The sequence below is a fragment of the Nelumbo lutea genome, chromosome 1 (assembly GCF_056320005.1).
Source record: "Nelumbo lutea isolate HS-2025 chromosome 1, American lotus-T2T, whole genome shotgun sequence".
NCBI classification, from domain to species: Eukaryota; Viridiplantae; Streptophyta; class Magnoliopsida; order Proteales; family Nelumbonaceae; genus Nelumbo; species Nelumbo lutea.
In genome coordinates this window covers 155,655,298-155,727,386 of record NC_142684.1, presented here as the reverse complement: position 1 = coordinate 155,727,386, position 72,089 = coordinate 155,655,298, and the positions used below count along the sequence as shown (strand labels likewise).

The following is a 72,089-nucleotide window of genomic DNA, read 5'->3' as shown; positions in this document are numbered from 1 at the left end:
GAACTAAATGAATTATTGCTTTATTTTGTAGTAATGAGTTTCAAAGGAGGTTGTGAGCTAGCTGAAGCTGTAAGTTTGGGTCGATTATTATAACTTTGAATATTTTATTATTAAAACAGTAATTCACTCAATAGTTCAGCCACTTCAGTTAAATGCAGCTAACCATTTGCTCTTGCCCTACTACAACTAGCTTTTGATTCTTCTGGTGCAGGCATCTTCTGCTGCCTTGTGAGCATTTGGAAACTTCTAATGTAGGCATATTAACAAATTTCCTATATCCAGGCCATCAAACTCTACACTTTTTGAATTTCATTCATGAACGTAGAGAGTTATTAATGAGGAACTTTACCGAAATAGAATAATGCCGAAGCATTGAAATCCATCGAAATCCTGTATAAATATAGCACATTGATCGTGTTGTATGAAACAACCAATTTAGAGCCTTTTTGGGAGAGCTAACCGGCTAAAGTTAAGCCATGATCACTGGAGGTGGGTTAATGAATGACGGGTGTCTACTGTCAATGGGTAAATAACTCAAACATCAGCTATGCCCGTTGGAGTAGCCTAGGCTAAAATCATGAATCATGGCTCTCGATGTGGGGCCAAAGCAATTCATCGAAGGCCATGATTTCACGGTTTTAGCCCAGGGCTATTCCCACTAATGTAACTGATTTCTCCTGGTTCTTTTTTTTGGTGTTGATTATTCGCCTTTTGCCCCCATAGGGGTCGAAATTCAATTTCCATGACAAAGTACGCACTTTTAATCTCGCAACATTATACTTTTTTCAAAATGGATTTAGAGTCATTAGTAGCGGGGCTCGAAACCATATCTCGTCTGGGGTTTACCCAGTTACATGACAATTAGGCCACCATTCAGTTATTTCTATGGTTTTAAAAAATGATTTGAAAATAGAATCGTTCTGGCCATCGGTTTTTGGGTTGACGGTATGATCATCCAGTTTGAACATATGGTTTATTTTGACAAAAATAAAAAATAAATACAAAATAATTGAAAATTAAAAAACAGCCAAAAACCGTTGAACGGATCGATAGTTCAATTGCCTGGGTCAATGAATCGTTAACTTTTTCAACGATTTTTTGCCAGAAATCGAGTTTAGAGTAAAACGAAATTGGTTGCCTAGATCGTTCCTAGGCTGAACAGTCCGACTGTCCGGATCAACGGCGGTTCAAAAACCATGGCTATTTCTCCTAGACTTAATACCATCATTTGGGAAGCCAAGATTCTAACTTTTCATGTTTTTCCCTAATATATGTTATCTTCCTATGCAATCATACAACTTGACCATTTGATTTACTTTTTGTATTTTCATGTATTAAAATTAAGAGTCATACCTTGGTGTAAAAATGAATATTATAGTACATTAAAAATCTTATTATCAACCATATTAGAAATGTCACGATTTATTTATTTTTATTAATTCATATTTCATAAGATATATTTATTAATCATATTAAAAAAACTTTAATAACATTAAAATGCCAACTGTGACATTTCGCTTTATTACCATAGCATTTACTGAAATCAGTGGGATCTTTTTTTATTTTATAAATATAAATAGAATAATAATATGGTTATAGAGATAAGAGATTTATATTGTTCTTGATTTTCCAAAAAGTGGGTGTCTCTCCTTTGAATAGAAGTGCAAAATTTGAACTGCATAAGGCTTTGTTTTCGTGTATAATTTGAACTATTATAGTTTTCCTCTCTATCACAACATCTCATATGAGATCTCCCCACTCCCCTCTTTCCTAAATAATGCTCCTCCTCCTAGAAACAAAAGTTCCAAAGTCTTTGCCACCTGAACATTCTTGTTAACACAAGCCTCCACAGCTCCACCAGATCAGCCTCCCCTACCAAGTCAGCCTCTAATTCCAAGGGACAAACTTACATATCTATAAGCTATTATATATATATATATATATATATATATATATATATATAATGCAAAAACATCTAAATTTTCAAGTAAGAAGCGTACCAATTTAGATCGCAGAGGCTCCTCAATGGAAGCGTCGATCTAAAGTGTCTGGGTTGGGTCCTCCGTTGATGCCGGGATGGAGACGGTCTCTTCCGTGGGCGCAGCTCGCTCCTCGCACTGCTCCGTAAGTCGCTCCAGCTCGAGGTCGTTGGCCACCTTGGTTTTCCCTCTAAGGGCGGCGGCGTAGCATTTGCGAGACTCAAGCTGGTCACCTCGTGCTATCCCAATTCCGAAGTCCGTGGGGAACTTCTTGGCCAAGTAGTAAGCGGAAACCACAACTCGTAAGGCATGGGTGATCGGCCGACCTACTATAGCATTATACAGGGAGGGGTTTGCGACCACTAAGAAATCGTGGTTGAGCCTCACTATGCTAGGCCAAGTGTCGATTTCCATAGGTACTATAATCCTTCCCAAGGACCTGACTTCCTCTTCGCTGAAGCCTACCAGGGGAGTGTTCGTGGGCTTCAGGTCGCTCTCTTGGAGCTGAAGTTGGTTGAAGGCTGCTTTGAAGAGGATATCTACTGAGTTGCCTGAGTCGACGAGAACGTGCCTGACTTCAAAGTCATTGATCTTCACCTTTATGATGAGTGCGTCATCATGGGGGTAGTGGACCCCATACGCGTCATCTTCCGTGAAGAATATTGGGTCTTCCATCATTGGCTGCTTCGGGGGGTTCTGTTCTTCCCTAGCAGCCTCATGAGCTGATGTCCGAGCTGCAGCTGAGGTGCAGCCCGCCACAAACGAACCTCCAACAATCACGTGGATGGTCCCCCAAATTGGTCTCTCTTCGGGGCGTTGTTTCGATGGTTGTTCTGCCTACCTGCTGGACTCGGCAGCATCTCTACTCTGCTCCCCCTGCCAACCTACTTTATTACTATTATTATTTTGTACAAAATTTCTCAGATACCCGCGACGGATGGGCTCCTCTATCTCGTCGCAGAGGTTTTTACAATTCTCGGTGTTGTGACCGTGGTCTTTATGAAAACTACAATACAAATTTTTATTTCTAACATTAGGGTCTGCCTTCTGTCGGGGTGTCCTTGATCGCCATGAGGATCTCGGCCTGCTTCACGTTGAGGGGCATGTAGTCCCTTTCTACTGCTGGAGCTCGGAAAGGCTGATTTGGCTTTGCCCCCTGAGCTTCGTCCTTCTTCTTCTTGATGTTGCCCTGAGTTGGGGGCTTTGGTTCTCTCTTTCTTTTCTCAAGGGCCTGCTCGCCCTTCTAGTTGATCTCTTCCTCCATCCCTATAAACCAATCTGCGAGATTGAAGAACTCGGTCACGGTCTTAGGCTGATTGACAACCACGTGCCACTTGAATTTTTTATGGATAATACCTCGCTTGGCCGCGGTGAGGCGAACTGCAGGGTCTAGATCGGGTATTTGTAAGCAAGTGTCATTAAACCGCTTTATGTAACTTCGAATGGACTTCCCTTCCTTTTTCACTATGTTGAGGAGGCTTTCTTGAGTTATTGGACACCTCTTGCTAGTGACAAAGTGGGAGGTGAAGACTTGCATGAACTGCGCCCAACTTCTTAACGATCCGAGTGCGAGGTTTCGGTACCATGTGTGGATAACCCCTTTGAAGGTGGTGGAGAAAGCCACACACATACAAGATTCACTAGCTCTTGCCAGGTGCATCTGGGACTGAAAGGCGTTCACATGATCATTCAGATCGAAGGATCCATCATACTTATCCTTGGGAGGGAGCTTGAAGTCCCTTGGCATGGGGATAGTAAGAAGTTCTGGCGACAGCGGGGAAGGAACCGAAAGGAGAGGAGTATCTTTTACTTCATCTGAGCTTACCTCTTCCTTACCTCTGAACTCGGGCAAAATGTGAGTAGCAGTTCGGCGAGCTCGTCGGCGTCTCCGATGCTGCTTCATTGGCTCAGCGTTGGTGTTGCTTACTTTAGTGTTACCGAGCTCGATGGGCTCGGATTGCTGGTGGTAGCTCTGAATCGAGGGGCCCTACCTGTAGTCTGCAGCTAAGACTTCAAACGGATTTTCTACGAGTGGGAGCTCGAACTGAGAGTGTTGGGGCGATGCGGGCTTGTCCGGTTGGGAGGCCCTCGACTTGCCCACAAGCTACGAGGCGGGGGTGGCTGGCCTCTCCTTTCTGCCATGGGACGAGGCCTGGCTTCTGGAAGGATTATGGGCCTGAGAGGCTTCTCCTCGGCGGGGCCGTTTGCTCCGATGAGAGGGCTTGGCTTGTTTCGAGGCTGGATGCCGGGGAGGGAGTGGCTGCTGGGCCTGAGGCAAGGAAGGGAACTGCTACTGGTACTGGTACTGAGAGACCTGATGCAGCACTTGTTGCTGATAGAGTTTGAACTGTTGGAACTACTGCATTTGAGCTTGCATGGCTCGCATGCACTGCACTAAGTCTTCCAACTGGTTCTGGTTGGTCACTAGGAGCACAACCGAAGGTTCAGCAAAGGTCACTCCAACCGTGGAAGGGAGTTGAGCGTTCACAGGTGCCACTGTGAGAGGCACGTTTAAGCTAGGGATTCCGTCCACAGAGAGGGGAACGGTGAACTGTCCAATACAGACAGTGAGGTGTTGAGGTTGCTCCCCATAAGCGTTCTGGTTGGCATAACATCCGGCGTTGCTGGAGGAGGCCATGGATGCTAAGTTCTCAAAAGGAATTTGTAGAAACTTAGAGGAAGGCTTTTTTGAAGTGGTTCCCATAGACGACGCCAAATGATGCTGCACAATCCAAGCACTCCTACCTGGCAGCTGACTGGCTCCTAACTAGCGACGAACGGTACATGAGAAGAAGACGGTGAAGAATTCCCGGGGGTCTTGCCCAGTGGTAATACTCCGATGCTTAAGTTAGAATGCTGGAGAAAGCAATAAAAAGTGCAAAGAAGGCCAAGAGTGCAGGTCACGCTAGATCACTAAGTGTTTGATATTTGCTTGAGATGGAGTTCATATATGTTCCTAATGTTCAAGAGATAAGATATAAGATACATTTTCCCCTTCGACCATGGGGCTCTTAAATATGAGCGTTCTTGTCAAATCGGGCGTAACCGCTACTGGACCTTTGTCGCAGCCGTTATCTGCCAGGGCTGCGCAGGTGACCATTGCAGAGTACTACCCAATCAGATGAATGACACATCCCGGAAGGACAGACACGCCACCATCTGTCGAGAAACGTGGGTGTAGTTTGTCGGGCTGGCAGGGACTACGCTGCCAGTCAGGAGACGTGGTGCAGTCTGACGGGTATAGTCTTGTCAGATAGAAGCTTCCTAAAAACATCGCGTCACTTAGTAGTGAGCTGTCTTGTAGCGAGCTACCTTGCAGCGAGCTCCTAGGGGTACTTCGAGGTGATTCTTCTTGAGGTTGCCTTTGGGGCAGTTTCTCTGCCTAAGTATCGGAGTGAGCTAGTTATCCTAGCTCGCGAGATGGGATAGACTTTCCTTGGAATATTCCCTTTCAGTACATCGGGGGTCCTCGAGCTCGCGCTATAGCAAGCTCACCCTATGGCGAGTTGTGACATAGCGAGCTGTCTTGCGGGCTCGTTACTTAGTCACAGTCAAGCTGTGGTATTGAGCTGTTACTTGTGCTGAATCATGTCCATGTGTCACTGTCTCAAAGGGTCAGATCGAATCACCTTCCATCAGGTATGGGGTCGAATCACCCTCCATCAGGTGTATTTGTTGCTTGTTACATGAAAGACATGCCTTTAATTCTTCATTGTAACAATTAGCATATAACTTTTATACATTAGCATAAAAGAGAGTTACTACCAAAAACACAAGCATCTAAGAAAGTTACTATTAAATAGTCTTAGATTATGGGTTGAATTACCATTAAATGGCCCTTGAATTAGGAGATTACCACCAAATAATGTAGGGAGTACATTTATTAAATATGGGAATAAATGGTTTCAAAGGTTTAAATTTAAAATTTGGAATTTGGAGGTAGGATTTCAAAATGTAAAATTATAGTGAATGTATCTAATGATACATCGGATCCATGACCAGAAGAATTTGGAAAAGTTTTTATGATGCAACCTTCCTCTTTTTATACGGATTTGAGACTGATAGTGTAAGGATTCATGTAACCAATCCCATATAATTGGGATAAAGCTTAGGTAATGATAATGTATATAGTGCTACACAGCCTTACTCAGTGCAGATATATAAAGAGGCTATTTGCAAGTTTTGAACCTTGGTCACCCAGGTCAAAACAACCAGTCAGTGAGCCAAGGCCAAGGCATATATCATATTGATATTTTATATCTTGCTGAAGTATCCATGCTAGTACTTAGCAAGAGGTGATTTTCATACAAGAGATCTTAATACCTAATTTATTTTCTGACAATCGGTAGAAGACATTACAGACTAAACTTTATACATTTTAAATCTCATATAGGAGATCTATTAGACAAAAAGCAAGCTTGATTGTGCATCTTACCATAAGACAAGTGGATCATTTTCTGGACAATATCCTCATTACTATCTTCAGACCATTCAAAAAATATTGATTAATTTATTCACTTGGATTGATTTTTGTGTGAAAAAAACTTCCCCCATGTGAATTACAAACTGAACACTTAAGATCAGTTTAATGCATGAGTGCAGTATCATTTTAAAACTATATATATTATCCATATGACTTGGTAAATCCAAGTTGCTGATCAGAGATTGGGGGGACCTTCTAGATTGGTTCTAGTTCACAAACTCCACCTATTTCTCAGTTGTTTTTTCCTCTTAATATTAAAGTTTCAAATTCTTTTAGTTTATTAGGAAAAAGATCTGCCACTTGGGTAAGGAATCTTGCCTATGATCATGTTCATCATCTCAGTACACATCAGTATCATACTTCACCTTTTAGTGGAATTTTTCCCTTATTATACCAGCTCTTCTGATGTTTATAATTTTCAACTTAAGTTTTCCCAAATAAGAATTTATTTAAAAGGGGTTTTAAACTGAAATTTGCCCTGAAAGGGCATGAGAGGAATATAGGAGGAGGCCCTTTTGACTTACCAACAAAATTACTATATAGAAGATTCCTGAATTGTTCAGATCCATTTACTAAATGGCCTGACTATCAGACGCACCACAACTTCAAACTTATAAAAAAAATGCCCCAAGACCCAAACAAATCATTCTTATTCTACATATTGTGCTTGATCAAAATTGCAGCAAAAACAGATATATGGTGATGTGGTAAATACATGGATACCTTTTCCCCAGAGTCTGGTTCCACTTTAAAAAAAGAAATGCTGCGTGGCCCATCAGGGCCTGACAGCTGCGCCCTGAACATGCCCATGAGGCCCCGAGTTTCCACTCAAAAGAGCCCTCCAACCCTGAGACACATCATTGGCTTACAAAGCTGCAAACAGCATATCCCCAACTCTCTTTTGTACTCTAATGAAGTCATTACCTAGAATATTCTAACATGTCTCATTTATTTGTAAGAAACCAGCATCTCTCTTTGCAGCTCCATCCAGGTTGTGGTCCTTGTAGACTCACTGCTACTTCCTTTACTTTCTTCATTTATTTATTCCTCCTTACAATTTTTCTTATCTTTTTTTAATTTGGGGTGGTGATTTGAGCACAACCCATGTTTAATAAACCACCACACTTTCATGGGTTATCTTCCATTCTTTTGTCTTTTCCACAGGGCTGTTCCCCTTTATCAAAAACATGTGTGCCCAAATCAGCCCCTTCTAATGCCTTCACACTTATTTAAATTAAAATAATTAAGGCCCTGATTCCAATTGTTTGATTGGAATATGGATCTGGAATTGGAATTGGAATGAGTTATTTGGATTCTAACCGTTTGATTTAGTATCATTTTCTCATTTGAGAGAATGGTCATTCTCTTCCTCTCCTTTAAGAATAAAATCTCATTTCTATTAGTTCCAATTTTTATTTTCATTTCTCTCTGAACCAAACAAACCATAAAAATAGACTATTCCGATTCCACTGCAAATCAAACCGACCCTAAAATCGTTATTAGGAACAATTCTCTTAAGAAACTCAAATAATTGAAAATTAACCAGAGGCAACCCACGCTGTGCAGCGAGTCTTACTCCAGTTGTCTATTTATGTACATCGTATAAGTAGTTAAATGCATTATTTTTATTAAAAAACACGTGTCAGTATCTCTGAATTTGTGAAACAATAATTTGGCATCTTAAATTTTTATTATAAAAATTAATTTGGTATTTGTGCTTTGTAACAGAGATACTATTGCAGCAATTATTTATACTTTTAAAAGATTGTCAGTATCTCTCTGATTATAGACAAATTTGATATCTTAGGGAAATACTTTTGAAGTTTTTTGGAAATCAACTTTGGCCACCAACTTGCAATTTGCATTTATAAAAAGCAGAAATACAGAAATATCATTAATTAACACATGCCTTTTCTTGATCCTAGGTTGAGAATGGAGAAGGGTTGCCTAGATTTTTTATTGTGAGTTGCAAGCAATGAGGAATCTGTGGGCCCAAATATCAATTGATCAAATGATCATATTTCTCGCTCACAACCACAAGAAGAAAGAAAGAAAAAAGTGCTTTTAAATCATATTGTTTCAACCATGGGATTGGAACAATTTGGGGAAACCACTAGTCAATGTGATATTGGTCCCACTAGATCAGTAATCAGTTTCCTGTGCCGAAAGGACCTGAGAAAAGCACTTTTTAGGTCCGAGGCAAATAAATCCTAATGCTCATTATGAATTGGTGGGCCATCGTAATACATTTCCCATTGGACTTTGGATAACTTAAATTAAGAAAAAAAAATCTGGAAATACACAGAGTTAAAAACAGAGCCATTTACTTAGAGACCCCTCTACTTTGCCTTATTATTTATTAAAACCTACCCTAGTTTATAATCACTTTTTTAACTGACCTTCTTTGGGATTTTTTTTTTTTGTAATTTCGTTCGAGAATAATTACATGATCTCTGAAAACAAGTGGAAAAGGCATGAGCTTAGGGTTAAATCAACAATTTGTGTTTTAATTTTCTTTTAATTAATTTGATTGAACAGATAGATGTTAGGGTCACAAACATTATCTCGTAATTAGGGTCCACATCGAAAATGTATAAAGGTCTGGTGTTAGAGTTTTTTATTCTAAAAATACCCTTATTAGCAGCTCTCATATCAAACTTCTAAATACAAAAATTAGGGCTAAAATCAACAATTTGTTTTTTTTTTTTTTTATTTTCCTTTTGATTAACTTGGTTGAACTGATGTTAGGGTAAAAAATATCATTTATTTAATAGAAATGCAATTCAGGGTGTCTCGAATTAGCATTTTATATTGCTTTAGTAGGGGTGGCCACGAGCCAAACTCTTCACGACTATTCGAGTTCGGCTCGGCTTGATTTCAACCGAGCTTCGAGTCGAGCTTGAGCCCAATTTATAAGCTCGTTTATTAATCGAGCCAAGCTCGAATAGCTGCATAATAATAATAATAATAATAATAATAATAATAATAATAATAATAATAATAATAATAATAATAATAATAATAATAATAATAAAATTATAGAAAATAATATATATATATAATATTTTTATTTTATATATAATAATAACAACTAATTATTATAATTCTTAATTTTTTTAATATCAAATAAAAAATATTTTTTATATATATTTTTTATTTTTATAAAACAATTTTCTAAAGTCGAGCTTGAGCCGAGTGAGCTTACAAGCTTTTGACTTGAACGAAACTCAAACTTACGAGTTTTTGACTCGAGCCAATTTCAAGCTCAAGGTTCTAGTTCGAACCGAACTTGAACTCGAGTTTGAACCTTGTATTGCCTTGGCGAGCCAAACTCGAATAGTTAGTTATTCGGCTCGACTCTGCTCGAATCCATCCCTATGCTTTAGACTTTAGGTCAGGTAGCAAAATGTAAAACGGTTGCAAATTATAGGGTGTCGTAATAAGAAACAAATTATAGGGTAGGTTTTAGTAGTTATAGACAATTAAAAAGTGTATTTATGTAAATATCATTAAAAAGAAAAAATAAAAGAGAAGAAGAAAAGAAAAAGGTAGGAAAAAAAACCTCCAGTACCTACCCCGAGAAATTGAGTTTATCGAGAAATGAAGCTTCCGGGATATGGCAGGAAAGTAGTTTAACTTCTTACCTTTACGGAGCACTAAAAAATTTAAAAATACAGTTAATTCGAGAGAGGGAAGAGGTGAGAAAGCTTATTTTGTCGGCCATTAATGCTTCAGTGTGGAGCTTTCTTTCTTTCTCTCTCTCTCGGCCCTCGGATTCAGCATTCAGGAAACGATTTTCTTCTCATTTGGGTTTGTATGCTTTTGTTGTTTGATTAGAGAGGGAGCAAAAAGGAGAGAAAGTTGTGATTCATTGCACTTGAGTTCGACTGAGAAAGGAAAAGCTAGATTTGATGCATGAGTTTGTATATCAAAAAGGTGGATTTTACTGAAAAAATTTTGCCTAGAAATCGAAGCTGTCGCTATTTTGAAGATCTTTGCGTGAAAAGGCGAGTTGGGTTTTCTTATCTCGTCTTGTGGGTAATGAATTTTACGGTTTTGATGTCTAGAGTAATCGGAAATGGTGGACTTTGTGGGGTGTTTTTGATGAACTATGGGCTCAGAGGCATGTAACTGCGTTACCTTGTGGAGGTGGGTTCAGAATTGTTTATAGCTCTTGTTTCCTTTCCAGAGTTTGATTGCTAGTTTCTTACAGTTGTAATTTGAGTTCCTTAACCGTTAAGGTGTTCTTTAGTAGATAAAAAAGTTTGTTTCTTTTTTCTGTTTATTGATTTCTTATGGAGGGATGAGGGATCAATCTTTTCTTTTATTTTCTTTAAGCTATGGTCTAAGTTATGAGTTTTGATATTTTTGGAATTCAGTTCTGGATTTTCTTCCAATTGGGAACTTCTTTTGCTGAACAGAACAGCTTTTGTTGATAATTGTTTCTATGCGTTTTCATGTGTTTCAGATTTCAACTCTGGGTTTCTTCAAAATGTTTTTCTTTTGGTGAATATGGGTGCAGGATACTGGTTCGTTAGTGTGTTAATGTAAGATAGCTAACCTTCTGCAGGTTCTTATATTCTTTTTGGGTGTTAACTTGAGTTGAGAGCCGACTATTAAAATGTTGAGGATTTTGAAGTCGAAGCGAGGTTCTTTTATGGGCTTTGGTGGATTTTTACTGGTAGCAGCTCTACTGATTTGGGGTTCTGAGGGGCTAAATTCGGAAGGGCAATACCTCCTGGAGCTGAAGAGCAGCCTTCATGATGATATTAACCATCTGAGTAGCTGGAATGCCAGAGATGAGACGCCATGTGGATGGGTGGGTGTGAATTGCACACTCGACTACTACAATCCGGTGGTCTGGTCTCTTGATCTTAATTCCATGAATCTTTCTGGGACCCTTTCATCGAGTATTGGTGGTTTGGTCCACCTGACTTATCTCGATTTGTCATACAATAAATTCTCTGGAAGCATACCAAAGGAGATTGCTAATTGTTCAAAGTTGGAGGTTATTTACCTGAACAACAACCAGCTTGAAGGTGAAATACCTGTAGAATTGGGCAACCTTCCTTTATTAACAGAATTAAATGTATGCAATAACAAAATATCTGGGCCTCTTCCAGAGGAGTTTGGAAATCTTTCATCTTTGGTTCAATTAGTTGCATATACTAACAACTTGACAGGCCCATTGCCTCATTCACTTGGGAACCTGAAGAAATTGAGAATTTTTCGAGCAGGGCAGAATTTGATATCCGGAAGCATACCTGCAGAGATAGAAGGATGTGAGAGCTTGGAAGTACTGGGTCTTGCCCAAAATCAGTTAGGTGGTGAATTACCCAAGGAGGTTGGGATGCTTGGGAACTTGAAGGAAATCATCCTTCAAGATAATGAGTTATCTGGGGTTATTCCAAAGGAGCTAGGGAATTGTACGAACCTCAGGACTCTTGCTCTGTACCAGAACAATCTTGTGGGTGAAATACCTGCGGAGATTGGAAACCTGAAGCTTCTGGAAAAGTTGTACCTTTACAGGAATTCGTTGAATGGGACAATTCCAAAGGAGATTGGAAATCTTTCTTTGGCAACAGAGATAGACTTCTCAGAGAATTCATTGACAGGAGAAATACCAATAGAGTTAACTAAGATAAAGGGTCTACGCTTACTCTATCTTTTCCAGAACCAGCTTACAGGCATTATTCCAGATGATCTCAGCAACTTAAGGAATTTGACTAAGCTTGATTTGTCAATTAATTACCTCACAGGTCATATTCCAGTTGGATTTCAATATTTGACTGAACTGCTCCAGTTACAGCTCTTCAACAACTCACTGAGTGGAAGCATTCCTCAAGGGCTTGGAGTGTATAGCCGACTTTGGGTTGTTGATTTCTCGGAAAATGATCTAACTGGACAAATACCTCGTCATCTTTGCAGACATTCTAATCTGATTTTATTGAACCTAGGTTCAAACAGACTGATTGGAAATATCCCTACAGAGGTCACAAATTGCAAATCACTGGTTCAGCTTCGCCTTGTTGGAAACAGCCTTACTGGGAGCCTTCCATCTGATTTATGTAAATTGGTTAACCTCTCTGCTATTGAATTGGACCAAAATAAGTTTAGTGGCCCTATTCCTTCAGAAATAGGGAATTGCAAAGCATTGCAAAGACTTCACCTCTCTGATAATTACTTTACATCTGAGTTGCCAAAAGAAATAGGTAAGCTTTCTAGGTTGGTGACCTTTAATATCTCATCAAATATGCTTACTGGACGAATACCACGAGAAATTTTCAATTGCACGATGTTGCAACGACTTGATCTCAGTAGGAACAGCTTTGTAGGTTCGTTGCCAGATGAGCTTGGTAACCTTTTCCAGTTGGAGCTTCTCAAGCTTTCAGAAAACAAGTTCTCAGGAAGTATACCTGCATCATTAGGCAACCTCTCCCGTTTGACTGAGTTACAGATGGGTGGTAATGCATTTTCTGGTGAGATACCGCCAGAATTTGGTGGTCTTTCAAGCTTACAGATTGCATTGAACCTCAGCTACAATAATCTCTCGGGTGGAATTCCACCTCAGATTGGGAATCTCATCTTACTAGAATTTCTCCTGCTTAACAACAATCATTTGACTGGTGAAATTCCTGGGACCTTTGGGAATCTGTCAAGTTTATCAGGGTGCAACCTTTCATACAATGATCTCACTGGTCCTTTGCCTTCCATTTCACTGTTTCAGAACATGGCCATCAGCAGCTTTATTGGAAACAAAGGTCTTTGTGGGGGACCTCTTGGGGAATGCAGTGGATCTCCATCTTCACCCTCTTTCCAACCAACACCACAAGTAGAAGATCCACCTCTTGCCAAAATTGTCACAGTAGTTGCAGCAGCTATTGGTGGGGTTTCTCTCGTTCTAATTGTAGTAATTGTATATTTCATCAGACGTCCAGTTGATACTGTTTCTCCTTTACAAGATAAACAATTATCTTCTCTCTCAGACATATACTTTTCTCCAAAGGAAGATTTTACTTTTCAAGACCTTCTTGATGCAACAAACAGTTTTGATGACAGTTATGTGCTTGGAAGGGGTGCTTGTGGAACAGTGTATAGGGCAGTTATGTCATCTGGGCAGATAATTGCTGTTAAGAAGCTTGAGTCCAATAGAGAGGGAAACAATATTGACAACAGCTTTCGTGCAGAGATTCTAACACTGGGGAAGGTCCGGCATCGGAATATTGTAAAACTATATGGTTTCTGCTACCACGAGGGTTCTAATCTTCTTCTCTATGAGTACATGGGGAGAGGCAGCCTGGGAGAATTGCTTCATGGGGAATCTTGTAGCTTGGAATGGCAGACGCGATTCACAATTGCTCTTGGGGCTGCTCAGGGGCTGGCTTATTTACATCATGACTGCAAGCCTAGGATCATTCACCGAGATATAAAGTCTAATAATATCCTACTTGATGATGACTTTGAAGCTCATGTTGGTGATTTTGGACTGGCAAAGGTGATTGACATGCCGCAGTCCAAATCAATGTCTGCTGTTGCGGGATCATATGGTTACATTGCCCCTGGTAAGCTCCATTTGGCCCTTTATATGAAAATATGTAATCCATCCTTCTGATTTCCTGGCTAGTTTTATTGGGTGACTATGTTTTGCATGCTATCTTCACTTAGAGTAGTGTAAAAGGGTGCTTCCTTAATGGGTTTCTTCAAGCCATACTACATGATATGACCAATACAGTCTGAAGTGTTGGTGAAAATTATACATCTAGGATCTGTTTTGAGTATTTAGTAAACAGTTACTTTTGTTCCGTAGGTTTTTAGGAAATCTAGAAAATCTGAGAAGAGATTTCGATATAATAACAGTAACATTTTAATTTTGTACCCTGGATTAATAATAATGACAGTAATGGTCAAATAACAACAACACTAAAAAAGTTAAACCGTCATTTCTTCATTTTTCGTAACTGAAATCCTTTTATTTTTCTTTTGACAGATGGGACACTAAATTATTAGCAGACAATAATGAAAGGAAAAATATAAAGGGTAAAAGACCAACATGGCAACAACTCCATAGGAAAGTAAAAATTCCAAGGAGCCCAGAAAGCCCCTGGAGGAGGGAGAAAACACTGTAACCCAGTTGATTTGCATAATATTCAACTAAAATAAAATTTTATGCACCTATTTAATTATTAGAGATTTTTTTGAGAAAATTTAATTATTAGAGACCTTAAATCAAAATCTCTTCCATCTGTAATTTTTGTGCCTACATTTTTTTTTTTTTCAAAGTGATCTTTTACCATAAGCTTTGGTTTTAAAATGGAGAAAAAGGACTTTGTTCTTTTCATAAAATTAATTTGAATATTAGATATCACAATGGAAGTTTATCTAAACAATCACTACTTACACCAAACTTGAGACCAACTTTTCTCCAATTGATGAATAATTATGTTGGTTCTTTCTGATGATAATAAGTTTGTTCTGGAGATATCCAATTTGCACTTTTAGCTCATTCGAAACTAAATCGACTACTGAAAACTAATAATGATTTTTTATGGATACTTATAGCTATTTTATAATTTATTGAAGCTAACTTAGGGAAACAGATGAGTTTAATTTCACAGGCTTCTAGCTAAGTTCAGGGTTTCATTTCTTGTAAATAAAGACCGTCAGACATCTCAGGCAGTTTTTTGAGTTATTGAATAAAAAAATTTTAACTCAGGCTTTTAGAGTTCTTGTGAGAACTATTTTCTGTTTCCTGACTTCGTATATTGGAGGAGGCTGTCACTTTTTCTGTTTTCTCTTTTGGTTTCTCTCCATGACTAGTTAATGAGCCCATACCGAGTAGTGTGATACTATATGTAGTTATTTTGTTTGAATTCCACTATCCATGTGGTAATTCTTGAAGTATATATTATGGGATTTCATTTTCTTTGTTCCAATAGAAAAATGCTTTCCCCCCCCCCCCCTTGTTTCAGGAAATTTTCAAAAGCAATCAATATGAAGATTTATTTCCCCATTTGCTGGAAAATACCTTGTTGGTGAAGTTTTACATGTGAGGGTCATGACTTGAGGTTATGCTTAAATGGTTAGGCTAAGGGAGTGTTCTGTAGTGTGAATATTTCTGTAGATCTGTTGGTTATGGAACATACCATGTCCATTAGGCCTTTTTAAGGATGTGGCATGTTTTGAAATCATCCATGGATGATTCTGATCCACAAAATTTGTCCATCTTTGTCCACTGATAAATCTTGTCGTTCTGCCCATGCCATGATGAATTGCCTAACTTTCGTGTCACAATAAATGACCAAAGTATACTCTTTAAAATTAACATAGACTTTTGTTGACAACACAGCTATGTTGAACAACACCTTTTAGAGTGTGGTGTGGTTCAAAACATGTGGTTTCAACCACACTACAATGGGGTGCAGGAGGTTCATTGACATGACACCTCAACCACACCACAGTACAGAAAACCTTCTAAATGAAGAAGCTTGAGCCACATCTTATGTCAGGTTTGGATCCCCTGCTTATATCTCCGAAGTTAATACATCAAACTACAAAGCATAAGCCCTATGCTTTTGAGACCCTATGTTATTATTTTTGTTAATCTTTTCTTTTTTAATTTCTTTTTGGGGGATGGGAAGGGGCAGAAGTTTTCTTCAAGGCTTTTCTATCTGTTTGCAGCAATAGCTTAAATTGCAGGCAAATGTTGGTTAAAATCCCTCTGTTTCTCCACCAAGTTATGGTTATTAATTTGTGCTGATTTTAGATGCTATAGAAACTAATATAGCTTTTTCCATGTCAGAATATGCATACACCATGAAAGTTACAGAAAAATGTGATATCTATAGCTACGGGGTTGTTCTTTTGGAGTTGTTGACTGGAAGAACACCTGTACAACCACTAGACCAAGGAGGTGACCTTGTTACATGGGTGAGAAACCATATTCAGAATCATTCATTGGCACCTGGAATATTTGATGCTCGATTAAATGTAAAAGAAAAGAGAATTGTTGATCACATGACCACTGTTTTAAAAATTGCCTTATTCTGCACAAGTTTGGCCCCTTTAGATCGTCCTTCAATGCGACAAGTTGTGTCAATGCTGATTGAATCTGATGAGCAACAAGGGAACTGTATTTCTTCTACAGATGACAATACTTCTTTCAAGGATGATATCCCATGAATGCCTTCAATACTTTGGAATAGCCAAAGTAAATATTCTTTTTTCCTTTTGGTGCCAATTCTTCCGTGTATTATTTGCAAGTTGAAATTTATAAAGTATCTCTGTACATCCTTCTTTTCCACATTTTTACACCAATTGTATCTATCAGTTTTTGCAGCTAATGGACATTCTCTGGAATTCTCTCTATCTTCTTTGAAAGAAATACAACAGAAGTTATAAACAATCAACCATTTGTTTTGCCTCTTATATCATGGAAGCTTTTGTTAGATGGCTGCATAAGATACTTGTCATATTCACCACCAGTTTTTTATCTGTTTATGTATATTCAGATTTTCCATTTTCTAGTTTAAGCCTGATCAACATTGAGCAATTTAGGAGTTAAACATAATTTATCAGGTTGATAAGTTTTACCTAGGTAATTATAAAAAAAAAGTTTTACCTAGGTAAAATTCTGTCTAGTATTTCTTATGTTGTATGTTGATTAATTAGCTTACATTTTTATCCTCCTATATGCTCTAGAAGCAAACTTTGGGTTTGGTATCCTCAAAATTGAACATGAGAGTAGAGGAAAAACATTTGGTTTCATGTCTATTGTTCGGGTAAAGATTAAGGAGTCATAAATGGGCATAAAATCTTGTTTGGGATGGATATTTGTAATGACCACTCTATTGTTCAATAGAGTGCAAGTATTTATTGTGAATACAAAATTGATAAGTTGATTTAAGAGTAGAGGACGGAACCTTTTCTTCCATGGCTAAAATAAGTTCTATTTGGTCACTAGTCTTTAACTGGTCACCATTTTTTGCCTCAAGGTGCCTTTCCGAATGATGTGGTGGTTCGGGCTTTGGCTACTTTGCATTCTTGGTTGTCAGATAAAGGACCTATTTAACAATATCCCACATCAGTTTTTTTATCATAGCATCCTTTTCACTTAGATAAACAGTTTGAGTTTCTTTTTTTTTTTTTTTGTGTGTGTGTGTGTGTGCGTGTGTGTCGCTGGAGAGCCTAGTTTTTGGGTGGCTTATCTGTATAGTGTCTGGTTGTACATGGAGCGTACTTGAGTGATTCTTGTAATTTTGATCTTTTACAGTAAAGATTAGTAAAATACTTCATCTCTTTCTCAAAAAAGAAAACGATGGTTTTCTGAATGGGGGTTTTCAGGAATAAGTCTATGTTCAATTACCACTTGGTGTTTAGGTTATAGCGAGTTATATAGATTTAGGAAGTCTAATTATGTCTTGAAACAATCTCTTAGGCTGTGTTTGGTTTGAAGGAAAAAGTAGGGAAAAGAAGGGAAAGGTGGGGAAACCTTTACAAACCTTGTATGAGTTTCCCTACCTTTCCCTTCCTTTCCCTGCTTTTTCCTTCAAGCCAAGCATACCTTAAGGATTATTTTGACAGGTTTAGTGGTACTGTTTAGATAAGTGGATGTAACTTACATGCACACTACACTTTCATTGAAAGAGCTGGTAATTCTTTGATACATTGATTGTTTACGTGAATGGCATTGTTCTTATAGATGATAATGCATTTGAGATCACTGAGTTGAAGTAAAAATAGGAGTAAATACTAAATACTAAAGTACAAAAATATCATTAACAAAGCAATGCTATATAGCACTACAAAATCCAAGCAACCTTAGGCCTTTGTAATCCTTGAGAAACACTTACCCAGTGGAAGAAAGTTTCACACTCCACTTTCCACCAGCAACATTATCACCAAGAGTTGCATTTCATTTTTATCAGAAGGCATTATTTTCTAACCTCTTACAGAAAATCTTCAATATGCATGTATTGATTATGCTTATTGAAGCCAATAACCTTGTAGTTCGGTTGGTCACTCAGCATCCCTCCATTCAGGAGACATGGGTTCAAACTTAAAGCCTGCGAAAGGGCAGGCTCTCCACACCATGAATGCCAGTGGGCCATTGCTCATGTAATGGAGAGAAATAGAATGCTGCCACATGAACCTAAGAAGGTAAAAGCATGTAGCATATACAGTTAGTTTCTTCCTATATCCTCTTCATAAATGACGAAGCATAGATTCCATGTTCTTCTTGATCAATTGCTTTACTCTGTCATTTCCAAATTCCAAAGCGCTACTGTCCAAAGGAAGAAGGAAGCTCTGGTAGGAATGGGAGTGGCCTCAGATGAACCACACAATGAATTGGTGACCTTTGCCAACAAAAGGGTGGAAATGGATAACTTAACTGAAAAATGTTCCTTCCTTTCACATACTCTGAACTTGCCTATCATTAACTTGATATCAAGGGAAATGCCCATTTAATCTTTTTCACAAGGGAATCCAATTCCTAGTTGTTTAACTTTCTCCCTAACCTCAAAACCTGTCTAGCTAACCCGTGAAAAAGGATGCTTCATGCCTTCATCTGCCTTTCTGTGAAACATGTCTCGAGCACCATTTTTCAAAGTCAGAACAGAATCCTAATAGGAACAAGGAGTAACCCAAAGGGACTTTTCTGGAATTATACGTCATCCTGAAAAAAAAGGTCACCTTACATACAACCAGTCAACCACCTTTTACTTAAGGGGTAGTGATACTAAGCTCCTTGAACTTTCTTTTGTGACAAAGAACCCCTGAACTTCTGGTTTCCAACACTTTGCCCCCGCCGTTAATATTCAGTTAGTCACTTTCATGGAATATTACTTTAAACATTTCTAAAACCCCAAACTGTCCTTATATGTTGTTTTATGAGACCATTTTACTCTTTTAATTCAAAACCCTAACTTTCACATGCTTTTCTCAAATTTCTTACAACAAAGGAAAATATTGGTGCTTTAGAATGGTTTTATTTTTTTTTTCTTTTCATTTTGATATTTGTTGTTGCTAGTCCATAGAGTCTTGAACGGACAATTTAATAATTTTACTTTCACAGATAGCCCTGCTAGTTGGTCAAGGGGGCAAAGTGCTTCATAAAACAAAATTCGGAGAGCAATGTGTTACCACCCCCCAAGTACAGGGCGGCTATCTGTAATTTACCCAAAAAAAAAATAAATCTAGTTTTAACACAATGCTGGTTGTATCCATCAGTATCAGTGATGAGGGATTTCTTTTTCCATTTTGCTAGTAGTTGTGAGTGTCTCATTAATTTCCAATAAATGAGAAAAATAAAGAAGCTAAACAGGAAGGATGCCTTTGTCCCATTTCCAAACAGGAAGAAGTAGATGCTCCCCTAGAAGAGTATCTACTTCTATGTAGTTAGGTTTCTCTTAAATTTCATACCACAGCTCTTCTATGTAGTTAGGTTTCTTTTTCCATTCAAGTGATGTTTTAAAGGAGTTTGCTATCCCTCCAAACTGCAACTTATCTCCTCTAATCTTGAAGAGAAAAAGAATGCTAGGAGGGGTTCTTGTCATCATAGAGTAGAGATTTTCTGCCAACAAATTAAACACATTCCAACCCTTTACCAACCTGATCTAACACCACATATCTCAACATGATACTGGGACCCACCTTGTATGAGATGTGCGGTGTAAGATCACGTTGGTAGAGGAGGGTTGGAATGTGTTTTGTTGGCAGGTTATCCAGCATTTCGGTGGGTTCAAAAACCAATACATATCATACCAACGTTTTCGAAGTGCCGTTGGACTGGACGGTTGGGCCGTTTGACCCAGGAACCATCTAGGCAATCGGTTCCATTTTACCCCAGACCCAGTCCCTGGCCAAAAAATGTTGAATCAGTCAATGACTTGTTGACTCAGGTGATTGAATTGTCAACTCGTTCAATGGTTTTTGGCCCTCTTTTATTTTAATTATTATTATTTTTTTAATTTTTAATTTTTTTATCAGAACAGATCATCTATTCAAACCAAACGGTCAAACAGTCAATAAAAAAATCAATGGCCAAAACGGTTCTGATTCCAATTCCGAGTCATTTTTTAAAACATTGTATCATACGATACACTGATATTTTGAACCTTGCTTAGAGAGACTTCCCTGCTAACATTCTCCAACAGCTAGTGTGCCCTTAATCAAAAACCCATATCCATTTGCCTACTGGGGCTGCAATCATACTTCTCAAGGACAAAGTTCTAGATAGTGAGCAATTGAGCATATGTTTCAAACCACTCAATGACACTTCCATCCTGCCTGTCTCCATTCCATGTGTACTTGAAAGCAGGGTCAGGGTGCACCAGATCCAGATATTTTGGTCGTAATTGATTGTTATCTTATCCACTTGGGGGTGTGTAGGTTGAGTACTTGATTTGAAAATTATAAATTGGGCCCATTCAAATTTTAACAAGATTCAACCCACTGCTCAAGTTGCCCTCCTAATATTACTTTTCCAAAGTCTATCCTCTCCCCGCCCCTCCGTTTTGCTTTTTCATTGGTTTTGATGCGATTGTTTCTGGTTACGTACCAATTTTTTGTGATGTATCAATTTTTTTTTACTAAGTACTTCGTTATTTGATCTGGTGGTGAAGTGCCTGGTGGTGAGCTATTTGACGACGAGCTCCCTGGTGGTGAGCTACCTGGTGACGAGCTCCCTGGTGGTGAGCTACCTAGGGACGAGCTCCCTAGTGGTGAGCTGCCTGGGGGAGAGCTATGCCGAGCTGACGAGCTCCTTGGTAGTGAGTTGCCTGGTGACGAGCTCCCTAGTGGTGAACTGCCTGGGGACGAGCTCCTTAGTGGTGAGCTACCTGGGGACAAGCTCCCTAGTGGTGAGCAGCCTGAGGGAGAGCTATGCCGAGCTCCCTGATGGTGAGCTACCTTGGTGGACTCATCATTTGACCTGCTCCTAGGCGGCCTACAACTCAGAGGATGGTGGAGCTCCCTGGTGCAACGTAACCCGACTACCCTCTACATGAGGTGATCTCCTCTCCTTTGTAGGCGACGGGAGCTGAGGGACCTGCGAGATTAGAGGATTCGAGGGTATTTACCCAGTGGGGACTCTCCGATGGCTAAGTTAGCACTCTGATAGTAGAGAGCTCGAAGATGATATTAGAGAATGAGAGAGCTAGAGAGCAAGGGTTACCATCCTTTTTCATCCCCCCTCCCCTTTGGGGGGTGAGGTCTTTATATACTAGAGTCCTCACGGGTTAGGTGGGTGAAAAGCCTTCAAACGGTAAGACTCATCACATCCTGTCAGAACTAGGGTACGGTGGTGAACTCCTCAAGGTTGTCAGGCTGGCGCTTGTGTCAAGCGGCCAGGTCGGCGCCTGGGCCAGGTTGTCAAGTCAGCGTCTGTGTCAGTCGGTGGGTCGGTGTCTGGGCCAGGCTGCTAGCTTATGCCAGGGCCAACTCGCGCTAAGGCCAGGCTGCCAGCTTGTGCCAGGGCTGGGCTGCCAGGTCGTGCCAGGGCCAGACTGCCAGATCGTGCCAGGGCCAGCTCGCGCTAGGGCCAGGCTGCCAGCTCGTGCCAGGGCCGGGATGACAGCTCATGCCAGGGTCAGGCTACTAGCTCGTGCCAAGGCCAGCTCGCGCTAGGACCGGGCTGCCAGCTTTTGCCAGGGCCAGGCTGCCAACTCGTGCTAGGGCCAGCTCGCGCCAGGGCCAGGTTGCCAGCTCGTGGCAGGGCTAGGCTACCAGCTCGTGCCAGGGCCAGGTCGTGCCAGGGCCAGGCAGCCAACTCGTGCCTGTGCTAGGCCGCGCCTGTGCCAGGCCGCGCCTATGCCAGACCACGCTTGTGCCAGGCCGCGCCTGTGCCAGGCTACGCCTAGTGCCAGGCCGCGCTTGTGTCGAGCCGCGCCTGTGCCAGGCCACGCCTGTGCCAGGCCACGCCTGTGCCAGGCTACGCCTAGTGGAACACCAACTAAGCAAAGGCAAGTTGTCGCCAAAGTGGTCTCGGGTGTCACCTAGTTGTTCTAAGGTGCCAGGTGCCACATTTTTACAAGAGGGCCAAATCCACCCTCATCATTTGCCCCCCACTCTCGAGCTAAGAGTAACTCAGAGAAGGGAGTAGATTTCTTCTTTTGGCCCATAAGTCGACGAGCTAGTAAGTGCTGATTCAATTCCTTAGGTTTTGGGAGCTGCCTGTATGTGGCAAGCTGCCTGCAAGTGGCAAGTTGCCTGTTAGGTGTGGAGGTCTCCTCCAGTTCAGTAGTGTAGCCCTTAGGCTCTGGGGGCAACTTATAGTTCACTTTTGCTGATTTTGCCCATGTTGAGGAAGCGACTGGGTTTTTAGCAACAATGTGGTCCGTAGGTCTTTGGGAGCGACTCGTAGTCCACTCTTCTTGACTTTGCCCACAACAAAGAGGCGACTGGGTCTAAGCAGTAATATGGCCTGTAGGCTTTGGAAGTGACTCGTAGTCCACTCTTCTTGACCTTGCTCGTGCCGAAGAGGCGACTGGGTCTTAAGCAATAATGTGACCCGTAGGCTTTGCCTGTAAGGTGTCGAGCTACCTATGAGGTGCCATGCTGACTGGGTGCCGAGCTACCTGTGAGATGCCGAGCTGACTAGGTGCCGAACTACCCGTGAGGTGTCAAGCTAACCAGGTGCCGAGCTAACCAGGTGCCGAGCTACCTATGAGGTGTCGTGCTGACCATGTGTCGAGCTACCTGTGAGGTGTTGAGCTAACTAGGTGCCGAGCTACTTGTGAGGTGCCGAGCTAACCAGGTGCCGAGCTACCTATGAGGTGCCATGGTGACCAGATGCTGAGCTACCTGTGATTGCGCTGCATCAGCCTCGTAATGCCGGTCACCCACTCCTATAAGAAGCTACTAGGGGCTCGACCTTCGGGAGCAGCACTACTAACTTTAGGTCACTAGCTCACATGGGAGCCTTGGAGGGCTTGACCAACAAGGGTGCCTATGTAGTTTGTTGGCCGCCAACTCTTGCGGAAGCCATGAAGAGCTCATCTTTGTAGGGGTGACCTTGCGAAGAGGACTGATGAAGTTTTATCAGAATTGAAAGTAAAGTTGGTAGAGCTGCTTAGTCTGCTAGCTACCTGCATAATCTTTGAGTTAGACAACGCCAATTGATGCGACCGTTTCTGGTCACGTACCAATTTTTTGTGATGTATTAATTTTTTTTTTGGCTAAGTACCTTGTTATTTGACCTGGTGTTGAAGTGCCTAGTGGTGAGCTACTTGGTGACGAGCTCCTTGGTGGTGAGCTACCTGGTGATGAGCTCCCTGGTGGTGAGCTACCTGGTGATGAGCTCCCTGGTGGTGAGCTACCTAGTGACGAGCTCCCTGGTGGTGAGCTGCTTGGGGGAGAGCTATGCCAAGCTGGGGAGAACTATGTCGAGCTCCCTGGTGGCGAACTGCCTGAGGGAGAGCTATGTCAAGCTCCCTGATGGTGAACTGCCTGGGGGAGAGCTATGCCGAGCTCCCTGATGGTGAGCTACCTTGGTGGACTCATCATTTGACCTGCTCCTAGGCGGCCTGCAACTCAGAGGATGGTGGAGCTCCTTGGTGCAGCGCAACCCGACTGCCCTCTGCATGAGGTGATCTCCTCTCCTTTGTAGGCGGCGGGAGCTGAGGGACCTGCAAGAACTGAATCAAAGGACCCGGGAGTATTTACCCGGCGGGGACTCTCCGATGGCTAAGTTAGCACTCTAATAGTAGAGAGCTCAAAGATGATATTAAAGGATGAGAGAGCTAGAGAGCAGGGGTTACCATCATTTTTCATCCCCCCTCCTCTTTGGGGTGTGAGGTCTTTATATACTGGAGTCCTCGCGGGTTAGGTGGGTTAAAATCCTTCAAACGGTAAGACTCATCACATCCCAGCAGAACCGAGGTACAGTGGTAAACTCCTCGAGGTTGTTAGGCTGGCGCTTGTGCAAGGCTGCCAAGTCGGCGCCTGGGCTAGGTTGTCAGGTCGACGCTTGTGTCAGTAGAAGGGTCGGTGTCTGGGCCAGGTTGCCAAGTCGTGCCAGGGCCAGCTCGCGCCAGGGCCAGGCTGCCAGGTCGTGCCAGGGCCAGCTTGCGCCAGGGCCGGGCTGCCAGGTCGTGCTAGGGCCAGGCTGTGAGGTCGTGACAGGGCCAGCTCATGCCAGGGCCAGGTCGTGCTAGGGCCAGCCTGCCAGGTCGTGACAGGGCCAGCTCATGCCAAGGCCAGGTCGTGCTAGGTCCAGGCTGCCAACTCGTGCCAGGGCTAGGCTACCAGCTCGTGCCAAGGCCAGCTCGCGCTAGGGCCAGGCTGCTAGGTCGTGCCAGGGCCAGCTTGCGCCAGGGTCGGACTGCCAAGTCGTGCTAGGGCCAGGCTGCCAGGTTGTGCCAGGGCCAGGCTGCCAGCTCGTGCCAAGGCCAGCTCGTGCTAGGGTCTGGCTGCCATCTCGTGCCAGGGCCAGCTCTTGCCAGGGCCAGGTCGTGCTAGGGCCAGGCTGCCAGCTCGTGCCAGGGCCAGCTCGCGCCAGGGCCGAGCTGCCAACTCGTGCTAGGGCCAGGCTACCAGCTCGTGCCAAGGCCAGCTCGTGCTAGGGCCAGGCTGCTAGGTCGTGCCAGGGCCAGGGTGCCAGCTTGTGCCAAGGCCAGCTCACGCCAAGGCCGGGCTGCCAGCTTGTGCTAGGGCTAGGTCGTGCCAAGGCCAGACTGTCAGCTCGTGCCAAGGCCAGGCTGTCAGCTCGTGCCAGGGCCAGGCTGCCAGCTCGTGCCAGGGCCAGGTTGCTAGCTCATGCCAAGGCCGGGCTGCCAGCTCGTGCCAGGGCCAGGCTACCAACTCGTGCCTGTGCCAGGCCGTGCCACCTAGTGCCAGGCCACGCCTAGTGGAATACCAACTTAGCAAAGGCAAATTGTTGCCACAATGATCCCGGGTGTCACCTAGTTGTTCTAAGGTGTCAGGTGCCACATTTTTAATGGAGGGCCAAATACGCCCTCATCATATTTTATCTACAAATTTTCATTCTTTTTACCTAAATTCCAAAACCATTTATCTAACTAGGGCTGAACTAATTGTAGTAAAGGACAAATTTCAGTTCAGGACCTCTACTTTCCTTCTATCCTGGGAAGGTGTTAGATATCCAGTCTGGTTTGTCTTGTGGGTGACCAATTGAATATCAACGGTGGGACCCACCAATTGAGAACAAATCATGAGCCCATGTATTCTTCTGGGTCAATCCACTTTTTAAATTATTGCTCTCTATGTGAACCCCCTATGAACTGAGATTTTCAGACCCTTAATCATGGCTGGGCGTTCTACTTGACTACTTGTTTCTTGTCATAATTTGTTATGCTGTCATGTCCTTAACCCTGAATTTCATCAGTCTTGTCATTCTACACTACACTTACTTGCCTGTGGCTTAAAAACTCCTCCAGTCCTGAGAAGAACTTTTATGCATCACAGTCTTAATCAGTCTCTTATCTAGATCTTTAACAGTAATTATTTGACTCAAATCATCTTCGTTTTTGTTTATTGTGAAGCAACTAAGAGCTTATTTTGTTTCATAGCTCGTATTTTGTCTCCATACCAACCTGCAAATTCCAAATGAATTCACCAACTTGGACGTACGAGTCAGTCAAGGAAATTTTAGTCCCTTTCAGTCTACAACGTGCAACAGGTCATTGAAGGATCTGAAACCAACCACAACCAGAACCCATCACAGATTCACCTCTCTCTTGTGGGCAAAGTTCAAAGTATCGCAGCTTATCATCAGTCAATGAGTATCGGTTTTTTAATGGGATTTGAGTACACGTGGCTATTTCTAAAAAAATAGTACCCTTCCCAGAGATACCCAGCTGATTCGACTCTTGAAGATTGAAACATTTTTAGTCTTGGTGAATGCATGGCCCCTTTGAATCACGCAATATGCAATTTTTATGTCGATATACTTTGAACCATGATTGTGGACTAGCTACTTCCTTCAAAGAATCATGGTGAAGTCCCTCTGGGCTATGTCCATTCATGTTGATAGCATTAATTATATTCAACCATAAATGAACATGGGAAATTGGTCATGTTGGTATAAGATTCATGTATATTTGTCTATGACGTGAAGCTCAGGCTGCTAGAGCTAGAGATTGTCATGTGAAACCCGGACTTTCCAGGCTGTGCCTTGATACATTAATACATACTCAAGATGCGGCCAGGTTCACAACACATTTATTTGTTTGGGAAAAGTGTTTGTTCTTGATTTTCAGGTCTATATATCATAAGTTAAAAAAGTATTTAAAAGGATAATTTTGGTATTTTAAAAACTTAAAAGGTCACATGATGCACTCATAACTATTTTATATCATTTTCCTGAGATAGAAGACTATAGGAGGAGGTTACTATATGTAAGTTGGGGGAGGGTATTTTGATAGTAAAATGACACATCCCCATAATTTGGTAATTTGGGGGGTTGGAGAGATTACCCTTTTCTAATGAAAGCCCTCTAGTTGATTCCTTTATTCAGCATGCTTCACACTTCAGTTTTGCAAATAATAAGCAAGGTTTAAAAAGGCTAAAGCCTTAGTTGATGCTTAATGAACATAAAAGGTTAGGTTTAAATCTCAAAAATTAAGAAAAAGTTAATTAAAACAATAAAAATAACATATGATATACAAAGTTAGAATGAAACAAGGTATAAGTTTTTTATGACAGAAGTTTATAAGTAATAAGTTTTTTTATGACAGAAGTTTATAAGTAATAAGTAATAAGTTTTTTTTATGACAGAAGTTTATAAGCAATAAATTCAAGATATGTCAAAAAAAAAAAAAAAAACTAATCAACTAACAATTATAAACCTTTTACATTTCAAGTTTCAAAATCCAAAGTTCCCAAATTACATATTCTAATGATCAATCATAATGTTTCAGACTATATATCAAAAATTCTCCATCAGCAAAAATATTTTCACAAATATTTCGAATCATCCATACAATTGATATTAGATTTGTTTGACTCATAATTACTAAAACGCCCCTCTCATATATTTTGAACTATAAAAATACATGAAACATATATACTGCTTGCATCAAATCACTAAATAGTCATTCATTGTTGAGGCTTAAGCCTTTTTATGCCTAAGTTTCACACCTTGAAGTTTGACATGTACACCTCTTTCCAATAAGAGCATAAGTCATACATCAAAGTTGAGAGGCTTAAATCTTGAGGCAGATTTCTGCGCTTCATCTCGAGGCATATGCATATGCCTTAAGATTTAAGCCTTTTAAAGCAATGTTAATAAGTTTGGAACTCACCAACTGAGAACTTCTAACCATATTATGAATTGCTGATGACAAACGTAAGATGGTCTCACATGCCTTTACTATAGCAAGCTTTTTGTGGTAAGATCAATGAACCTCACGTGCACCCTGGGCTGTCCCCACCCCTTGATCCCCCTGTATTCTGTGATATTTAATACCAAAAAAACCACTACGGATCTAGCACCCGTGGTTGCATGTCTCTTTTGGGGTGTTACTTCAGAAAATTGCATGTGTATGGCACAAAAATAAGTGCTGATTAATTGGTTCTATGAAGAATCCTTCAAATAACCTTCACTTATAGGATCCAAAGTCCATGCTCAACAGGGCTTTGGGTTTATTTATGATAAACAATAAAAACTCCCAATGGATGAGGCTATGTTATGGAAAAGATACGATATCCAAAAAATATTTGACCAATCAACTGGGGTCATAAATGTGGTAGTGAATCAGGTGTTATTTATCAGAATTCATGGGTAGATTTTGATTGGTCAAAACTCTTTCCATACTATATCTTTTTGGCATCATAGATTTCCCCTCTCCAAAACCTGGTAAGACAATTTTCTTTTTAAGGAAAATTTTCCATCTAAACAATAAGAGGTTGAAAATGATGGTTGATTTTGACAATTGTTCTAGTTTATGATCTGATAATATAATGCAGTCCTTTGATCCTATTCTTTTTTAGACTCATATTCTAGGGGTGTTATCCAATATGAATGTTTTTATTCCATTTCTTGTTTCTAAAAATGCCAATAGAAAAATGTTTTTCTTGCTGGTTGTATTCTCTATGTTTGGTTTGAAAGAAGAGGTAGAGAAAGTAGGAAAATCTAAAATTCTTACATGGGTTTCCCTACCTTTTCCTTCAAACCAAGCACAGTAAAGGTTGGGTGTATTTAAATATTGAGAAGGCAATTCTAAAAGAAGTGTCAGAGTATGTTTTGGAAAACCTCAAGTAGCTGAATGTGATGGCTGTCTAATCAATAATAACACCCCAAGACAGCCATATGCATGCATTTTGAGAGGTCGAGTGGTTCAGGATTTCACACTTCAACAACTAAGTGTTAAGTAGATTTTATATTGAAAAGAGGTTTAGTACATCTCAAACATTGTTAACAATTAGAGGTAAGGTTAAAGACATAGCAAACACAACAAAACACCGAAGATAATGAGAAAGTAGTTTGAGTCATATGCCCCCCACCCCCCTCGAAAAGGCAATTTTAAGACAATTATCAGAGTATGTTTTGAAAAACCTCGAGTAGCTGAATGTGATGACTGTCTAATCAATAATAACACCCGAAGACAGCTGAGAGAATCCCCCCAACCCACCAATTTTAAGAAAAGTATCGGAGTATGTTTTGGAAAACCTCGAGTAACTGAATGTGATGGCTGTCTAATCAATAATAACACCGCAAGACAGCCATATGCATGCATTTTGAGAGGTTGAGTGGTTCAAATTAATTTTGGATTTCACACTTCAACAACTAAGTGTTACGTAGATTTTATATTGAAAAGAGGTTTAGTACATCTCAAACACTGTTAACAATTAGAGGTAAGGTTAAAGACATAGCAATCACAACAAAACACCGAAGATAATGAGAAAGTAGTTTGAGTGATTTGGACTCTTGGCGAAGTAATCCTCATGCATGTCATATGCCCCCCCTCCCCCCCCGCTTAAAAAGGCAATTTTAAGACAAATATCAAAGTATGTTTTGATGAGGGAGTCCCCCCCCAAATTTTAAGAAAAGTATTAGAATGTATGTTTTGGAAAACCTTGAGTAGCTGAATGTGATGGCTATCTAATCAATAATAACACCCCAAGACAGCCATATGCATGCATTTTGAGAGGTTGAGTGGTTCAGATTAATTTTGGATTTCACACTTCAACAACTAAGTGTTAAGTAGATTTTATATTGCAAAGAGGTTTAATACATCTCAAACACTATTAACAATTAGATATAAGGTTAAAGACATAGCAAACACAACAAACCACTGAAGATAATGAGAAAGTAGTGGGAGTGATTTGGACTCTTCAAGAATTACTCATGATGAGTGATCCTCATGCGATGGCTGAATGTGATGGTTGTCTAATCAATAATAACACCCCAAGATAACCATATGCATGAATCTCCTCCAAGATGGACAGAGTGGAACCACATTCATCTTGGTGCAGAGCCATGAGAATTGAGCCTGAATCTCCTCCAAGTACACACACTGTGCATAGCATCCAGCCACACATTCATGGGGAGATGTTCCCAATGTGTGGTTGGATTCCCATGCTTGCAGAGTGTGTACAGAGTTTTTGATTGTAGGGAATCCCATCATGCTTAAGGTACATCAAGGGCCTTAGTCATGATGTCAGCGAACTGATCATGGGTGGAAATGAACCACACAGTGAGAAGACTCTTGGCCATTTGATCATGAACAAAATGGAGGACGTCAAGCTCAATTGCTCCGACCTTGCATGGAAGATAGGATCGACACTGAATCTCTCTCAACTTCTCTCCCCAATAGTCGGTGTTTGTAACATCTCTCAACTCCTATTAAATCCTTCATTTCCTCTTGAACCTCTTAATTTGATCCCCTTTTGATCATCTCTAATAAATTAAACAAAGGTATCAACTATATGAATTACCAAGACCAACTCTAAACATGCGTGGACTCAAACGATGTCAAAACCTAAATTTGTGAACCAAATAAGCCTATACATTTTATGGTTGACACGGGGTGTTACTATTGATAACACACAACTTTGATACAGTCATAACGTTCAGATAACTCTACTTTGAAAATGCATGAATATGAAGAAAAAAATCAAAATACCATAATATTTAAGGGAAATTCATATGAAAATTAAAAATATGTCTTCAACACTACATCTAAGGCTCAAAGGAATCACATTATAATAGTTTATATGAAGAGTGAAACATTGGGATACAGTTGGGAAACATTGAGAAATGGTAAAAAACTAAAGTATGCATGTATATATTGGGAAATTATATAAATCTCATTAGTACCTAAAAATATCAATTTTAATTATCAATTAATTATTTTCTGAATATTTGACTTATAGTCACTAAGAAAATAGTGTCTATAAAGTTAAATTTTAAAAGTCATAAATTTAACAAGGTACTGAAGTATGGTGTAAATTGTAATTAATGTCTGAGTTACCAAGTAATTTGAATTTGAATTTAAATGCCTTAAATACTGATTAATAATTAATGAGAGGCTGTTACATGTCGATGATTCTACTTGGCCCATAATTATGGGAGATGGGTCCCCCCTACAGGTATGACGTATGAGCAAAAAAACTTTAAACCGTGGTTCAAGGGAAAATGTTTTCTGTCTGTTTCATAAAAATAAATTTGTTTCCAATACCAACAAAATGATACTTTTCAAAACAAAAACATATTTTCACTTCTACAAAGTAAATTCGCATCATTATTTGATGAGTGTTACACGCTAAAATCTCCTATATACCCTCTTATTTCAAGTGATCCATGTTTTGAATCTTTAATGGATCATACCAACCCACATTTAAATGAAATTGGACTCTAAGTGCCTTTCAAAAAAGCTTGGGTCCAAATTACAAATAAAATAGAAAATATAAAAAAGTAAGAAACATAAACTAACACCATGAAATGAAATTATGTTTAGTTTATGTTTCTTACTTTTTATATTTTTTTTATTTGCAATTTGAACCAAGTATTTTTTTCACCAAAGAAAGAAAGGAAATTATGCTTTTAAAACTAAAAAATCAAATTTTTGTTTTAACAAAAATAAATTTCTTAGTAATAAAAGATATTATTATTATTATTATTATTAGTAGTAGTAGTAGTTGTTGTAGTTGTAGTAGAAGTTTCATTGTCATTATCATTATTATTATCTAATACAATGTGCAGAGCATCCATAATATTCTTGTTTTTACAAAAGCAATTTTCATAAACCATTTGTCGAACCCAACTTTTTGAATCACATAAAAAAAATAAAAAAATAAAAAAAGCGAAAAAGCAATGACAGGTTCAATGCAGATTTCTGATTTTTAGTGCAGAGCTATAAATATTCAAAATATTAACAATTATCAACGTCCACCCATAAATTGGCATCCATTCCGAATTGGCACCTACCCAACAGTACTTTGGGCCACCCTGGGCTGAAACGACATTCTCCCCAAAAAAAACCAATCCACATTGAAGAACACCTAATTAATAATTTGAAGAACACCTCCTAATTAATAATTTGATGTGACTTCCATTGGACATTTTCTCATTCGGTCTGACTGAAATACCTCCTTGTCACACCTGCACCTCATACTGCTGAAGTGTCAGGCATGATGGATTCAAGATCCATCATTTCCAGTGGGTCCAAATCACATGGCTTGGAGGTTGCCACCAATTATATTCAGCGGATTACTGTCCTTGTTAAAATTTGGATAGAGAAACCTATGATGTCCAAAAGATACGGTATTGGAATAGAATTCATATAAATACCACTTGATTGATTATACCATTTATGATACTGGTTGAATGGTTACAAGTTTTTATGATATCATGTCTTTTGCATATTATAGTCAAATCAGGGAAAATCTATGATGTGGGAAGCATATGATACCGGAAGAATTGTCTTTCTGATATCATAGTCGAATCCATTTGGATAATTGAAAGAACAAAAAAGAAGAGAAGAAGATGTGGGATGAACAAAAAAGATTGGTATTGCCACGTGGTAAGTCTGTCTTTCCATCTTAGAAGCCTACAGATGGAAACGAATTTTGAACAAAGTCCTGTCGCTCAATAATACAGGCTTTTTGAAGCATCTTCCACCAATTCGAAAGGTCATTTATCCGATTCTGCTAGTTTATTAACAAAAGGAAAATATTAAAAAGAAAAGCTCAACGACAGACAAGTAGTTCCAATTCCAAGTAGGTGAGCCATGCTTTGTATGATGGCAAGCCTATGGTGATGAGATCATGCTCAGCTTGGCCTTGGCTCACTACTTAAATGCAATTATCTTAGGTAGTGTTTGGTTTTTCAGTAGGTTTATGATACGTTATCTATCAAAATGTAACCTATGACAAAAATAATTTATTCATAGATAAGTGTGTCCAAGCATTTAACCCCAAAACTGCTTATATACATAAATAAATAAAGTAAATTGTCTAAAACTCACCATGAGTTTTCAGAATTTCTCTTAAATTCACAACTTTTCAAAATTTCTAAAACTCACCATGTCACTCACTAACTTGACGTTAAACAGACTGACGTGCGTTAATATATTACCATTTTAACCTTTACAAAAATATAAAATATATATAAAATAAATTAACGGGTGTTAATATATTATCATTTTAATATTTAGACATGGAAAAAGGAAAAAGTTCAAAAAAAATCAAATATAAAATACATAAAAACATAGAAATTACAAAAAATATAAAAATTTGTAGAAATTGCAAACAAAATAAAAAAAATGTATTTTCAAATTATAGAAACTATAGAAATTGAAAAACAAAATCAAAAAATAAAAATTGTAGAAAAAATATAAAAAATTTATAGATTATAGAAAATAGAAAAATGTAAAAAAACAGAAATTATAAAAATATTAAAAATGCAAACAAACAAGAAAATTGAAAACTGAAAAAGACCATTTTTCCTCAAACTCACCATTCAAGGGTAATTTGGTCATGAAAATTGTTATTTATCCTGACATTGACACCTCTGTTAAGAAGCATTAACGGTGCATTAATGGAAGATGAGTTTTGAACAATAAAAACTTGCTAACATGGTGAATTTTAGACATTTTGAAAAGTTGTGAGTTTAAGAGAAATGTTGAAAATCCATGGTGAATTTTAGACAATTTCCAATAAGTGTTTTAAAAGGTGTGGGAGGCGTAGCCTCCAAGCGAGGCACTGACACCTTTGAGGCGTACGACTCTTGTGTTTTTTTCATGATGTGTGCTAGAGACGTATGCCTCATGTGCCTCATGCACATCTGATATAAAAAGACAAAAAGAAAAAGAAAAAAAGGAAAGGAAGGAAAAGGGAAGGGAAAGAAAAAGAAAGAGAAGAAAAAAAAAAAGAGAAAATGAAAGAAAAGGAAAGGAAAGGGAAGGGAAGAAAAGATAAGGGGAAAGAAAGTGGTTTGCCCCCTACCCCTTCGGTTGGGAGGTTTCACCCCCCAGCCCCTTTTCAATGCAGCCCTATTTGTTTTGTTTTGTTTTTTTTTTTTTTTTTTTTTTTGAGTTAGAGGGTCTTGCTCCACTTCGCTCCCTCGCCACTCCCCCCCCCCCCTTCAACTAATGTTATGCATCTTTATTCTTCTTAATATAAAAGCTTTTTATTAAAAATAAAGAAAAAAAATGAGATCCCTCCTTCCTCTTCATCCTCCTCCTAACCCCCCCCCCACCTCTTGTTTGGGAGGCTTATGCCTCTTGCGTTTTAAACTACGCCTCACGCCTCTAGGTAGTGGAATGCCTCACATCATGCATCCGTGTTTTAAAACATATGCAAAAATCCATTGATTTTAGCAAAAAGTAAAAGCCACCAATCTAGAGGATTAAACCAATGAATTGTTCAAACCATTTGTAGGCCATGGTTCAAATAAATTGATGAATATTACAATCAGGTACCATGTCTTTTCGGTGTCATAGATTTTTCTTATAAAATTACCTACAAGTTTCAAAACATTGAAATGTATCCATGTATCATATCATATGCATTGATTTTTAGGTTTACAGATACTGTATTTCAGACCTTTTAACACTTTACACTCATTAATAAGTATGATACAGTTTTTGCTTGTAGGAGGTCTAGGCTCCTGTCATGTATCAGCTTTTTAAAACCAAAAAGAAAAACAAAATAAAAGAAACCAATAGTGTCAAAGATGTTTGGCTCAATACACAAAAAAAATGTTGTCAATCATTTCGATACTTTGAACCTTGCTTATAAAGTTGTCCAAATATTTTAATCCTTAAATCCAATAAATGAGTTAAAACAACATAAGTATATTATAAAAAAAGTTTAAAATCTAAATGCCATTTTATCTTTTCTTTTTTTTTCCTTTTATCTTTACTTACACATGTACATATATATACCCTTACATTAGTTTCAAATAAAAAGCTTCTTAATGTTGATGAACATATCAAAAGAATTCAACAGTTCTTTTGGACTGAAGTTAGTTATTACATAGATATTTGGTTAAGTTAGGATATTATGGATCCTTCCAAGCCATGATGTTTGGTATTGTTCCCAATTCTGCCTATGCATTTAAGGTTAGTTTGAAAGGAGTACAAATATAAATATGTAGAGTGCAAAATCTTGTATTTTATATTATTTTGTATGTATTTATAATGTGCATATTTGTATTTGTACTATTTTCAAACTTAGTTTGGAAAGAGTGCATATACAAATACATACAGTACAAAACCTTATATATGGTATTTCTAAATCTTGTATTTGCACTCTTCCTAAATTGAGCCTTAGGCTGTGTTTGGTTGCAATGCAAATTTATTTACATTGATGCAAAACCATGGAAGTAGTAGAAGTACAAATGATTTTATTATGATTTATTTTTGTTTCAAAATTTATCACATTTTGTTTGATTGTAATACAAATGAAGTACAATAAGACCTGAAGCACAATAAAGTAAAATCCAAAACAAAATTAAACCAAAAGTTGTGTTCTTTTCATTTGCACTCCCATGCATTTGTATTAATACAAATAAAATTGAATTGCAATCAAACACAGCCTTAATCTCAGTTTGGAAGGAGAACAAATACAAATATGTAGAGTGCAAATCCTTGTATTTTGTATGTATTTGTAGTATACATATTTGTATTTGTACTCTTTCCAAACTGAGCCTTTTGTAAAATTGGGAATACGTGTGAGCACTAATTGGTTAAAACTGAAAAACCAAATCAGAAATCTTAGTTTTGGTTTCTTCAGTTTGGTTATTTCGGTTAAAAAACAATAATTCTACTTAACGTGGTTTTGAGTATTTCGGTTTTAGTTTTCAGAATTGAAATTTTGATTAATAAAAAACTCATTAAACAAAGTTTTATTATATATAATATATAAGATATAATTTATATATAAATATATTAATATATAATATATTATAATGAAATTAGGTTTTAGCTGAAATAACCAAATACCAAATTAAAATTTTCAGTCCAGTAATTACGGTTTTAGATTATTTCAATTTTTAATTACATTTTCCCTATAAGTGATTCAGTACTTATTTATTATTATTATTATTATTATTATTTGATTCAGTACTTAATTCTGTTTCAATTTTTAACCAAATCTACTGAATGCTCAACCTTAGCCACCATTTTCCAAAACCCAACTCAAGAATGCCCTATGAAGAATTAAGCATGAAATTTTAGTTATGGGTAATATGTTTCCATTTCAACTTAAAACACCTTTACCAAATAATAATTTTCTAAGTTAACTAAATTTGTTAAGTTAATTAATGTAATTAAAAAACTAATTGATGATTTCTTACTTTAATTAATAAAAGTTAACTAAATAAAAGTAAGTGATTACATAACCATGGTTAAGCGTACATTACTTAATTAATGCGCTAAAATTCAATTCCGACTCACTGAAAAGGGGTCAATTTCAGCCATCCATTCACAACTTGCCATGTTGCTTTTAAACATCATTTTGAAATTAAAAAAAAAAAGAAAAATGCAGAAAATTGCTTAGGGAATAAAATTTTCATATATATATACTAGTAGTTAAGTACATGCGTTGCATATGATAAAATTTTCTTCCTATTAATTACTTGAATTTTAGATATATTATAGTTAAAATAGAAATTGAAAATTAACAAAAGTAACAAAATGATTAAAAATAAATTTAAATATTTATTATTCAATTATGACATCATGGGTTTTTTTGAAAAGTTTGACCACCGACCCACCATCTAGATAAGAAAATAACTTTGCTTTTGGATTAGTTAGGGAAAATTATAGTTGGAGTCAGTTGTATGTTTAAAATTAGGCTACAAGTTGGTCCATAAACCAACAAAACTCTAACAACTGGCTCTACATTTAAATTATAAAAACCCTTGCCATGTCATCGGAGGCTTATGTGGTTGTTGCCAACATGGGACTCTTAATCCATGTTGGATACACCAAAAAGCTTATACTGAAATTGCCTTTTAATGTTGGGTGATTAGAAAATAAAAAAAGGGGTTTTTAGTCTCTCTCTCTCTCAACCTCCCTCACACTCTCCCACTCATAGTCATCTTTATTTGCTCAATGACTATGTGATTTGAAAATAAATTAAATGGTTTTTGGTTTTTGTATTTACGTTTTCTATATCAATTTCTCTAATCCTCTCTCTACCTATCGTTCTCCCTCAATCTCTCACATTCTCTTTGCCGATCGATCTCTCATTCTCCCTTAATTTCTATCGCTCTCCCTCACTTTCTCTCCCGCTCCCTCTCTCATTTTCTTTTTATTTTCTTACACACTTATATGGTATTAATCAAATCATATAAAAGAACACGAGACCAACTTGGTATGGTTCAAAAATTATTACACCAATTTGATAAAAATTCACAATAAGCTCTTGGTTATGAAATTTACACTAATTGGAGAACAATAAAAATTGAAGGAGAATGAGATATTGACTGTTGAGGGAGAACAATAAAGAGAGAGGGAGGGAGGGAGAGAGAGAGATAGCGGTTTTGATTTGGCTACATACCGAAGTTGAGAGAGTGGGAGATCGAGAGATGACTTTGAGAGTGAGAGAGAAAAGGGAAAGAGATTGAAAGACAAAGGGAGTGGGAGAGAAACTAAAATCTATTTTCGATATAGGTTTTTTGTTGTGTCCAACATGAACTAAGTCTCATGTTGGCAACATCCACATAAGCCTCCGATGAAATGGCGGGGGTTTTTATAATTTGAAATGTAAAGCTAGTTGTCAAAGTTTTGTTGGTTTCTGGACCAACCTACAACCTAATTTGAAATGCACAACCGACTTTGACTATAATTTTCTCTTTAAACTATATATTTCATTTACATTATATAAAATATATTTTTTTACTTATTGTACGTAATTTTTGTTTGTCTATGGTATCATTTGACTCAAACCACTAACCCACTATTTAAAAATAAAATTTGTTTGATTTCTATGTTGATATTAAATTTTGTATTACATTTCCATCATTGATAAAAAAAATTCTTATGTATAAAACTTATTTTTGTTCAATATAACGAACGCACAATAATAGAGAAGTACCCAATATTTTATTTTTTATAAATATATAACATTAGATATGTGTGCAAGATTTTCTCTATCATTTTTTATTTTTGTGATTCTATTATTAAAAATTTTATTATTTGACTATGACATCATTTCATTTTTAGGTAGATTTTGAATTTGGCATTCCATTTTCATCATTAATAAAAATACTTCTCACATTTCATAGTTATTTATTTTACTTTTTTATTATTTAATTATGGCATTATATTTGACCCAAATGGTCGAATTTCTTATCCACCACCAAGAGGAAAGAAAATGGTTTTGTTTTCAAATTACTTTTCAAAATATTTATTTTTATATTATTAATATTAATATCATGGATTTAATTACAAGAATTTAATGATGAGAAAAATATATCTTAAATATAGGATTTAATGAGAGAGAATGGGAAAATATTTTTATTTCCAATTGGTTTTAAATTTTACATTTCATTTCCATCATTAATAAAAACATTTCTTATTTATCATAGTTATTATTGTTTAATATGCATGTTAAAAATGTTCCCAATTTTTTAATTTCTATTTTTTAACTTTATTATTTAATTGTGACAACATGGATTAACCCATTTGACCCAAAATGATTTAATTTCTTACCACCACCTAGATGAAAACACTATTTTTGCTAGGTAGATTTTAAAAGTATAAGTTTTTATGTTATTAGAATTATTAATTTATTAAGTATGGATTTAATTAATAAAACTTAATGATGATAAGAAACAAAAATGATTTAAATATATGGTTCAATGAACATGATTGCGGGTTAATAACTTAAATGTTGGGTTTAATGAAAGAGAATTGAATGCATTGAATATCTTTAAACTATCTCTTTTCAACTCATTTAATATCAAGAACAAATTACCCTATTTGCCCTAATTTTTTATCAATAAATTTAAAAATAAAGGGATAAATTCTGTCATTGGAAAATTCCAGAAATATTTTTGAGGTCATTCGTGCTTTTTAAAGTAGTATATATATATAATACACTAGCAGCCCCTCGTGCACCGCACAAAATTGGACTCAAAACTTATTGTTCTATGCAGCCACACAACCTTGGGGTAGGGATGTCAATTTTCTCCATCCCCACCAAGAATTTGGCCTCCTTGATCAAGCGGGAATGGAATAGAGATTGCCTTAAGGGGGATAGGGTGGGGATGGAATTAATAGGAATACCTGAACGGGGACGGTGAATGAAGTCCACAGCCCACCCCAAACCCTGATTATATATATATTAAATATGTGTATATATTATATTAAATATATAATATTATTTATATTATATAAATATATATATATATCAAAATGTATTTAAAATATTATTTGAATTTGAATTTTTCCTTTGTTTTAAATAAATACCTTTCTAAAAACAAACTTTTAATTAAAAAATTCAGGGATTCAGGTCCTCGAGGGGGAAGCCCTCTCTGTTAAGGACCAAGGATGTAGGCTAAAATTTTTGACAAGGATTAATTTAAAACTTGAGGTCAGGATTGGAGTATGATCCTCGCCCTGAACCCGCCCATTGCCATTCCTACCCTAGGGGTCATTCCCTAAACCCATAAAATATAGTTCCATTAATTATGATAATTATAAATGTAGTATCCAATACTTATAGAAATTATTAAAATTTTCCAATTATGTTTAGGATAAATGTTAGGAGGGGGTTGGCTAAGTGATTGAGAACATGAGAGGGAGAGAGAGAGAGAGAGAGAGAGAGAGAGAGATTTGGAGTGGCACTTTAGTGTAGAAGAGAGGGCTGCCACGTGGCTACATGGAAGGGATAGGAATGGGTAAGGGAGAAAGAAGAAAGGTTTAAGGAGTAAAGAAAGAAGGGAGAATGGGAGAAGGAGAGGGTTGTTGACATGGGACCTAATCGCTTTATAATATAGTACAACAGAAGACCTTACAAACCAGTTGATTGACACTTTGCAAATATTATGCCAAGTTGTTGTCTCTGTCTCTCTCTCTTTGTAGTAATGAGTAATCAGTAATTGAATGAATAGAACAGGTAGAGATGTTGCTTTAGAGTTTGTATTCCTTATTTTCTTTAATACATTCTCTTTGGCTTTCATGTCTTCATTCTTTCGTAGACTACTAACAAGGGGATTTGTTAAGCAAAAGCTAAACAAAAGAAATACATAAGAGTATATAATTGTTTTATATTTTTAACTTTTAAATAAGTAATAATTATTTCCATTTGATATGGGAAAGATATGATATCTGGAATTTGTTTGACCAATCAACTTCTATCATAAACGTGCTAGCCAATTAGGTATTATTTATCAAAATTCATGGGTGGATTTTGATTGGTCAAAACTCTTTTGATACCATATTTTTTCCACATCATAGATTTTCCCTTGTGTTTTATATACTACTTTTAATAATTTGTTTATAATAAAAAATAATAATAATTAATTTCAATCAAATTGATGAAACTAACCAACTCGACCTGAGTTGGTCAGTTTTCTATTATTTACGGTCGGCTTTGGTTCAACAATTTCCCAACTTGACCAGGTTGGATCAGTTTTGCTTTGGCCATTTGTAAATCAACCAAAATTGAACGACCTGACCAAATATAGATACATATTAATACTTTATATTTTTAATATAATTTTTTAATACAAGTAAGTGGGAAAATTCCCATATTTCTTAGTCTAAAATATTTTATATCATAAATTTAATTTTTTAATAATTTCATTGTAATTTTTAAATTTAAATTTTATTTTTTAAGCTTAACTCTTTTGAATTGACTGACCAAATTGAAAATCAACGCAATCTAATTGTTTTTATTAAGGAAACTTCTTGATAGGATAGGAATGCTCTTAGGGGGAGAGAGAGAGAGAGAGAGAGAGAGAGAGAGAAAGATGAGTTGAACTAATTAAAGAGAGTAGTTATTTTGGTAGAGATAGTGAGAAACATGAGTTGTAGAGCTAGAAAGATCTTAGGTATAATATATTGAGCTAATTAGGAAATGGAGATAAGGGTGCTGAGTTGGCTTAATAGGAGTGGTGGGAAGAGTAGAGGAGAGGGAGTTAATGAGAGTCTAGTAATGGAGCAAGGAGAGGCATTGTAAAGGAAGGTCTTCAGGCAACCGCCTCCACCCTTTAAACATGTGGTATTGTAAAATTTCAATAGATAGAATTTTAGAAGAGGTTAAAATCTCACTCTTAAAAAAGTATCCACTCACAAAAAAGTGATAATTCCACTCTCTTAAAATTCACACAAGTAGCATCCTAATCCCTAAAAAGTGGCCACTTCAAATGTTATGGTAATAACTGATTTTTTTTTTCAAACACAATCATTCCAAAAGTTACGATTAAACAAATAATTTAACTTAAAATATTCAAAATATTAAATGGATAAAAATAAAAATAAATAAAGATGAAATAGTTTATTAATTGCAAAATAGATTTAACTTTTTTGGAAGTGTGACCTAATTTAGCTTTTAAAAATAAATTTATCAGATAAATAGTAAATAGCAACTAAAGTGGTTTACTGCTTACCAATAAGACCTTATTTAATCTCTTAAATCATATTAAAAACAATAAAAATTAATAGTGATTTTCAAATAAAGTAAGTCAAAATAGATTGTTAATTACAAAGATGTAAGACCCATGTTAATTTTTCTTATTTAAATTTTTATAGTTAAATACTAATTTTCAAATTAAATGATAATGTATTTGCCCCTTAGTGTGGGGTCATTCTCTAGATAAAACATGATAAGGCTCTTAAATCAAAATAAAAAGCCTAACCTAAATGTCTAATATTAATAATTTAAAAATTGAAATAATTCAGATTAATGGTCTTGTGCTTAGTACAGGGGTCATTCTTAGTATATATAGATAAATGAGATGGAAAACGGGCTTAAATAATATGAAGAAAGAAAAGACAACAAAAGCATTCTCCTTCTTTCTCTCCCTCCATCTTATGGAAGGAAGAAGTGAGAAAACATCTAACAGATCGTTGGAGGGCGAGAAAGCAATGAAGGTTTTATAGGAGAGATAAAGGGGGTTTGAATTAGAAAAGAAAAGAAAAAAAAAACATGCTACAACTCTACAGATTTGTTTTTTTAATATTTTGATAAATAAAAAAAGAAAAAAATAAATGACTCATAAGACAACCGGGACACAAGTTTAATCTATTTAATATGCTAAGCAATTAGATGATGTGGCATATTATGAATAGATGACTAAAAATGGCGTATTTTCGGTGCATCCGTATCAAAATTTTCTCCTAATTAATTTAATTTAATTAAGGTAGTGAAGTTAATTTATTAAGGTAACAACTAACAACTTTATAATAGTAAAAAAGGTTGGGTTGATCCTCATTTGTATTTAAACATCTAAATATTAACCTGAAATGGAAATAGTGTATAAAATTATATAAAGTGGAACAATAGAGGGGAATTGGAAATCATTCATAAATTCCTATAAATCATGGGCATAAATGGGTGGAGTTCTAAGAAGAAGATAAATAAGAATTAGAGATAATTTAGGAAAAATAAATAAATCTATTTTTTGGAGATATGATTGGAAGAGAGAATAGAGAGAACTTAAGTATCTATTAAATGTTTGTAAAAACGATATGGAATAAAAAATGAAAAAATAAAAAGACATAATCATACACTTCCTTGTTAAGCACAACCAAACACCACATAAGACGATCAAAGTAGAAATTCCCCCAAATATCGGAAGCGTCTTTTTGATGTTAATGTACACCAAAATCAGTGTAAAATGTAGTATGGCTATATGAAGCTAAAAGTACCATCCAACCGAATATGCTTTTTGTATGTTAAAGTCAAATTGCTATATGTGACACAAAATCAATCAAAACAGGAACTCGACACCACAATTACGGCCTAAATTTTTCTATCGTCAAGATTGAATTAATTGTCACACCTAAGGCTCTGTACTCCTGTAGTTCTGTTCACTTAGACCCTAATTTGGCTTCTGGCTTTAGAGACTGATCGGAAAGCCCAGAATAGCTATCTTTCAGCCAAAAATATGGCTGCTTTGTTCAAGCTTTTTTTAGTGGTTCCTCCAAAGCAATTTGATTAAAACTTCAGCCCTCCCAAAAGGCCCATTGAGGAGCCGTAGAGCTATCTAAGGCTCAGGAAAGCTACAGTGGAAATGGAGCCGAATTGGGTGCAGGGGCGGAGCTAGAATTTTTTATTGAAGGGGGCCAAAACTTAGAAAACATGGATAAGGGGGTCAAAAGCTAGAATAAAGGGGCTAAAATACAAGTAGAATTTAAATAGATTTAAAGGAAATTTTGAAGGCATAGAGGGGGCCATGGCTCCCCTCCGCCACCCCCTGGCTCCGCCCCTGGTTGGGTGTGCATTACAGCCATCATAGTTGCAGGTTATGATCCGTCCAAGATGTTACCTTACAAATGGTCTAGATCAATGAGTTGGTTGGTCATGTCTGTCGTGAGAGTTAGGTACACTGATGGGTCTTGCATGTTACAGTAAAGGTATTTTGTAGGGGCGGAATATGACAAGGATAATGTTCTGTTTGGACTCTGGACTGAAAGCCGAGCCCCAGAGAGAGAGAGAGAGAGAGAGAGAGAGAGGCAATTTAGTACTACATCTGCTGTAGGGACACTGATATAAGCTGCTCCCTGAGGAGAACATCCTGGGATGTGCTTGCCAATGAAAGCAAATGATGGAGGGCGGAGCCATGAACCTTCCAAAGGCTCCTCTCCCCCCTGCCCGAAATGTGCCAAAGAGTGATGGAGGCCTTGACATGGGGCACCCACTCATGGCCCTCTGTCCCCGACCACTAAACAGGGATCTATGCCATAGAGTGTGATGGCTTGTGGAGCATGTAAATGAGTGCATCATTGGCAACTGCTTTGGAAATTCTTTTGATCAACACCCAAGTCATGAATATGGCATCCCTTCATATTAATTCAGCTTCAATTTTGGTGGGTTGAGTTGAGTTTATATTCACTCCTTCAATGAAGGATGGCACAACCCAAAAACAAAAATTCAAGCCTTAGTACAGTACTGATTATTATGTATCTATCATTGGGATTCTTAGAAGGATGCATGCAAAGTATGGAAGCAAAAAATGTCTTCAGGTTGGGTTGGGTTTAGGCAGTACAAGCTGGCTAAATTATTATTACCATCATCATCCAAGCCTTATCCCAATTAAATAAATATATAGGGCCTGTTACATGAACCCTGTTTTGCCATTTCGTTCTGTTTAAAGTGTGGAAAGATCAATCAGGATCGATGATCATGCGAATTTGGAAAAGGTTTGAATGCCGACTGCCAACCTTACACAACCCTCCTCCCACATCCGAACTTAGGACCGGCGGTATAAGACAAACTCAAATTGGTGGAGCTAAGCTGGCTTTTAAGTGTAGAATGACAAATTAACCCAAGAGCAATCTTATCCAACACAACGTTTGACAACCAAAGCCCAACCTTAAATATGCATTCCTCAACCCAAGCACCAGTTCAGTACAGTTGGGATTTGAGTCAGATCAATTAGGGTTGGATTCAATGGCATGAACCAAAACAACTATTGAGATATGAATGAACTGTACTGTAAGCTACCCTGCTCTAAATGTGGGGAATGATAGGAAGGCAAAGGCTATTAAATCACAAAAGGACAAACTTAAAAAGGGTTATAGTGCAAATGCATGTGTCATGTGAGTTAGTGGGGTATTTAACCTTGTCCTTTGACCTTTGTAATTTCAGGGCAAGCAGCAGTAGCATTGTCTATATTTATTTCATGTGTGTAGGGTTTCCATTACTCACATGTCCATGTTCAGAGAATCAGGAATGGTCACTGGATGGGTCCTATCCACAATCAATGCCTCCATAAAAAAACCTGCTTGATTAAATGGTTTGCTTTCCCCATAAAAAAACAGAGAGATGAAGCCATTTCAATGCACGCAAAATGCAGTTGAGTTTAAACCCCCTGGGACTCACCTGCAAGTACTATAGGCCCATTTTCCCATGTCAGTGGTTGGAAACTTCAAGTTCATTCATTTAACTACTGGATAAATAAATTGCCTTCTAATTTTAGAAATATAAATTATTTTTTTCTTTAAAATAGAAATTAAATAATTAAAACAATATAACAAAAAAAGTAACCTACTTTGAATCTAATGTTGCATTTGGTAAGAGTGCAAAATATAAATGCATTGGTGTGACTGCTAATTTGTTCAAACTGTAGATCTGATATCAGGCACCTCTCTGCCCATTTCGGTTCTGTACTGAGAGATTTATATAATGTCTTGTTTGGTTGTGATGCGTGCAAATATTAATCTCAATGGTAGAACCAACCTATTCTACATTGGTCAATTTTGTGTGCAACTTTTGCTCTCATTTTGAATGTAAAAATGGATAATAGAAAAAAAAATTTACCTTCATTTCACTACAAAATCACACTCTTACCGAGTATCTACAACCAAACACATTCTTACAAATTAGATGAAGCCACTATATTGTTTCTCCAACTTAAAATTAAGACTCTATTTGCTTTGATAGAAAATATAAGTGTGAAAGTTATTAAGTAAATTGTTTCTTTTTCTTGTTTGAAGTGTGAAAGGAAGAATACACATCACATGCTTAGACGACTAAGGAAATAATCTTTACTCGTACACTCTGAAAAGGAAACTTCTCTGCTGATTGGCTTGCAAATAAATTGAAGGAAGCTTCTCTGCTGTTTGCTTCTTTTTTTTTTTTTTGACCTCATCAGAACTAAAGTTACAAAGAAACAAAACTTATCAAAAGAGTGAATTCAAAAGATATGGACAAGGAAGAAGTGGAGCAAAGAAGGAAATAATGCACAGAATGAATGAAGAAGATGAACCATCAGTCGGTGCCAGGCCAGAAATTCTGTATCAATCAAGGTATTAGCTCAAGAAGGAAAGAAGGGTTAGCAAGAAGTGAACTATTCTACTATATAGGGGAGGAGTACAAATACAAATATGTATAATATAAATGCATTTTGAACTCTATAAATTTGTATTTACTCTTTCCAAACTGAGAAGGATTCCATTAAATGAAATGTATCCATCATGTTGTGGGGAACATTTTTGATCCGAAAATTTTATAATATCTAGTTTCCATTAACAAGGTTCATTTACCCGAATAAGGATGAATATATGCACTTATCTTTGATACCCATCATTACCAACAAAAAAAAAAAAAGTTCCTGACAGTCAAGCTTATGATGCTCACAATTGCCAAAAATTGCTTGTAATGTTTATTTACAGTTCAAATTCATTATTTGCACTAGTAAATGCATGGTAGTGTAAAATGAGGTTCATTTTGTTTGAGAATTCACCTAATTAATTTCCTTATCGTATTAGGGTTTACATAACTTGATTTGTGGTGCAAATAGACAAGAAAGTCAGAACTCATATTACACTCAGAATTGGCATCAGTGCAAATAAAATTGCCCTGCAAAAGGAACCAAATCTAATGAGCTTCGAGTATCCATTACCATTTTCTTACAAAGCAAAAGCTTGGATCCAAGGCCACAAGATGAATCGGCCTTATGTCCACATAACTTGCCGTTTAACCTTTATTCAAAAGAATCAGGTTCCGGACCACTAACAAGATGTGGCGGATGCCGGATGCTACTCTCTCTCTCTCTCACACACGGGCTTGGGACTTTGGGAGCTCTCAAAATCACAAGAATTGATATCAACCATGTGATCGCGCCGATATTTGGTATGAACCTTAAAGTAAGCTAAGGCCCATATGGGCCCCAGATTACTAATTAAATTACACGTGGCAAGTTATGCCACTGTACTATACAGCTATAGACGTGACCCGTTGATTCTTCAATAAAATCTCTTCCCTCACTGGTTAAATGGCATAACATACGTCTTAAAGCAGCGCCCAAATCCTCCACGCGGTGAAGAAAAAAGAATTTTTGGTTCTCTTCATGTCAAGACGAGGCAGCCTGAAGCTCTGGACCCTAATGAATGAGTAATGAGAGAGATTGCGGCAGGAACAGGAAGGCTTTAAATAGTGGAATGCGACGCCAGGTTGCGGCAAGTGGTATTGTTGACGGTGCAACCAAGGAAGGGTAGGACCAGGGAAGTTGAGGCCGGAGGGCGACAAGCAATACCGCTTACACCATTTAAGTGGATCTCTTTCTCTCTCTCCTACAGTTTTTGCACGTGATTAGACCACTAGTCTGGGACTCTGGGAGGAAGGAAGAAATGTCGATGTTTCGGGTTAAGTAGTAAATCCGCACTAGCCTGACCCATGGGTCGGATCAGCTTCCTAGTTTCCTCTGCCTATCGGGTCAGACCCATGTAGAAGCAGTTTTCGTGTTCAATTCGTTTTGAGCCAGCTACATTATTATTATTATTACTATTATTATTATTATTATTATTATTATTATGGATGAGGTACAACCACCAACCTGGAAGGCAGGTGTCAATAGGGATGATCACTTGAGCCCACATAAAGGCCTGCAAATTTCCAGGCTGGGGCCTATGCCCAATACTTTAGATTTGGCGTTCACATATTTATATATGTTATATTTTATATTTATATATAAATATAATATTTTATATTATATAATTTATAAAATAAATTTTGTGCATATATTAAATACATATGATATAAAATTTGTAGGGTTGGACCCTGGTCTAACTTAGCCCGAGCCATATCACTCCTAGTCTTTGACTACAACCAAACAAGCATCTTATCAATTAAGGTGGCATTTGACAAATCTGAATTTTGAAAAAGTTAAAAAGATATTATTTTTATCTAAAATATGAAAAAAAAGTATAGATGCTTTTTTATTTTTTAGAGGCTCTAAATAGATACGTTGGTTTGTATTGGACAAAACCTTCATTATCTGAAATTCCATGAATTCACTATTTTATCATTAGAATATGAAATGATAAAAAATTAAAAATAATTTATTAAAATCAAAACAATATTGAACTTTTTGAATAAATTCTAATAAATAATAATAAATAAAATATGTAATCGACCTTGGCAATCTTTCCATTCAAAAATTCCCATCAACTGAAATTCCCTTCGATCGATCTTTCCAGTGCGCAGTGGCCATGACTATTACAGATTCAATTCAGTTTTTTTTTTTCAATTAAAAATAATGGACATAAACTCTATTCCATTAATCAGTAATCGACTTTCAGGGAAAAAAAAAAAGAAAATCAAAATTGCTCTGTTTCAATTGTTGTCTGAGTTCCATTTCAATATGATTCTCCAACCTCCTCTTGGAAGCAACTCGAATCAGATCTTGGAGATCATCATCCTCTCTCGATTTGAACAAGTTGACGCTGAAGCTCTTGGGAAGGTTAGAGAGAGAGAGAGGTTGCCACTATCAAGAATTGCAGCAGCGGTTGAAAATGAAAAACAAAGGATGGAAGTTGCGAGACCACAGAAGAAGAAGAAGAAGAGAGAGAGAGAGAGAGAGAGAGAGAATGCCAAAAAAATCACTACCGCCGCAGGTTTGCTGCTGTGTCAAGTGGAGAAGATGAATCATGGGAGGGAGAAACACAAGCATGTCTTTAATTAAAGGGTATTTTGGACTTATTGGCCAAGACTAAAACGCATTTGAATACGTTCAATGCATACCCTACGTCTTATTATTTCAGATCTGAAGGTTCATTTCAAACCCAAATTCAGATACACTTCCAAACATATCTAGTGTTTGAAAAATAATATTTTCAAACTTAAGAGGTTAAAAGTGTTATCAAATGCCACCTAAGCTAATTGGTATCTTCCCTATTATCAAATGGCTTGATAAATGTCAATTATACGTAAAACACCTTTAGATTGGTATCTCAAAAAAATCTACTAATTATTTTTTTCTCTTCTCAAAATATTTTATTTTGTGTTTTCTATAAAATGATGATTTTAGATATTTTATATAAAGTTATTGCAAATAAAATATGAAATACATGTACAAAAAGCTTGGGGTATCTTTGTCATCCATTATACTAGTTAATGGTCTTCTAGCAAGAGATTTAGATTTAATATGTAATCAGCAACCCACCTAACTTGAAAGAATGTGACGCGTGTTTCTATTGGATTTTTTATTTGAGTTACGAAATTAATGAAGTTAGTTTATTATTAAAATATATAAAGCAATTTTTTAATCTAAATGAAAAATTTATTCATCCCTTCTTTGTGTGACTGGGAAATAGCCACGTATTTGCAGATGAAGACTTCTTATATGGAGACTTATATTTATTGTATATATGCATTACACATTACATAATTTAACTTGGGCATTAATCGAGTGAACCATATAAACCAATCTCAAACCGGTTATAATTAGTTGGTCTAATGGGGTCTATTGGGTTGGGCCGGTACATTGACAAATGACAACCCGGGTGAGGTATTGTGCACTTGACCTAGGGGCCCATTTGACAAGTCTTTCTAAAAGATTTTCTCGTAACTCTGACAGTCAATAGTCTTATTGAGTTTTTGACATAAGATTTGGGCAGCCCAAAGATCATTTAGTATATGCATGTCTTTCCGTGCATTATTTTGGGTCTTTCCATGCAAAATTAAAATGTGAAAGACCTAAAAAAACTTCAATGAAGTTTTCCAAAATTAACTCAAAATAAACTTCACTGTCTTTTGACAGCTAAATCTTCCATATGGTAAATGGAAATAGATTAATTTTTTATATTCTCAACTTATAAACAACCAAAAGATCATACAAAAAGATACGCCAAACAACACCTAATTAAAGGGTCAGTGGAGTAAGTGACAGATTACACACAGGGCCTACAAAGATGGAGAACTTGCGTATCCGCGGTTTGATTGCATTAAAACCAAACCGGACCAGTAGACTACGAGTGGATTGGCAGGACCATTCTGACTTCTGACTATAATGCTTCCAGAAAATAGGGTTTGCGTGGGGTCCGGGTCTGTGTGTTTCATTATCATACCGGGTCAGACTCTACCCCAGACCCGGCCCAGATCTCAGACACCACATGTTCCGCTTCAACCTTTCAGCAATCCTACCTCTTTTCTTTTTTATTCATGTCTTTTCACCTTCAACTGCTTTCTAGCTTATTTAGCTTAAAAAAATACGATAATAAAATAATGACACGTAGTAGATGCTTCGGATGCCCTAATCATAAGATATCCTTTATCCTCTCGCCACGTGTCACAAAAACATTTTCCTTTAATTCTATTAATAATAAAACACAAGCATCTCGAGATGACCAAATTAGCCTGACACAAACAGCATAATTACGTTATAGTCCTGTATTCTGAGCCATTTTCTAATCATGCCGACGTGGGTGGATGGTGAGATCACGCCCCTACGATCCGTCACTTACATTGACTTCTGAGGTCAACACTACGTACGCCACTTCTACATTAGAGGTCTGAAAAGGACAAAGCTAATGATGGCCGTTGAGGTTATTTTTGTCAAAACCAGGAAATCTAGTATTCCAGTTCACAGATCTGGGTCTTACGGGTTGCTAGTTTCAGATTCCCAGAAGTGAAAGAAGGAAAACGATACGACGTATTTATTTCCCTTTTGATTTTATGTGGCCCACCATTTTTTCGTTTTCTTTTTTACTGTTAAAAAAAGTAGAGCTTCATATTAAAATATTATTAAAATAATAATAATTGTGGTTAGGAAACAACATAATTGAGACCGGGTCCCACTCCCGGGAACTTGACTGTCGGTTAACGGGCCAACATTGCACACTTTCGAGTTCGATCCGCGCTACGATGCGCCCCCTCGGTGACGGTTCAGTCTCACGCCGCTAGTTACAACTTACAAGCGAACTTTGCTTCCCAAGTTCCTAAGCAAGAGAGAACTGAGAAGTGAGACCCCTTTGATACCTTGCAATTGGATGCGCATCCAATCTTGACCGTTGATGAAGAATCCGTTTTTGTTGGGCCCACCACATCAGATGGACGATGAGGATACTAGATGGATCATCGGAATACTGAATTTTTACCTATAAGTAGAAGGTGGAGTTAACCGAAAGCAACGTACGGTTGAGAAATAACGGCTGTCCGTTAATGGTCATTTTTCAATGAAGCCTAATCCAACTCTCAGGCTCAGCAGCAGAGCACCGCCACTTAAATTTTTAATCACTATTAAGAAATTAATAATAACCAAAAATATATTAATTAATCTACTTTGCCGTACGTCCTTGGCGGGTCCCACCGTGCGTATTGGGGGACCCACAAAGATCAACTTCCAGAGCCAAGTGCAATGGAGGGAAAAGTTGTGGGGCCTGAGGGTTAGCGACAGTGGATCGAAGATTCAGAATTTGGATGGTCTGATTGGTTGGTGTAGAAAACGTACCAATTCGTGTTGGATACAGAAATCTAATTTTTGCTAATTTGGGACAAGTAATTATTATTAAAATATTTTTTGGTTGGTTTTATTTTGTCTTTTTTCTCGCATCCATTTCTTAGACGGAGAGAGAGCACGAAGACGCAAACGGAGGAGGGAAATAGGGAGATCGTTAAATAGTGTCTCTCTCTTCAGTCGTTACTCATTTGTTTCTTTCTTCATTTAATGCATAGCTGTAGCAGTTAAATAATCAATCAAATTGACGCTATTCAGACTTAATATTTATCTGCTGTTTTTCGTCTGCTTTTCCTTCTTCTATCAAAACGAGCTCGTTAGGGTTTTACAGAAGAGAAATGGAAAAGATCGGTGCGGCTATGTATATTGTTGTTCTATGTTGATCGTAGCTTCGCATGTCGGTTCTTCGTTCACACTTCTATTTTCCCAATTTTCTTACCAAATCGTCGCCTTCGTTTTTAAAAGTGGTGAATTTCCAGTTTTGATCATCCGAAAACATTTGCAGTAGGTAGTTGTTGCCTTTTTCATTTACTGATTCATTTGTTCTTCTGCCTTTTTCTTTAATTTTTTATGTTCTTTTAATTGTGGCAATATCTATCGTTTGGTTATTTCAAGAATTTGTTGGAGAAGATGAATCACTGTGTTCCGGATTTTGAAATTGAAGATGATGCTATCCCGGCTCCATCTGGATTATATCGACAGAAGAAGTCCACTCTGTAAGTACTTGAGCTTTTCTTGGAGATAAAATACAGAATTTTGGTTTGTGTTTTTCCTAAATTTTAGTTTTTCATAAGAGACAGTCGTGAAGAAGAGGTGGTAGAACTTCTGTGGCAGAACGGCCAAGTGGTTATGCAGAGCCAGAGATCTTCAAGAAAATCTCCGCCGAAATTTCCTTTCGAAGATGCCGTTATCCCAGCCGGAGGATCACCGGCAGGGGAAATTCGAGCTACTACTGCTGCAGCGGCAGCAGAGGAAGAAGCCACGAATCAGCTGTTCATGCAAGAAGACGAGATGGCTGCTTGGTTACATTATCCCCTAGAGGATACGTTCGAGCAAAATTTCTGTGCTGATCTCCTATATTCTGCTGCGTCCGGTGGTAGTCAGATTCCTGAAGAACGACGACCGGAAAATAGACCAACAGCAGTTCAACGGCCACCAATTCCACCTACAACGCACGCTGAGTTAGATTCGGCAGCCAAATTTCAGCAATTAATGCATTTCTCAGTGCCAAGAGAGAAAAACGAATCTCAGCCTTCAAGTTCGAATAAGCCGGTGAGAGAATCGACGGTTGTCGATTCGAGCGTTACACCGGCAGTGGGGCCCAGATCGGCGGTTGCGCAAACGTCAAGAACCACCGCACAGTTTTATAGCGGGAATCTGCGGAGCGGGAGTATGAGCGGTGATGGTACAGCAGCGGCTGACGGGGCTAGGGAGTTGGTAAGCTGTGACCAGACTATGACGTCATCGTCGGGCGCTTCCGGCGCAAGCGCCGAGCCGTCAACAATGCCGCCGACGGATGATCGAAAGCGGAAGTCGAGAGAACAAGATGATAATGAGTGCCAAAGCGAGGTTGGTATTCACTTTTCTACGTTTTGGGTTTTGGTAGCGGCCCAGCGGGATGGATTTGAAATTCATTCCTGCTTTAATTCGCCTACCTAGCCTTTACGGATTCTGCGTTTCTTCTTTTGGATTCTGCGGCGCTGAAAGAGCGCTGGCAAAATCCTTAGATTGGTGGAATTCAAAAATTCAATTTCACCTGCAATTCCAAATCCACCCAAATCGTTTTGGTTTTGTCGGGATGGTTTTGAAACTGGAGGCAAAATTGGATTTGTCAATCCAGCCTATATCCATATCCAACCAATTTCGTAGCTTGGCGCCTCTTTTTGATACCGATTTACCGAATTAGGAGGATAAACGCGGCCGACAAACTTTGTTTTATGACGAAATTCGAATTCCCATGGAGGGCTAGTCATTTTAGTTTGCAAGGAATCGTGGCGGAATCCAGTTTCAACTCTTAATCCAATTCCGCTCGCGAGGAATGTTGTAAACTGCGAGTGGGACCTGTGGGAGTATAGTAGCACTCGCTCGTCGAAGTAGTATCAGACGGCTTTATAGGGCTTCTGCGTGCCACTAGATTGGAATAATTGGAACGCTTGATGGGTCCAACAGTTGTTATTATTCTTTTTTGTGAATCCGATTTCTTCAGAGCCGCTCTGGGCATGAGTTGCTCTCTGGACCACGTCGCATACAGACTGTCATTGGTTCTAGGCCCCACTACTAAGCCAACATCTGACAATCCTGATTTTCTCATATGGATCTTATTAGTCCCTATTACCGGCAGCACTGACCGAGCTTTGGCTCTCGTAGCTGTTCGTCATGATCTGACCGTTATCGTTGTTAGCGTCAAATCATAGAGAACGTCATAGCCCTCATAGGGATGTTTGTTTTCACCACGTGTACGGTGGCGATTGGAAACTTGGAAAGGTTAAGTGGAGAGAGGCAGGCTCTGCTATCCGTAGTGCATGAATCCAGCATTCTATGGACACGTGTACCCTGGGTTTGGTTCCCTAAACCCTGTCTCCATGTGCGCTAGTGTCTTGGTGTGGTATTTTGGTCCGTCAGAAAATTGTCCTTTTATGTGCCTCGGAATGAGTGCTTGTGCGCACTGTTCTCTGTCAGACCACTGTGGACTCTGGAAATTATAGTATTTTTACTTGTATTAATGGGACGAAAATGCCCTTATGATGGGGGAATCCGATCCGGCCCGCGGCCCCTACTCCGATGCTCCATACCCTGAGTTCGTCGATTTTGATCCTGACTTACATCCATAATCCAAGCTTTATTCCAATTATATGGAGTCGGGTGCATAAATTCCGTCTCGCTATTCTGTTCTATTTAATATTATATCCATTGTTTATCCACATCCAAACCTATTTCCTAATCAGCTAGTGGATATGAAGTTTGCTGGATCAGCACCAGGTCGAACCTTTTTTCATTACTTAATCAAAATAGCAGCTCCGAGTAGTTGTTGTAGCTAGTTTGTACCCATAAAAAAAATAAAAATAAAAATAAAAAGCTGGGCCCCACTTCCAGGCGTTCCTGTTAATTAACCAAGGTGCCCTTAAGGTAGGATTTTGGGCTGACATGGACCTGAGAATTGAACAACTAGCCAATCCAACCAGTTCCCCCATCATGGGATCCAGACTATTCCAATCATCCTTCCACCAGTCTTGAGGAAAACAGCATTGATGTAGCCAATTACTCAATTAGGAAACCTTCTCCAGTATATGAATGATCCAATAAGCATATGGGCATTTTTAAAGTTTTTTTTTGGCTACCAATATATGTGGAGAGTCATAAACTCATAATGGAAGAAAATGGAAGTATCTATTTGAGATATGAAAAGTTGTATTCATGAACCCTTAACTGTTTTTATTCCTTGGCTTTGGCCTTTATTTGTAATTCTCCCATTGTAGAAGATTCAATTTCCGAGGTATAGGGACTAGGGATCTCAATTTTTTTCTTAAAAAAGATATCTTCAAAATTTTAAGATCCTTATTACTTAGTAGAAAGGACTAGAAAGTAGAAAGCATACCAATATGGATGCAACTTGGGCGGATCTAACCCAAACTCGAATACATCGATGGGCTTGGATTTTCAGTCCTTTTGACTTAGAGTTTGGCCCAAAACCTTGATTATTTTTATTATTCTTTTTTCAAGATGGGCCTGGGCTAGCCTGAGCCCGGCCCAATCCTAAATTAGCATTGACTTAATCTGGATCCAGCCCATCTATAAATCCATTCATGTACATACGCACATTCAATGCCTTGGGCCTAGTAGGGCTTCTTGATCAATCTGAACCCAGCCTAAGTCTGTTAAATTTTAGTTAGGGATGGGATCATGGGACCTGGGTTGGGCAGATTGGGCTTATTGGTAACTCGAGCTGGCCCAATCACAAGCTACCTTGACCCAATCGGAATCCAGCCGATCCATCCATCCATACATCATACATACAATTAATTCCCTAGGCACAAGAGGCCTGCTTGACCAACCCCAACCCAGCCTGTGCCTGTCAGATTTTAGTTAGAGTGAGCTAGGCCAGGGCTGGGCAAGTTGGTCTTAACCTCGGGCTTGATTTTTATTCTCAAGAGTTAAATTTTGGATTGGACCTGAGTCGATCTTAAACCTGGCCAGCCCGCACAAGCTACACCCTTAGGGTATGTTTGGTTTGAAGGAAAAAAGTAGGGAATGGAAGGGAAAGACAGGGAAATTAATACAAGGGTTGTAAAGGTGTACCTACCTTTCCCTTCCTTTCCCCATATTTTCCTTCAAACCTAACATAGCCTCGGTTCTCACCCCAGGAGTATTAAAGGGATGGGCTGGCTCAGTGACTACCGTGATATTGATTCTGCAAGTCATTATGAAACTGGTGAGTGGTGAGCTAGTGATGGACCGATCATACATAAGGATTCTTACCACGACGAGGTTTTTACAAGCCAACTTTTCTTCCCTATTGGTAGATAAATCATGAACCCCCGTTGCCCGATGACTGTTAATTTTATAACCACCTCCGTTTCCCCGGGATGACATGGGATGTCATGTTCTTAGTTAACGGGGTAAAATGAAAATGATCATTTATCATAAGAGAATGAAGAAAAACTAGTGCCTCATAGTAGTGGTAGCAGTTTACTGGTTCCAGTTTTATTGGATGTCGCCGAAGAGACAATAGTTGTAGTAGTTGTTTATGGAGTTATTCATCGAAATGTATGCTGATCTCTGTATTGGGGGGTCGGATCTTATTTTATGGGTGTTAAAGATGCTGTACCATAACAAGTTTCTCTTCAAAATTCCCTTCCGGTTTTCTTGGATTACATTAGCAGTTTATTTTTGTTGCAAAAGGATGCTGAATTTGAATCCGTGGAGACAAAGAAACAAGTCCGTGGATCAACATCTGCAAGAAGAAGTCGTGCTGCAGAGGTCCACAATCTCTCGGAGAGAGTGCGTTTCTTTTCCTAGTCTATTATGATCTACCTTAATGACATTGAGTTTGTTTTCCTCTACCACCCTCCCACCCCCGACTAACATCTTTATTTTAATGCAGAGACGTCGAGATAGGATAAATGAGAAGATGAAGGCATTACAAGAACTCATACCTCGATGTAACAAGGTTGTATTTATGTACAATGAAGAAATATTGGTAAGTAGAAAGTTCTACGCTTCCATTTCTGACGTTTTTATTATTCCAAATTTCAGTCAGACAAAGCTTCAATGTTAGATGAGGCGATTGAATATTTGAAATCACTTCAATTACAAGTTCAGGTATGTTCTGACTGTACTTCTTGTTAATAATTAGAACATACACAGACAGAACGTTTTTGGAAAATGGCATGACATTTTGCTGGTGGTTGAGGGAGATGCCTTCATCCACTAGCTTCACTGTGCAAGTCTTTTTATTTTCCCGTGTTTTTATTTTTTTATTCTTTTATTTTTGATGTATCTAAGACATAAGATATCCTTCATCTGCAATACCGTAGCCAAAAAGGTTGACAAGAGAACATGCTTGTTCCTGCTGTACAAAATACTACCAAACTAGCTAGAGAGGAATGCCTTCAGCTAAAACTTAATTACTTCCCCTTCTGATTAGTCTTAGTTTTTTTTTTTTTTCTTTTCCTTTTCTTTCTTTTTTCTTTTCTTTTCTTTTCTTTTTTTTTTTTTTTTTTGAGGGGTTGGGGGGAGAGCATGAGCACTGGTTTTTTGGAATGGAATCATATGTTCATTTTGAGACTTGGTAGGCAACATATAGGAAGGGAATTGCACCAGAGACAGCATGGAATTTGAATGTGTTTCTTATCTTTTACATAAGCAGTAGCGGACAATAGGACCACCTTATGGATCTTAGCTTCTAGAAGTATAGAATGTGTAATTTGTCTTTCAAAGTAGAAAGCTATACAACCAATGAAAACAAAAAGAAAAATATACACCAGATCTACTACCATATTGGGTGATCAATAAAAAATGTCTAATCTTTTTTCCTTTTATTCCTGTTATGTGGAAGAACTAAATGCAGGGCATGTCCCTCTTTTTGGTCCAGTGCCAATGAGAATTTGACATCTCATGAACAAGTGAATGCTTAAGCTGCAATGATCATTTACCTTTTCCAACTGTATAGGGAAGAATTGCTTCAAAGACCCAAGGACTGACTAGAGTAGGTGTACCACATTGACAACTATTATTGTTTACACTTCCACTTCCAACTTGGAATTTAAAACTTCTTAATTTCTGTTATACCATTTCATACTCAGTCGTGCAAATAATATCCGCATGTTTGTTTTAAGTAGGCTCCTTTTATTTACCATATTCTGTGTAAGGCAAGGATGTTCACCATGGATCAATATGGCCATAAGAAATGCTCCAATATAATGGAAAAAGTTAGATTTTCTAACATTCATAATCAAAATAAGCAAGATCAATTGGTCCAATTATCTGGGATTCAATATCCCAGATTTGTAGATATATCCTTTGCCTTTGGGTTTATCTTTTAATGGGAATCAACACAAAGTTCATTTTCTCACCATCTCCATTCTCCATTTCCATAACAGTACCAAAAATACGACTCTTATCTATTAGTTTCTCAGCTAAAATCAATAGAAAATGTTTGTGACAGAAATGTATGAGAGGAACCTTGGCTATGAAAAAGACAATTACCCAATATTGGTCCCAGCTATCTGGGGTCTTGGGATGGTGGACTGGATACAGACCTAACCTTCGGCATTTTTTCCTTAAAGTATCCACTCTCGAGACTTAATCCATGTTGTCAGCCTGAAATTTTACCATTGCATGCAGTGGCCCCTAAAAACCTTGGCTACAAGCCTACATGACCATATTGGATGAAGTTATGCCAATATTCTGTAATATAGTGCAACTTCACAACATCTCTCAACTCTCTATCTGGAAGTGAACAGGAGAAACCATTTCTAAAAATTTATGGAGAAGACGAGCCATTACTTGTCATCCTCATTATATATTTTCTAGGTTTCATTTTTGTAAGGAACTTAAATAAAAAGAGGTTGTTCACCACTAATTCATGGATTTCATACCTGAAGTAATGGTAATACCTGAACAATTTGTCATTAACCTGCATAGTTCTATGATGATAATCATGTTATAAAATACTCTCCTCCTTATTATGGACCTGCATCACTAAATTGCTGAAGTAATATTATTGACCTCCTTAACAAGTTTAAGGACCTCACTGAAGACGTTTTGTGCTTCACTACCTTTGCTAATGACTTAAAATTTCCAGGTTCCATCTGTGTTGCAAGCTTTTTTCATATAGAATGAATAATACTTCAATGTCATCTTGTTTTAACATTAATGAAAGCCAATTAAAATTGCCAGAGAAGTTGCTCCTCTATGTTCAGAACTATGGAAATGAGGACTATACTGTTTTTCTTGCAATATAATGAGTTTAGTCTCCTTAAGAAGCTGACATATGCTCACAATTTAATAGGTGATATTACCCTGGATATAGTGGAATTGGAAACCTATATAAGATTCATTATGTCAAACACTATGGTTGGATAAATCTTTGTTGAGTTGAGCAAGTCTCCTTAACAGAACAAGGGGATACCAGAAAAAGAATCATCTGTAAGCATCAGATATACTCATTCCATTTAGATGACAACAATCCTTTTAAGTACTATTCATCACCTTCCTTGACACCTTTTCCAACTGCTAAGTCATTGGTCTTGTTCTACTGTTTCTCCAGTTGAGTGCCCTTATAACCACTAATGGAGCACTCAAAAGACAGTCTGAAAAAGGATAGTCAATCAGTAAGGGTGATCATTTATAGCCTGGGTCTGGCCTGGCCTATTTTATATATATTTAAATATTATGCATAACATATTATATTATATAAAGTCATCATCACGAATACTGTTTTTCCATTCCATTCTATTTAAGCCATATACATTGCTAAATTAATAGTGCTTATATAAATTATAACATAAATTTGTACATATATACATATATAGAACAAGGTAAGGTATTGTATTAAATATCAAAGAAGATATACACCCCAAAATCCACAGAGCAGGAAGCTGTGCTACCATCACTTCCATCTATACAAAAGGTAAACTTTAAAAATTATAAAAAAAAAAGTGCATCAGAATTCAAAAATGAACTGTAATGTATATTTAAAAATCATCTGTGCACTGCCACCCAAGAATGAATTCTGCCCCACAATTCCTTAACAATTTCCTCTTTTGTCTTTCCAATATCTTCAAAAATTCTGGCATTTCTTTCCAACCTTACCATCCAAAAAATTGCTATTAGGAAGCATTCCCTACACCACATTTCCTTTTCTATTCAGGTTTTTTAACTGTCAACTTGTTAAAAATTTCCATAAAGTTATTAAAAGTTTTATACATATATTTTTTTCATATTATATATATTAAATGTTTTATATTATACATTTAATATTTCATATTTGACATCATAGGCCAGGAACCTGGCACAGCCTAGTCCATGATTACCCCTATCTATCAGCCTATTTCTTTCAAAAGTTCATCAGCCTTTAATTAGTGCTTCTACACCCCAAGAGTTGGTGCTGTTTTCAGCTTTAATATGGATCTTAACATGGTACAAGTTGACAGAGTTTAGGCAAAGTTGGCCAGCTAACCTGATCTGGTAAATGCCTGGGTCTGTGTTGGACCTGTTATATGCATGGCAGATTCAAGGCTTGACCTCTAAAGGCAAGATAATTTGGGCCATGGTGCCAGCTACTATTTTATGGACAATTTGGTCAGGAAGAAATAGCAGCATTTTCAGACCGATGGCAAAATCTGTGGAGGAGCTCTTTAATATTGCTGTGTGCAGAATCGGGTCTTGGGTTCCCCCTGAATACCCCTTTATGATCTATGTATTATGTTAATCATGTTCTGTTGTGATCTGTGCTGCTTGAGTGGGCTCTTTAGTTTTGGAGCTCTGGCAGGTGGCTTGTTGTAACTTGTATCGTTATATCTTTTCATCAATAAAATTTAACTCATCTTTCTCAAATAAAAAAAGGGCGGGTAATGGGTCTTCGGTGGCTACTTCAAGCCCATGATGGGTCATCATAACATTCCTACTATTAGTTGTTTGTAGAATTATTATTTGATCCCATGTGGAAAGTAAAGATCTTGCAAAATCTCTATTTGTTTAAGAAAATAGCGTTGGATTTAATTTACATTTTGTTTTATTGAAATTGCTATTTTAATTGTAATTTTAAGAAGATAGGAGATACATTTTAAGATTTATTTATCTAGAAGATTTCTTTTCAGAAATTTGTTGGAAATTAATTTAACTTTAAACTAGGAATTTAATCAAAATTTATCATAAATGGAGACTAATGTATTCTTCATTTTATTAATAAATTAAAAATGAAAATTTTAATTCAAAATCTTCTTACTTATTAAACTAAAGAAGTCAGATTTTGAAGCCATGTGATTTCCTGACTACTGTACATGGACACAAAGACATGATTGTTCTTCCCTCCAATCAGAACTCTACAGCAGCCTACATTTGAGATTCTATCTTTCAACTGATATAGTTAAGAGTTGGAAATTGCTCTCGCTATGGAATGTTTCTTTTTATGGAGTACTGTGTCCTCACAAGATTCTTGAGCATCTCACTGTATCCATGTATATAATTTGCTTTGATAAGGCTTGAAACTTGGATCATCATCATCTATGCCTTATCCCAACTATATGAGGTCAGCTACATGAATCCTGTTTTGCCATTTCGTTCTATCCAGTGCCATATTCATTGTAAAATTATGAGTGCTTAAATTATTTCTTACTACTTCCACTCATGTGCTTTCAGTCAACCCCTAGCTCTTCTAGCCCCTTCAACATGCAATAGATCACTTCTAATGGGTGCTGTAAATGGTATTCTAAACATCTGAACAAGCGATCTCGGTCTACTTTCTCTCATTTTATCACCTAGTGGAGCTACTCCTAGGTTCCTTTGTATGACTTCATTTCTGACACTGTTCTTTCTAGTTTTACCACTCATCAATCTAAGCACATGACCTGGATGCTAATAAAAGGTCTAATAAAATTAAGAGTCAACCCAACAATCTTTATCCCAGCCATATACATATAGGGTTCGCAACAATTTATTCCATTTGATTATTCAATTATACAACATATATAGGTATATAAATGACTTGACAGTTCTTTATTCAAGTATTTCATATGGCAATTTTTGTTGACTTGTGCAAAATCTTCATAATTTATACATTTCTACTTGAAAATTTTTAACTGATACTTATTATGATTTTTTTTCCTTAATTTTGGAAAATAACCAGTGGTGTATCTAAACATTGTTCAAGAAAAGCTTTATTTTCTTTTTAAAAGATAGATGAAATCGATGCATTTAGATTTTCATTTTAAAAGGTAGATGAAATAGATGCATTTAGATTTTCTTTTGCCTTATTGTTCTTGTGTATAAGATGAATATTATTTATGTATCTGTATGATTTACATAGTTTTTTTAACATTTTCTTGTGTATCTTAGTACAATGTATCCCCATAGTTTGTAAATATGTGTATAGCATAGTAGTGATACAGTAAGCTTTTGTGTGCAATTGGAATCAAGAACAAAGAATACAGAAAAAAGTTCAGTCAAATAAGCATGATTCAGAAAATGATAATATGTATTTTTTTTTAACCTTTTTTGTATGTAAATATGTAAATATTGTAAAGAGACTGGGCCGAATGGGCCGTAGTGTCTTCTCTTGTAATATCTTTTCTTTTAGTGTTGGATAATGGGCCTCCCTTAATGGGCCTGTTATTTCCTTTTTGTTTAATCTCTTTATGTTATTGCCTAGCTGGCCGCCCACTTAAGGTCATAGTTGTCATTACTCTAACTTTAATTCTTAATAAAAAAGGGTTAGAGGAGAAAGGAGAGATGATTTGATTTCTGCTTCTTCTTCCTTCTCTTGTATTGCTGCTCTTACTTCTCTTCTTCCTTTTTCTTCTAATCTTCAAATTTACACCCAATATTTGAGGACTGATTTGCACCTTGGTATCAGAGCAGGTCTATTTCTTCCTTTTTCTTTTCTTCTTTTCCCATACACCCTTAGGTTAAGAGAGTGTATGGAGAGACAGGTTCTCTATAGTACAGAGGATCTCTGGCCTAATTGGTAAAGGGTTTGGAGAGTTTGAATATGGTTGGATATTGCCAAGAAGCGGTGATGTTCTGTTGCTGCCCAAAACCCTAGCCGATTAGAGATTTTTGAAGGTACAGGTAAAGGTGAAGCTTGGGTGTGGTGCTCTAAGCTTGGGAGGTGTCTTGTGACTCCTAAAGGAGGGCGGTTCAGGCTTGGAAGAGATTGGGAAGGTTTGGTAGGAGCGGCCGCATCTTCTCTCTTTCTCCCCAACAGTTGGACGGAGTAAAACCCTAGTTTTCAAGCATCTGGGTTCTGGTTTGACTTCAAGTAAGTTTATACAAACAAAATTTCTGGTTCTTTGATTTTCGTTTGATTAATGGAGCCATACGGAAGTAAGTTCAAGCAAGTGCCGGTTTCAGGCCTTGGCTCGGTAGGTTCCGTTTTGATTGGTGTAACCACAATCAAGCTAGATGGGACAAATTATCTTGCTTGGGCACAGTCTATAAGAATTTATGTCTATAGTATAGGAAAACTCGGGTATCTCACAGGTAGTAAAGTGAAACCCGAAGAGACAAACCCTGAATTTGAAAAATGGATGCAAGAGAACTATACTGTCATAGGATGGTTGGTCAATTCAATGCAACCTCATATAAGTCAGCACTATCTCTGGATGTCTTCGGCTTAGGAGATATGGGACAGTGTTACTGAGACCTATTCACAGAAATTGAATGTAGCCAGAGTATATAAGTTGAAAAGTGATGTGAAGAACCTAAGACAAGGGGAGAAGAGTGTAGCAATCTACTACTCTATACCGAAATCCCTATGGAAAGAAATTGATGTTATGGAAACAGTTGTATGGGAGAGTAAGAATGATGCTAAAATGTATAGGAAGTTGGTGGAGAGAAATAGGGTGTTTGAATTTATCACTAGACTCAACCCTGAGTTTGACATCATTAGGCAAAATATCCTGGCCAAAGATGAGGTTACTCTTTCACAGGCATATGCTATGCTAAGTAGTGAGGAGAGTAGGCGGTAGGTTTAGTTGCATGGTCCACCTACAGAACACTTTGCACATGCTGGAATAAAGCCAAAGGGTCCTACTGAGAAAAAGGAGTAGATATGTGAATATTGCAAGAAACCGAGGCATACAAAGGACACTTGCTGGAAGCTTCATCCTAAGTTTCTCTCTGATAGGTTTAAGAATAACAACAGCTCTAAGAAGGGCAGTCAGGTAGGAAAGCCTAAGACAACTAATGTTGCTACAACACCTAAAGGAGGAAATAAGGAGAGTGGAGAAGTCAACCATTGAGCAGTTGGCAGCAATGAAGGCGGATTTTGAAAAGTATGGGAGGCTCCTAATTCACTTGGAAGCTACAGTTTCTTCATCTCACCTTTCCAACAACACATCATCTTCATTAGCATTTGTTCACTCAAGTATTCGTGCTTCTGCAAATCATGCTTCAGTTTTAGGTAATCATAAAATCCCTTGGATTATTGATTCCGGTGCATCAAACCATATGACCAACCTGTTTAATCTCTTCTGCTCATACCACCTTCTCTCTGGCAAAGAGAAAATATCCCTTGCTGATGGGTCTCTTGCTCCCATCTCTGGTAAAGGAGATATAAAGACTTCTGACACCCTTTATTTATCCTTTGTCCTTCATGTCCCTAAACTTAACACAAACATTTTATCTGTTAGCAGCTTAACTAAATCCATGAATTGCTGCATAACCTTCTTTCCCACTCATTGTGTTTTTCAGGACCTGCAATCTCAGAGGATGATTGGGAGTGGCCATGAGGCGAACGGAATATACTTGCTAGACACACTGGATCGAGCTTTGGGACCACCTCATGGAGTTGCCTTAGAGTCAGTTTTGTCAGAATCCGTTAACAAAATTTTGTTATGTAACTTTCGATTTGGTCATTCGTCATTTTTTGCTTTGAGTCATTTGTTTCCAGATATGTTTAAGGGAGTGTCTTTATCGAGTCTTCATTGTGAGTCGTGTGAACTGGCAAAGCATTGTAGACATTCCTATTCACTAAGCAATAAAAGATCTCTTTCTCCTTTCCATATTGTTCACTCTGACGTGTGGGGGCCATATTATTTGCCAACTATGGGGGGTTACAGGTACTTTATCCTTTTTATTGATGACTATTCACGTTACACTTGGATTTATCTCATGAAATCCAGGGATGAAATACCAGCTATTGTGCAAAAATTTCATGAACTCATCCTCACCCAATTTAACACTCGTATCAAAATATTCCGTTCTGATAATGGTAAGGAGTATTTTGAGAGAACCCTCTCCACCTATCTTGAAACTTTTGGGGTTATCCACCAAAGTTCTTGTTCCTACACTCCACAACAAAACGGGGTGGCGGAAAGGAAGAACAGACATGTGGTTGAAGTTGCCAGATCCCTCTTGTTTGCATCCTATGTTCCTATAAAATTTTGGGGAGATGTTGTTCTTATTGCTACTTTAAAACCCCCTTTAGCCTTCTCTTCCCGGATGAGGATATCTTTTCTCTTCCTCTCCGTGTTTTTGGGTGCACTTGCTATGTGCATATTCACAGTCATCAAAGGCACAAGTTTGAACCTAAGGCTCATAAATGTGTTTTTCTGGGATATGCTTCCACACAGAAGGGATATTGCTGCTTTGATCTAGTTCGTGGCACCTGTTTTGTATCTCGGGATGTTACCTTTGTTGAGTTGACTCCTTTCTTTAGCATTCCTCCTAAGGGGGAGAAATCTGAAGAGCCCTTTGCTATGTCTCTAGCTGTTCCTCTTCCCATTCCTCTTGAGTCCTATCATGAGGTGTCCACTTTTACCACTTGGCCTACCTCCGATATTCCTATTCCTCCTCCACCCCATTCTCCTATAATTCCTCCTCCTCCTGTTCTCCAAAGGTGGTACAAAAGGCAGAGATTCAGACATGGACAGGTTGTTTCCACTCCTTCAGAAGAGCCTCTTGCTGCTCCCATCATTCCTGAGGTAACAGGTCAGCCTTCTTCTGACCCATCTACAGCTTTCCCAAAACTTGACCTTCCTATTGCTCTCCGCACAGGCAAGCGGAAGTGTACATCCCATTGTATCTCCAAACACATGTCTTACAGCCTTCTCTCTCCTTCCTACTACTCTTTTCTTGCATTTGTTTCTTCCCATGTGATACCCAGGTCCGTACTGGAAGCCTTATCTCAAGCTGAATGGAGGGATGCTATGATGACTGAATTGGATGCTTTGCATAAGAACCATACCTGGGATATTGTTGACTTGCCTGAAGGGAAGGAACCAGTGGATGTTTACCATTAAATATCACTCTGATGGCTCTATTGAAAGGTTTAAGGCTAGGTTGGTTGCTAAGGGCTACACTCAAATGTATGGTATTGACTATCTTGAGACATTTGCTCCTGTAGCTAAGATGACCTCAGTCAGGGTTTTGTTATCTCTAGCTGCTACTTTTGACTGCCCCTACACCAGTTTGATGTTAAAAATGCCTTATTGAATGGAGACCTGCATGAAGAGGTCTATATGTCTCTGCCTCCAGGGGTGTATGGGACGGAAATTCAAGGCAAGGTGTGTAAATTGCAGAAATCTATTTATGGTCTCAAACAGTCTCCTTGGGTTTGGTTTGAAAGGTTTAGGGCTGCTCTTGTCTCCTTTGGCTACACACAAACTCAATTTGATCATACTCTGTTCTTGAAGAGAAATGGCTCTCTAGTGACCTTTATAGTTTATGTTGACGATATTGTGGTCACGGGTCATGACACTGAAGAGATCAGTAAACTAAAAGGATTTCTCAACTCTGAATTTGAGATCAAGGATTTGGGAGATCTTCGGTATTTTTTGGGCATTGAAGTTGCTAGATCTAAGGATGGTATCTTCATTTCTTAGCGTAAATATGTCCTTGACCTCCTTGCTGAGACTGGTAAACTTGGAGCTAAACCAGTCTCCACTCCTATTGATCTTAATCATAAGCTTTCTGCTACAGATGGTGAGCTTTTATCTGATAAGGGGGTGTTTTAGAGACTGCTTGGGAGGTTGTTATTATCTTTGCATGACTCGACCAAATATTTCCTATGCAGTAAGTGTTATTAGTCAGTTTATGCATTCTCCCAGAGATACTCATTTAGCTGTTGCAGAAAGGGTTCTGTGTTACTTGAAAGGTACTCCAGGGAAATGTATTCTATTTGCTAAACATGGACACATGAAGCTGGAAGCTTTCACTGATGCTGATTGGGCAGGATGTATTGATGATAGGAGATCCGCCTCAAGTTATTGTGCTCTGGTCGTTGGGAACATTGTGTCATGGAGGAGTAAGAAACAATCTGTAGTTGCTAGATCCTCAGCTGAAGCAGAATACATGGCAATGGCACATGGTGTGTCAGAATTATTATGGCTACGATCCCTTCTAGAAGAATTGGGGGTTGACTACGAGAAGCCAATGATGCTCTACTGTGATAACCAAGCAGCTATCAACATTGCACATAATCCTATTCAACATGACAAAACTAAGCACATTGAGGTTGATAGACCTTTTATAAGGGAAAGAGTTTCCTCAGGAGAAGTTTGTTTGCCATTCATCACACCAGACGAGCAATTGGCTGATATCTTGACCGAGGGAGTTCCAAGAGGGAAAATGACACATATAAGCAAGCTGGGCATGATTGACATCTATGCTCAGCTTGAGGGGGAGTGTAAAGAGACTAGGCCGAATGGACCCTAGTATCTTCTCTTGTAATATCTTTTCTTTTAGTGTTGGCTAATGGGCCTCCCTTAATGGGCCTGTTATTTCTTTTTTGTTTAATCTTTTTATGTTACTGCCTAGCTGGCCGCCCACTTAAGGGCATACTTGTCATTACTCTAACTTTAATTCTTAATAAAAAAAGGGTTAGAGGAGAAAGGAGAGACGATTCAATTTCTGCTTCTTCCTTCTCTTTTCGCTATCTTCTTCTCTTGTATTGCTGCCCTTACTTCTCTTCTTCCTTTTTCTTCTAATCTTCAAATTTACACCAAATATTTGAGGACTGATTTGCATCTAATATGTATACAATATGTTAAATGTATTCCTATGAAAAAGTTGTAATTAAAATTTTAAACTGTATATAAAATTATAAGTGTAAAGAGACTAGGCCGAATGGGCCCTAGTATCTTCTCTTGTAATATCTTTTCTTTTAGTGTTGGCTAATGGGCCTCCCTTAATGGGCCTATTATTTCTTTTTTGTTTAATCTTTTTATGTTACTGCCTAGCTGGCCGCCCACTTAAGGGCATACTTTTCATTACTCTAACTTTAATTCTTAATAAAAAAAGGGTTAGAAAAGAAAGGAGAGACAGATTCAATTTCTGCTTCTTCCTTCTCTTTTCGCTATCTTCTTCTCTTGTATTGCTGCCCTTACTTCTCTTCTTCCTTTTTCTTCTAATCTTCAAATTTACACCAAATATTTGAGGACTGATTTGCATCTAATATGTATACAATATGTTAAATGTTTTCCTATGAAAAAGTTGTAATTAAAATTTTAAACTGTATATAAAATTATAAGTTCCGGATTTTTTTCTTGTACTTAAAATAAACTAAATTATTCACTTGTTATACATTTTCCCAGAACTATTCTAGTATTTTCCCATATTTTTGAAAAAAAACACAATTTGGGTCATTTTGTTGAGAAAATGTCAATTCATGAATAACACACATTTTTGGCAAAAAAGTAGTGCATAACACATATTATATGTTAATTTTGTAAGTTTGGTGTATGAGTGTTTCCATATTCATCTAACTGTACAATAATTAAAACTGTTTTGTCAGTATTATCCCTTTGTACCAATATCTTAATCCTTGCCAGTGCCCAATCATGTATTTTAATTGTAACCCCAAACCTTCTTCAAAATTATTGCTTTCACCCTTTTTCCTTGTGCAAACCCTTAACATTTCAAATCTATGTGGAAATTTTCCAACTGCCACAGAGTGCTCAAGCATGTTAGATTCTAGAGGTAGCCACTGGAAGATTTTTAAGAGGGTTAAATCTTTTATTGTGCGCTAATGTGATGGGGTTTCATCTCACTTGATTATTCATTGATTGTAGCTGTGTCCTTGGCTCATTATGTCAGCAATAACCAGAAAGCACACTGTAGCTGTGGTGAGTGATAAATCATGTCCAGATAATTGTCCACATATATGAACCTATATTCCAGTTTGAGAGAAGCTTATGCACCCAAATTCTTTTTGTTTTTAAATCTTTTCAATGTGAAAAAAATAGGTATAAGTACACAGAAGTGTTTAGACTATCATTGACACCTAACCAAATAATTCCATTTTACATTCAAGTCATCCCAATCTTTAGGTTGACAACTCCCCAATACAAACCAATTTCTGTTCAACCCTTGCCTAGATACTCTCTCTGCCAAGTGCCATATTATTTTCCAATCTCCAGTCCAAGTGAGATGCTATCAATTCACTAACCAAACTTTTCATTTCCCTCAAGATGCGTCTCAAGTGCTATGTTCCCAAGCTAGCGTTTTGTGACAATACTATTTTCTATATATTTTTGGTAATGGAGAAAAAAAGATCCTCTTTCACAAGTTTATCTTACCTACATGATTTTAATGTTAAGGGAGGTAAGATAAAGCAATAGAGCCAATATTAAATTATGAACAAATGGCTAACAAATTGGAACTTACCCCAACAGAAAACATAGCTCATTCCAGTGATAGCCTGCAACCTTTTCTTACTGTCATTGATTTTGGCCCTTAAAGTTTTAATTAAGAAATCCCAGTCATATTTTTATATGAATTCTCCAGTTTATTTGCAAATTTCTAATTTGTTTTCTTTTTTTGTCTCAAATTGCATAACCTTTATAGCTTCTTTCAAATGTTAAGCATCTAACATTCTTATTCTCTTTCTGTCATTCCTGGATTCTTGCATAATTTAAAAAGATACTTATGTTTTAGCTATTTTCCACAGATGTTGTCCATGGGATGTGGTATGGTCCCTATGATGTTTCCTGGTGTCCAGCAATATATGTCAACAATGGGGATGGGAATGGGAATGGGGATGGGCATGGATATGGGAATGAACCGACCAATTCTGCCATTCCCCTCAGTTTTAGCTGGCTCAACCATGCCTACACCAGCTGGAGCAGCTCATATGGGTCCGAGGCTCCCAATGCCAGCATTTCATCTACCTTCTGTTTCTACTACTGACCTATCGAGAATACGGCCAACTAGTCAGTCAGATCCTGCATTGAACTCAACTGGCATGCAGAATCCCAACCAGATGCTAGTTCCAAACTTCACTGACCCTTATCAACACTATTTTAGTCTCCACCAGATGCAAGTAGCACCACATCAGGTTTGTCTATCATTTAATTGTAGTTGGTTATATACAACGGACCTGCCATCAACTAATATTGTTGTTGGTCTGTTGCCATCTAATTTACTAAGACATGCAGACACAAAATTTGTGGCTCTCCCATGTGCTTTATCTGAATTCTGAAACAAGGAAAAGAAGAAAAATAAGAAACTCCACATTTGAAGTGAATTTGATCTTTGTGCAGATTCAAGCCACAGCCCAGCCAAGTGCCAGCAAAGGAGTTGAGACTACTGAAAATCACCAATCTGGTAGGTTTATTGATATGTAGTAATGTGTATTTGTGTTTTTTTTTTTTTTTTTGTCAGTTGATTCTATATGAACAGAAAGATGAGCAAAATTACAGGAAAGAAGACCTATATGAGGCTCTAAAATAAAGCATGGTTTGATGCACAAATTGTAAATACCTGTAGTCATGGAACACATATAGAGGGTGGTGAAGGACAAACCTCCTATCAAGCCCCATCTCGAATATCTGAGCAGGAAATGAACCTACTTTTCATGATTTTTTTCATCCATTCTTAGACTATTTCCTGCATGGTCTTATTTGTCATAACCTTTCCAGAGAGAAGTTACAGATTTTTTACATTCTTCTAGTCGAATAAATTTAGCTCAAGAAATTTCTAATCCCCATTGACTAGATGTGACATGGTGCCTCTATAGGCTGGTATATATTCGCCCTTGATGGAGTACAGCTCCAATGGAAACTTTACATCCATTTTTAAGTTACTTTGTGAATTGCAGGTTGAAATGTTGGTAGATTGATTGGAAAGGCTCTGCCTGTGAAGTTTTGTAGAGAGAGACAGTGCACCTCCTGAGTACAGTCACCCTTGACTGTCTACACAGTATGATGCGGCTAACTTGTAATTATTACCCCAGAAAATCCCACTTTTCTCCTGCCATATCATTTATCCTGCTTATTTCTTATTTCTTTAGTGGTGTGAATATGCTTTATAGTATGAATAAATATTTGATGATTCTGAAGTAATGATGGAATAAGTTTTTTTTTTCTTCTCTATTTGATGGAGGATTTTGGTGTGCCCTAATGCTTGGAGGGCTGGAATTGTTGAAGAGATTACAAGTAGTTCGTTTAAAGCTTGAGAGTGTTTGGGCACCCACAAGAGGGTACTAGGCAGTGAAATCAACAGATATATTCCTTGCTCATCTTCCCTCCTTTCCCTTTAATGGTAAAAGTTTTTGTTTCTGATATTTTCTGCTTCAAGTTTCAACATTCCAACAGTGGGGTTCATCTATAGGATGAACATGAAGAGAGACCAATTCTATCAGATATGTCAAAATGGAAATGCCTTGGAAGCTTATTTATTACCAAAAAGAAAGGCAGAGAACCTTCTCCAATATAAGATCACTTCGAATGTGTAACAAGATCATATTATGAGAAGTATTGCCACAGTGCTACTTGATGTATAATTTGAGGAATGAACAAGAACAGGAGGGTGAAAAAAGGAATCACCAGAAGAAATAATCCCAGCAAGCATATAGAAAGGGATGGCATTGAATAAGTGACTTCTTCTGCCTAAAACATTCTCCGACTTTCAATATGAAGAGGAAAACATGCATATACCAGTGTGGAGACTGCTAGCTGCGCTACTGCAGAAACTCACATTATGGAAAAACATATTGAATATGTAGCAGTGTTGGACCATGTCTGATCACCTCGTATACTTTTATTCTAGGCACAAGTATATGGTTTAAAATGTCCTCATATTTCTTAAATATCCAAACAACATATGGCGCCGTGCAGAGTGCATGGGATAGTATTACAAAATGATGAATTGGGGACAATATTGTTGAAATGTGGAATGATAATATTATTGTCTACCTAATCGTAATGATTGCCACTTTGAGTTAGGTCAAAATTCTTGAGGGATATGACTCCAATTCTTAATTTTTGTTTGTGCAACTGATTATTTGGTTGATCTAGTAGAATCATTCACACTTTCTGTTGAGTTTTAAGTTTTGTTTGAGCTACTTTGTTATGAAGTTTAAACTCTTAAAGGCTACAAGACAACTTCATAATGTATTATTTGTCTATCAATCCTAGTTTTTTGGTTTTGCTTAATGGTTTCAAACAAGATAACAATCTAAAGTGTATTTATGCTTTTATCATTCTGTAAAATATCATCATATATTTCTATATGTTCATAATTTTTACAATATTTTTATACAGCATTCATGACATTTCCTATATTTAGATGAGGGATATTTCCATCCACATCTTAATCCATGCACGATATCATTCAAATACCTTTAATCAAGGTTCAAACTATCGGATACACT

At 37.7% G+C, this 72,089-nt stretch overlaps 2 protein-coding genes across 14 annotated transcripts; both read left to right on the top strand.

The window, feature by feature from the left end:
* Positions 1–10,057: 10,057 nt before the first annotated feature.
* On the top strand, positions 10,058–16,864 carry LOC148878568 (uncharacterized). Of its 3 annotated transcripts, none has more exons than XM_088956725.1 (3): positions 10,058–10,611; positions 11,033–14,024; positions 16,262–16,864. In XM_088956725.1, the coding sequence occupies exons 2-3, from the start codon at positions 11,084–11,086 to the stop codon at positions 16,639–16,641; spliced, it is 3,321 nt and encodes a 1,106-aa protein (XP_088812851.1). In that variant the 5' UTR covers positions 10,058–10,611; positions 11,033–11,083; the 3' UTR covers positions 16,642–16,864. The 3 variants fall into 3 exon arrangements, with proteins under 3 accessions (XP_088812851.1, XP_088812863.1, XP_088812855.1); XM_088956737.1 differs by having other exon boundaries at positions 10,985–14,024; XM_088956729.1 differs by having other exon boundaries at positions 10,931–14,024.
* Positions 16,865–51,357: 34,493 nt separating this feature from the next.
* On the top strand, positions 51,358–71,765 carry LOC148878567 (transcription factor PIF1-like). Of its 11 annotated transcripts, XR_016102856.1 has the most exons (11): positions 51,646–51,785; positions 51,893–51,993; positions 52,072–52,846; positions 56,177–56,275; positions 56,379–56,444; positions 56,531–56,596; positions 68,509–68,562; positions 69,387–69,773; positions 69,979–70,042; positions 70,536–70,654; positions 70,820–71,765. XR_016102856.1 is itself a non-coding variant. In XM_088956682.1 (10 exons), the coding sequence occupies exons 2-10, from the start codon at positions 51,908–51,910 to the stop codon at positions 70,538–70,540; spliced, it is 1,596 nt and encodes a 531-aa protein (XP_088812808.1). In that variant the 5' UTR covers positions 51,361–51,781; positions 51,893–51,907; the 3' UTR covers positions 70,541–71,668. The 11 variants fall into 11 exon arrangements, 8 of the variants coding, with proteins under 8 accessions (XP_088812839.1, XP_088812808.1, XP_088812788.1 ...); XR_016102871.1 differs by lacking the exon at positions 68,509–68,562 and having other exon boundaries at positions 51,358–51,781; positions 52,078–52,846; XM_088956682.1 differs by having other exon boundaries at positions 51,361–51,781; positions 52,078–52,846; positions 70,536–71,668.
* Positions 71,766–72,089: the final 324 nt, after the last annotated feature.

Bases quoted from the DNA above. Each gene is read 5' to 3' on its own strand.
- LOC148878568 (XM_088956725.1), top strand. From the start codon at position 11,084: ATGTTGAGGATTTTGAAGTCGAAGCGAGGTTCTTTTATGGGCTTTGGT. The intron at 14,025-16,261 runs GTAAGCTCCATT...TTTCCATGTCAG, and splicing joins ATATGGTTACATTGCCCCTG to AATATGCATACACCATGAAA.
- LOC148878567 (XM_088956662.1), top strand. From the start codon at position 51,908: ATGAATCACTGTGTTCCGGATTTTGAAATTGAAGATGATGCTATCCCG. The intron at 56,276-56,378 runs GTGCGTTTCTTT...ATTTTAATGCAG, and splicing joins TCCACAATCTCTCGGAGAGA to AGACGTCGAGATAGGATAAA. The intron at 69,774-69,978 runs GTTTGTCTATCA...ATCTTTGTGCAG, and splicing joins TGCAAGTAGCACCACATCAG to ATTCAAGCCACAGCCCAGCC.